This window comes from Euleptes europaea, chromosome 13, assembly GCF_029931775.1.
Source record: "Euleptes europaea isolate rEulEur1 chromosome 13, rEulEur1.hap1, whole genome shotgun sequence".
Taxonomy (NCBI): domain Eukaryota; kingdom Metazoa; phylum Chordata; class Lepidosauria; order Squamata; family Sphaerodactylidae; genus Euleptes; species Euleptes europaea.
The window spans coordinates 6707969-6780057 of NC_079324.1; positions in this window are offsets into that span (position 1 = coordinate 6707969).

Below are 72089 nucleotides of genomic sequence, written 5' to 3' on the forward strand. Positions count from 1 at the left end.
GGAAGCAGGGTTACTTCTGTCTTTCTGGTTTCCATAATTAGACTCTCAATGTTTGTCTGATTCTCAGGAGAAATAGTGGGACTAAATAATGTATTTCCGTGTACTGCTCAGTCAGTCAAATGTTAGCAAAGAAGAAATTTCTGTGTATTCCTACCAAGGCAGGAAAATATCCTTAGTTCTTGAGAAATCTTTTTAGTACACTGATCGTTAGATGTAAATGAGACCCTGTCATTAAAATCCATAGATTCACAGTGGTAAATGACAAATCACATTTACCACTTCACTTAATGCACTATTTCTTCTATTTTTTTAAAATATCTGGAGGGTTTGTTTCCGCACTGCGGTGCCTCAAGAGTTTCTCTGTAGTTTCAACTCTGTAGGGGACCTGCTACCCATGTGGATCTCTAGCATCATGTCGGTTGTTACAGTCTGAAAAGGCCCCAGAAGAGAAAGAAGGGTTCTGATCTTGTTCAGATTGCGGCTTCAGATACTGTTTGTGGGTATGCAGCTCACAAGTGCTGTTTTCTTTTGTATGTGGGTATTTTCCCCGTCATGCCTGTCCTGTAGACCAAGGGAGAAAACGCATGGTCGCTTTATCCTCCTTTAATCCCTGTTTTAGCCAGGATCGAACACACATTAGGCTAAACGTATGCGTTTGATCCAGGCTGAATCCTGGCTGAAACAGGGATTAAAGGAGGATAAAGCGACCATGCGTTTTCACCCCAATAGGAGTGGGGCTTAAGCTCTTTCTCGGTCTGTGGCTTTTGAAGTTTAAAATTCAAGTTATTTATTATGAAAACGTCATCAAGGGTAGTAGTTGATATGTGATCCCAGAAGAAGAGCAGAGATGAGAAGCACCTGCCCCCAAAACTTGAAAATTTTTTAAAGAGGACCTTTTCCCTGTTTTTCCAGTGTTTTCCTTTTTCCTGTTTTTCCCTCTCAGTTGAGCTGTGGCTGCGGCTCAGGGGCCGTGTGTGAGGTAAAGTGCCCTCCTCCTCCTCCTCCTCCTCCTCCTCCTCCCCCCTTTCCCTCTCCTCACAGCGCGGCCGGGTTTTGCACGCGGCGCTCGAAGGCCGGCAGCACCAAGGCGGGCGGCGGCAGCAGCCAATCAGCGGGCAGAATTTTCCCGCTGGTTTTGGCTGGTGGAGGAGGCCGAGGCGCTGAGGACGGGCGGATGGCAGGCTCCCCGGGGAGGGAAGGTAGGAAGGAGCCCAGGCGGCGGCAGCGAGGAGGAGGAGGTCTTGGATTTGCCTTCCCGTGGCGATCCTCCTCGGCCTCCACCCCATTCCCTCTTTATAGGGCCGTGTCTTCTCCCCCTCGCTCGTCCTCCTATCTCCCAGCCGTTTGTGGGGAGGTTTTGCCTTGGATTTGCCACTCAGATGCACGTTTTCCCCATCCAGATTCTCAAAAAACTGCATGGGGGGTTATTGGCCATCTGTGAATGGGAGGTTTTTCCTTGGATTTGCCTTTCAATAAAAAGTTGTTTGTATCATTGAAAGCTCTGCTATTGTGTTTTTCTTTTAAGGCAAAAGATGTTAACATATGAGTTGTTTTTTCGAAACTAAAACCTCAGTATTCAGGTTAAATTGCCGCATTGGCACTCGGAATTTTTATTTTGAACCTTGGGGTCCCTGCACCGAACAAAAACGTTCTAGTGGTCCCTGGTCAAAAAAAGGTTGGGAACCACTGGACTAAGGTCATAGAATCAGCATTGCTGACAGATGGCCATGTAGCCTCTGCTTAAAAATCTCCTGCGAAGGAGCGCTTACCACCTCCCGAGGAAGCCTGTTCCACTGAGGAACTGCTCTAACTGTTAGAAAATTCTTCCTAATGTCTAGACGGAAACTCCTTTGATTTAATTTCAACCTGTTGGTTCTGGCCCGACCTTCTGGGGCAACAGAAAACAACTCGGCACCATCCTCCATATGACAGCCCCTCAAGTACTTGAAGATGGTTATCAGATCCCCTCTCAGTCTTCTCCTCTTCAGGCTAAACGTACCCAGCTCCTTCAACCTTTCCTCCTAGGACATGGTCTCCAGACCCCTCACCATCTTTGTTGCCCTCCTCTGGACACGATCCAGAGGAACCACTAGCAGCTGCACATCCATCTCTGAAGTGAAGCTGCCATCTGTTTCTGTTCTGCTCTTTCCCACTGTCCCCGAGTCTCCTTTGTCATTCTGCATTATACTTGCCAGTAGCATTCTCTTCTGCCTCTGAGTCCCATGTGAAGTTGTCTTTCTATCACTTTCCTCTCAGAATCTGCACTGCTGTCAACATTCTGTAGCTGGGTACACTCGCCTAGATCTGTTATGTCCATAAACTGTCTGGGATGTCATAGCTGATGGCTTGGGTGGATAGTCAGGCAATGTTATGTGTATGTATGTATGTTCGTTCTCTCTCTCTCTCTCTCTCTCTCTCTCGTTCATGTTGCAGTACACCATTTTTGGTTAGGAGCCGGCGTGACACCGCACCGGCGTAGGTGCCACCTTATCACAGAATAGGGTGGCATCTACGCCGGTGTGGGGGCAAACACATCGGTGTCTGGGAGCCGCCAGAAGGGAAAGCCCGTGCTGGCGAGAGGGTGTGTTCCCAGGGGCAGATCTGCCTTTGGGGAGCTTCCTAACCCCATTTGCCCCGGGAATGCTCCCTTGGGTGCCTCACTTTGTTCAATAGGGCATTTCTCCCCTTTTTAGTATTTTTATTTTTTAAACCTCTCTTTTTTGTTTCTGTGGCAGCTGGGAAGCTTCTGAGGAGGCGGCATGATTCCACCACTCCCAGCCTCCGCAGATCTACCCCTCCTTCAGGATTGTGTTCTAAGAGCAGATGTGGGACCAGCGCATAGTAACCAACTACGTTAAAGATTTTGAGAGCAATTCCAGGGTCATTATCTATAGTTCAGGAAAGGGCTGTAACTCAGTGGTTGAGCGAGACAGTCCCAGGTTCAGTCCCGAAAAAGATTAGGTAATAAACGACGTGAAAAACTTCTAGATGAGCCCTGGAGTGCTTCTGCTAGTCAGAGAAGACAAGGCTGACCTTGATAGGCGAATGGTGTGACTTGGTATAAGGCATTTGTGTGTGTGAGACGTGTGTCTTTTTGGGGGGGGGGCTTAGGCTTTTCTCTCTCTTTCTGGCTTCTGAAAGGAACACACCTTGGTTCCTTCAGTGCGTCTCTTCAGAGCCATCTGTTGTGTGAAGGTTGACACTAAGTGGGATTGACACTTTTGCTTGCTTAGGGCAGGGATCCCCAACTTTTTGAACTTGTGGGTACCTTGGGAATTCTGCCACAAGGTGGTGGTGGTGCAACCACAATATGTCTGCCACAGGAGGTGAGGCCACACACCAGAGGAAGCTGAAGTACTGGGGAGAAGAGAAATAGTTTAATAAATAAACTGAAAAAGAGGAGTGAGAGAGAATAAAACCAATACTGTCATGGCAGCTGCCACCAAAATGACATTAATTTAATCTGTCCAGCCAGTCAGAAGCCCTGCTGGGCAAGTGCCCAGTCTGGCCTCATCCTCTTATACAAACACTTAGTGGGCACCAGGAAAGGTTTTAGAGGGGTGCCATGACGTCCACGGGCACCACATTGGGGATACCTGGGTTAGTCACTGAATCAGTGTACACTGAAATAATTTCAGCTGAATGATTAATGATGTATGGTTTTTATTAACATTTAACTAATTCTGCCAGAGGACAAAGAACATGTTTAAGTTTTGGCTAAAAATTACGAGGAAGAGACAGACTTCCCAGAAAGAAAGGGGGGCGTTCAGCATTGTGAGCGCTTGCCCATTCCGGTCTTCAGGTCTGCTGCATCCTTGTTGGCAGCGGCTCCCAAAGTACCTTGTAGAGACCAGCTGGGCTGCCAGATTCTTCTTTGCATCCTGGAGTGCACCAGACATGCGGCGGACCAGTTTCGCAAATAGTTTGTCATGAGCAAACAGTCATTTTGCAACCCACCACCCAGCCCACATTAGGAAATTTTTGTCATGGTGTGCCGTGTGTCATTCTTATGACTCATGATGCAGGTGAACATTTGCCACAGGCAGGGTGCGGGACAAGACAGAAACAAGCAAGGACCTTGCCACATTCAGAGTGTTGGCAGCTCAGTTGGCATGAGAGTCCAGTTGGTGAACTCGAGGCAGCGTGGCATTCTCAGCATGACCCTAAGAGTCAGACCCTAACCTCCACAGCCCTCTTTCATGTTCTCCTTTATGCTTATGGGCATTTCCATGGGATAGAGACAAACCCAGGCCTACCTACAAGTTGGCTCCTCACCCTCCTGGATGTACCCGAATGGGGCACGCTTTCATACTGGTGTGCTGATGAGCACAGTCATCCACCTGCCGGTAAAAGGTGAATGGTGCATGTCCGACTGCAGTTTGAATCAGGTGAGGGGAAGCAAGACGTAAATCTTCAAGCCATGTTTGGTTTGGGGAATTAAAACTACATTATTGGCACAGTTGGCATTTTTAAAGATCAAATGGTTTTCCCCTTAATAGCAGTCCCCGTTTCCTTTTAAAATGCTAATAAAAGTGTGGGGAACTGGTTCTGATATATTTTTCCTGATATTTGTTTTAATAATTACTGTCTCACTGTCTTTACCAAAGATGCTTGAGGCATTTTACAGTAAATTTAAAACTAGATATAAATAATATTTGTACATTAATTTTACACTTTAAAAATATGATCAGTAAAACCTGGGTTAGTGAAATGGAGCAGGAATCGATGAATAAAATACTTTTTGGGTTTGCCAGTCATCTTACAGTGTGTGTGGGGGATCCATCTCTGTGAGTGGTCACCCAGAGGGAAGCCAAGCCAAGGAATATGTAAGGTTAACAACTGGGCGTGGCGTGGCAGTTCCTTACTTCTGAATATGCCCGTCTGGTCCCAAGGCTGACAAATCAAATGCCTTTCTTGGGTTCTGTAAGCTCTAGTCCTGCGGCAAACCTGTAAACAGATTTCAGCAGACGGCAAATCCACGAAAGCAGTTTTATTGGTTAGAATCGACAAGTTTCAGAAGCCATATTCAAAAGGACACTAGTGAGGGTCAAAGGCAAGATAAATAGCATATGGCAATCCCCCTCCAAGAGGCAGGAAGGAGTACTTGGCGATTCCCACAGTATGGGAATCTATGAAGACTAAACACGGGACATAGACTGGCCTTGGACAGAATAGCACAACAGCACCTGCAAGCAGCACAATCCTCGTGGCCTGCTCCTGACAGGTTCTGATTCTCATAAAGGCAGCTGAGATGGGATTAGTTCCTGTCTCACACATCAGTGGTGATTCTCAGCGAGGATCTTTCTGTTCTGATGCAGTCACCAACATGAGTCTGTGGTAACCCTGTCTGTATATGAGCAGAATACCTGAAGACAGCTGTAGATGATTCTGGATGGTGGTGGTGTAGGGACAGTTTTCTGCAGCTGTTCTTGAAGTTGGACATACTGCTTATAGTATAAAAGAGCAGGGCTAAGCAGCCAAAGAGAGGAGATTCTGGAGATTTTTTGTGTGGAGACCAATGGTAGCCCCTGAGGAGTCACCCTGCAGAGGGCTTGGCCAAAGCCAGGAGGAGGCTGAATGAGGAATGTGATGTGTAATACCTCTCTCCATTAGTCTGAGACCAGAGCTCTAGTGCTGGTGGAGAAGGCGGAGGCACGCTCCCTGAGTCGTGCCAGGGAGTTCCTTCACTTTGTGGCCACTGCAGCCGCACAGGTGGGTTGGGTTGCAGCTCACTCCGACAACTCTCAGTGCAGTCATGTGCACAACCACGTGGAGGACAAGGGCCGTGTGCCACTTAGCTGTGCGAATTGGCCCTCTGTGATGCCTGTGCTAGCTCAGCCGGTTGCCAGAGAGGGCTCAATAGCAGGCTGAACGTAGTCACCGGGAGTCTTTGCCAGGAGCTGGGAACTGCAGGAGTCAAAGTCGGCACGCAGGAGCAAGGTCAGTAGTCAGAATTCTGTTGAGTTGTGTCAGGGAAGTGTCAGCAGCAAAAGTATCAGTCTCTTTTGCTAAGTTGCTTTCGCAATGCTGGTTTGTCCTAGGCAAGGCTTTAAGCTGGTTTCCACTTATGTCAGCCTTCCCAGCTGCCCAAACGTCTCCTTAGTGCTTCTAAATGGGCACTGCGTCTTTTAGCCTGAAGTTCCGCTCTGCCCCATTGCCTGTGATGTTCAACTTCAGCTACTTCAGGTGAGCTGGGTGGGTCATGGCTCTGTGTAGTTACAGTTGGAGCTGGGTCATCGAAGTGATATGGTTCTGCAGCCTCTCTGGAATCCTCAGCAGGACTGGTGTGTGGTTCTTCCTGTTGGGGTTCAACGTGGCATGGACTTTCAGCTGACTGAGGTTCAGGGGGGGACTGGTTCTTCCTGGCGTGGCTCTTCCTCTGATTATTCCTTGCCGGGCGAGGTCTGGGCCATGACACCGCCCATGTGCACCATTTTAAGATGCATGAGTGCAGTGTCACACATTTGTTAGCAGCACTGGGTTGACCAGTGAATATGCAATTGGTAGCCAGCCTCCGCCAATCCCATCACTGTGAGAAGAGTGCCTCTCTGAAATGGGTATTTCAACACACTGTCACTCACAGTGCCCCTCACATTTTTAGATGGTCACTTAAAATACTTAGGTGCATCTCTGACCAAACTCAGTGTGAAGCAGCCCTAAGACTGGCTTTTACGGCTTGGGTTAAGCTTAGAACATGATGCTGTTAAGCAGTGAAAGCTGGACATATGCTTGAAAGCGGTCAGCGTAAGGGGCTTGGCACTGCAGAAGTACGCAAATAGAGCAGTGCAGCAAAATGTAATCGGCTTAAATTACCCACTCTCTCAGAATTCAGAATGTTGCCTTAGTGGTATTTCTTTGGTCCAAGCATTGTTTATTGCAATTGAACCATAATCTTTGAGCCCATTAAGCAATTTAGTTGGGTTTTTTTTCTAGTTCCCCTCCCGCACTAGCAAGCTGCGCATTTGCTATTAAATGGTTCTTAGAGCTAAACATTGTGAATGTTGTTTGTGTCTGTATTTATCACAAAGGAGAGCAGGGAGAAAGCTTAGCTGCGTCTGGCTGGCTTGGCTGGCATCAAGGATAACTCTGGGAAGGGAAGAACCTTTCAGAGAGCAGAAGAAATTGCATAATGAAAAGCTTCTGGAAATAATTAGGAAAAAATCAAGATAAAATTATTTTGAAGATAGTTAAGTCTTTTTTCCCTGGTGCATTTTAAATTGGCAATGAAGTACAACAAGGGCTATTAGAAACAAACCTTTACACCCACGCAGGGTATATTTAGAGATTGCATTTACTTTGTTGTGCAGTCATCTATTGCAAGACGGCATGTTAAAATACGAACAAAACAGCAGCGCCTGATCTGCGCGACTGGATGCCGCAGTGCTGCTACTGCCTGATAAACAGTGTTTGAGCCTCACGTGCCGCTCTGGGCATGCATTATCCTCCCTTTGTCACAGTTTGTGATCCAGCGTCCACAGTCTCCTTGTGTTTTTATTAATTTGCAGAGCAAAAATATTCTCCATCCAGTACTTGCATTTTCAGGTTGGATTTTTAAAAATGCATTTAAAAATCCTGGAAAAGTGGGCAGTGATTGCTTTAAACAGCCTAGAGTGTCTTGTATCCTAAAATTCTGAAACTACTTTCTTTTACAGTAATGGCAGCGGCAACAAAAACTGCAGGGTAATGTGTGTGTGTGTGTGTGTGTGTGCATGGAATGCCAAGCACATTCTGAGGAGGTTATTTTGTCTCAGACGTGCCAAAGGTGTGTGAAGGCAGCAGAGCCCTGCAGAGCACCTATAGCGTGGGTAAGCGATTCTCCAATACCCTCTTCATGCACAGAGTTAATATGTCCACAGTAAGGATATTCCCGGAAGACGGCATTGTGTAGCCCATTTGAAGTGGTACATTTCATTCTCCTGCACGTGTGAACGGGGCCTGTGTCTTGCTGCTTTTCTCCCCATCAGAGGCAGATTCCTGGAATGCCTGGCCTGGCACATCTGCGTGGGAGAGGCTCCTCCAGAGGAGGCAGGTGAACTTGAAGTGATTCTATCTGAAGAGTGAAACTGGAACACTGATTCCAAATCCAGTGCAGCTCAGGTGATTAGAAAGGCACACGAGGCCACAAAACTGCAGAAGTGGAAGGAAGAAGCTTGGTAATCTTGGGAGAGGAGTGGGAAGGATAGGCCAGGTGCAGCTGGCACCCCTGGAGGAAGCGTGTTGCGCAAACAAGGTGCAGGAATGAATCACAATGCAGGGGGTTGGAGCTAGTCGGAGAGCCCAGGAGAGGAACTGAGCCCAGCACAGCAGTGGCTGGGTTTACAGCTCCATTCCTGGAAGGCCTGGGGTGCAAGCCCATGTCCCACCAGTGGCCAAGATAGTCGTGCATTTTCGGCCTTAGAATTAGGGCTGCCAACTCTGGCTTGGGAAGTTCCTGGAGGTGTGAGGGCATTGCCTAGGGAGGTAAGGGATCTCAGAAGAGATGTGATGTCACTCTGGGACTTCTGTTTCTCCTAGATTCTATGGTATACAATAGAATCCTCTGTCTGAAGCTACCATTTCCTTTAGGGTAACTGATCTCTGTGGTCTGGACATCAGTAGTAATTCTGGGAGAACTCCAGGCCCCACCTGGAAATTGGTACCCCTACTTAGCATGCTTGGGGATGTATGATATATATGCAGCAGAAGCCACAGCCTCAAAGGAAGACCTGCAGACCAAGTAACCCCAAATGAGTGACCAATGGAAGCTGGTGTGGAGAACACAAGGAAGGTGCTGATCATTTGCTGTGCCATTTTTAGGGCCTGATAACTTTAGCCGTGCTGATTTTTTTCCTACCTCAAACCAGCACCTGATAACCACTTTCACCATCATGAGGCTGCATGTTTCCCTGCTGCACCCTCCACTTTATTGGGTATGGGGAAATGTGGGGCCTCGTGACCCTCACGCCGGAGTACCAGAAGAGGAAGAGACTCAGGCCTGCTGTTTTGGGCCGCAGCCAGGCATGTGTAGGGTCCAGAATGTCCAGCTCTTCCTCCCGGTATTCCTTATAACTTTCCACGGGGAAGCAGCTTATGCTGGTGAAGAAGCCGAGGCGGACTCTTGTAGGGGCGTGCATAAAAGAGAGAGAGAGATGAACTGGTGTCTGTCAGTAGACATAGAGCCTGGGAGCTGAAACTGCAAGACAGCTGCTGGCTCTGCGTTGGATTTAATTTTATAACATCAAAGCACATCTTAAATATACAAAAGCAAGATCTGAGGCTGGGATTCCATCCTCGTCTCACCCTCCGTGTGGTGTTAGGAGGATTTGCAGAACATATGGTATGTAAGAATCACCCCCTCTTCATTGAGATCCCAACCAATTCTCGGCATAACAAGGTAAGCTGTGTTGGGGGATTGGCTTAACTCTTTATTAGCCCAATTTCATTTGCTTTTATGTTACAGGAGTTCTGAGCATCCATGCGGTTTGTTCTCCCCCTCCCCTTCTTTCCAAGCATTATTTTAAGCCTGGAAACGGGGATGGAGGCTTTCTGTGAGGGTCTCTGTCTTTGTGTCTCTGCTTTCCATCACCTGCTGTGTTATCAGTGAACTCGTAAAAGCAGTTCACACCTTCTGGTCTCAGGCGCCAGGCCTGATGGCCCATGTATCTTCCCCCCCCCCGCTGTTCTTCCTGCCAGTACTCCCTCAGGCCGATGCGGCCTTGGAAGTGTGATAGCCGCCCAGACTTCCTGGGATCTGTCTGATGTTTTGTATTATGCCAAGCTTGTAACTTCCCATAACAATAAGTGTGAACCCCAGTGCCCCAGTGCCCTGGAGTCAATATATTCTGTAAACCCGTATAGCCCCTCACTTGCAACTTTCTACCTGTGCCTGTCTCATCTCCTGAAGGCTTCAATAAATCTATTGTTTCTGTATCAACGTCTGAGCAACTGATTTGGAGAAGCAAACTCAGAGAGGGGGATCTCTCACATTAAGTTGCAAGTCCTTGCCTCTCGGACTGCAGCTGTACCGCTTTGGACAGAATGTCAGCCGACGAGGACACCACCCCTAACCCCGATGCCCCCAAGGAACCGGACGAGCCGGAGAAGCCGGACCCTAAAGTGGAGGGAGCCAAGCCAAAGGAACCGAAGGGTCGCGCCCCCGACCAAGATCGGGACGGACGTCCCCGGGGGCTCACTTATTGGCTGGACTCTCCCAAGGGCTGGTCGCTCTCGCGGACTGCGGCGAAGGATCGCCGGTTGGCCTTCCCCAGCACGGGACTCGAAGGGGACCCGGCCCGCAAAGAGGCCCTCATGGAGGAAGAACGAAAACAGTGGCAGGAAGACCGCCGGGCTATGCAGGAGCAGATGGAGATCATGCAACGCGTAATGGGTGAGATGGCCACGACCCTAGATGCGCTGAAATTGCAACCTCCAGCCGGTGCTCCCCCAGACGGGGCGCCAGTAGTTCCGCCCGCAACCCCTGCCCCCCCGGCCCGTCGGGACCTGAAAGTCACGTATGACGGGTCGGGAGACCAGTTGACCTTTTTTATGGTCCAAGTAGACATTTTTATGCGGGAACAAGGCCGAACCTTCGTTTCTGAGGAGTCCCGGGTGCAGTACGTGGCTTCCTTACTGCAAGGGGAGGCGGCTGCCTGGATGGTGTTGCAGTATGAACTCCGCTCGCCGGTGCTGCGAACCCTGGACGAGTTCATGGTAGCACTCCGAAACCGTTTTGAGGACCCGACTCTAGGTGAGCGGGCTAAAGCCTCCCTGATGCAACTGCGCCAAGGGACTAAGTCGGTGGCGCAGTATGCAAGTGAGTTCCAGTCACTGGCTAGCCGAATTCTGGACTGGAGTGAGGCTACCTTGGTACAATGTTTCAGGGAGGGTCTCAACCCAGACCTCCAACATTGGGCCTTCATGCAAGGGAACCCCCCGGATGTGGAAGGTTGGGTTCGCCATGCTGCTGACATCGAGAATCGCAAACAACTCCTGAACTTGTCCAAGCAACGGATTGGGCGAGACCCCAGGCCCCGGGGTGACCGTGGCCGGGAACTCCGACAAGGGGGTGGCGGGGTCCTCTCGGCCGCGGAACGCCGCAAGCGGTTCGAGGCCGGCGTCTGCCTGATCTGCGGGGGAAAGGGTCACTTTGCATCGCAATGCCCCTCTCGCTCAGGCCGTCCGACCCCTCCCCGCCAAACCCAGGCCGAGCCGACGAAACCGGCCGCCGACAGCCAGCCTCGCCGCAGAAGTGGACCACTGAGCCGGCGCTCCGGCGCACCCTCCGCTCTCCACGCACGTCCCCAGGATGGGGCATCCGACTCTACGGTCCCATCGGGGTCCCGGATTACAAATACCGTCTTTGATTCGGACGGCTCCCCGGAGGCCACTACCCCGTCCCCCTCTTCCAGCGAGGAGGAAGAGTGGGAACAGCCGGCAAAAAACGCCGTCGGTCTGCTGTAGAGGGGGCTCCGCAGCAGACCGTCCCTATCGTTGTGCAAGGAGCTCCACCGATGGTAAGCGCCCAAGAGGACAATGTATTTGTGCGTGTCCATCTGTCCCTACCCAAAGGGGGTCCCCCGTTAGAGGTCCCCGCGTTGGTCGACTCGGGGTGTGCCCGCACCATGATAAATGAGGAAACTGCCAAGAAGTTGGGTGTCCGGCGCAAGCGGCTTCCGGGACCCCTCCGTTTTTCCCAAATGGACGGGAGTGACTTTAAACGGGGCCCGGTGACCCACAGAACTGCAGCCGTGATTATGTCCGTGGGGGAACATTGGGAACGGTTGTATTTCACTATCGCCCCTATTGTAACCCCTGTGGTGTTAGGGATGAACTGGTTAAGGGGGCACAATCCCTCCATTGATTGGGTTAAACGGGTGCTTTCCTTCCCCGAAAACCCCTGTGGGTTGCATGACAAGGAACGGGTACTCAGGACTCCAGCCGCCGCACTGGTAGGGTCCCCCGCCCCAGTCTCTCCTCAATTACCCTCTGAGTACTCGCAATTTACTGATGTTTTTGATGTTAGAGAGTGCGACGAACTGCCTCCCCACAGAGAAACGGACTGTGCCATCGAGATTGTAGGGGAAGGCAAACTATCTAAGGGAAAGGTTTACCCCATGAGCCCTAGTGAAAAGACAGTGTTGCGAGACTATCTGGATGTCAATCTGGCGAGGGGTTTCATACGCCCCTCCAAGGCTCCTTATTCAGCCCCAGCTTTCTTTGTAAAGAAAAAGACGGGAGATTTAAGACTGTGTATTGACTTTCGCAGACTGAACGCAGTCACCCAGTCTAATGCTTACCCCCTCCCTCTTATTCCTGACCTTCTAGCACAATTAAAGGAGGGCCGAATCTTCACCAAACTGGACTTGGTAGAAGCCTACCACCGCATTCGCATCAAAGAAGGAGACGAACCCAAAACGGCCTTTTCCAGTTGTTTTGGGATGTTTGAGTACCTAGTCATGCCGTTCGGACTTTCGGGGGCTCCGAGTGTCTTTATGCAATTAATTAATGAGGTTTTGCATGATTTGCTGTTTCGGGGGGTGGTGGTATTTCTCGATGACATCCTTATTTACTCTGAAACCATGGAAGACCATGTGCGCCTAGTGCGAGAGGTGCTCCAGCGGCTGCGGGAGCACAAACTGTATGCTAAGGTGTCCAAATGTGAATTCCACCAACCCTCCATTACATTTCTGGGGTATGTGATCTCCCACCAAGGGTTGGAAATGGACCCCGCCAAGGTCCAGGCAGTGCGGGACTGGGAACCCCCCACTACCCGCCGCCAACTTCAGCAGTTTTTGGGGTTTGCCAATTTTTACCGGAACTTCATTCCTAACTTTGCCCAAGTTGCGCTTCCCCTCACTGCCCTGTTGCGTACCAAGGACAAGGGGGCTAGCGCCGCGCTTCCCTCAGCCCGTTTGCAATGGTCCCCCCAGTGCCAGCTAGCTTTTGAACGTTTGAAGCTACTTTTTTCATCCGAACCCGTTTTGGCTCACCCAGATTGCACCAAGCCTTTTGTGGTGCAAGTGGATGCCTCGGATGTAGCCATGGGCGGGGCCCTATTGCAGAGGGATGAGGGGGGACGGTTGAGACCATGCGCCTACTTCTCCAAGAAGTTTTCCCAGTCTGAAATCAACTGGGCCATTTGGGAGAAGGAGGCAGCAGCGGTCAAACATGCCCTTACCATATGGCGACACTTCTTGGAAGGGGCCGAACTGCCATTCGAAGTGTGTACCGATCACAAGAATCTTGAGGCCCTCAAGGGGGCTAGAAAACTCAATGCCAAACAGGTTCGGTGGGCCCAATTTTTCGCTAAGTTCCGGTTCACTCTCAGACATGTCCCTGGCAAAGAAAATGCCCTAGCCGACGCTTTGTCACGACTTCCCCAGTATCGCAACGATTTTGATCGCCCAGTCGACTCCCTGTTCACTCCCGAGCAGCGAGGGGAAGTTCCTAGCTTAGCCGTCACCACCCGGTCCCAAGCCCGACCACCGGAGACCCCCCCTACACTCAAAGGCATCCCGGAAGCCTTCCAACAGCGACTCCGGGACGCCTCCTTGCAGGAGGAGGAGCATCATCTCCTCCCCACTGGTCTGGAACGTACCAACACTTGGTGGGTGCAAGGGGGGAAGCTGTACGTCCCCTCCTCTCTTCGCAAGGAAGTATTGGGACTTGTACATGGTGCCAGGCTAGCGGGTCATTTTGGTTTCATAAAAACGCTTCACCTGGTTCGAAGACAATTCTGGTGGCCCGGTATGAGATCTGATGTAGAGTTGTATGTGCGCAGCTGCCCCACCTGCGCCACAGCCAAGAAACGGATGGGAAAACCCCCAGGGCTTCTCAAACCGCTTGAGAGCCCCTCCCGTCCCTGGGAAGTCATCGCCATGGATTTTATCACCGACCTACCTCCGAGTCGGGGAAAAACGGTTCTTTGGGTTATCACAGACCTCTTTTCCAAACAGGTTCACTTCGTTCCATGTGCAGGCCTTCCTTCAGCCCAGGGCTTAGCTAAACTGTTCATCACACACGTCCTCAGGCTACACTCGATCCCGAGGAAGGTCCTCTCCGACCGGGGGGTCCAGTTTGTTGCCAAATTCTGGCGGGCCTTCCTAAAGTTAATGGGAGTGGAAGAGCAGGGCCTTTCTTCCGCCTATCACCCCCAAACGGATGGTCAAACAGAACGAGTAAATGCGGTGGTAGAATGTTATTTGCGTTGCTATGTAAATTTCCACCAGGACGACTGGGTCGACCTGCTGCCATTTGCCGAATATGCGTATAACAATGCGCCTCATTCCTCTACCGGCTTTAGTCCCTTCCAAGTTATATACGGGACGGATTTCGGCCCTTTCGGTTCTGCCCCCGTCTCGCCAGAGCTCCAGTCTACCCCTGACCTTCAGGAGTGGATTCAGGTGGTTAAATCCACCTGGCCATGGTTGCTCAAAAATCTGGAAAGGGCAAAAAGCAAGTACAAGGAACAAGCAGACAAACACCGGTCTCCGGGATGGGAACTCAAGGTGGGGGAGCAAGTCTATCTGTCCACCAAAAACCTCCGCTCTCTTCGCCCCTGCAAAAAACTGAGCGACCGTTATGTGGGACCTTTCCCCATTACCAGAGTAATCAACGAGGTTACTGTGGAACTGGACCTCCCAAAAACTCTGAAAGGAGTCCATCCAGTCTTTCATATAAGCCTCCTCAAACCCTATGTGGCAGCCCCCCAGTTCCACCCCCCTCCCGCACACGAGATTCCTACCGTAGTAGGAGGGGACACCCATTTGGAAATATCCAAGGTTTTAGACTCCAAATGGAAGAAAGGGAAACTGTTTTACTTTGTTCGCTGGAAAAACCTTGGCTCCGCTCATGACGAATGGGTGGCCGCACCCCACATGGCGGCTCCTCGCTTAGTCCGGGAATTCCACCTTGCTTATCCCGATAAGCCTCGTCCTCTCGGGGACCCCGGGGGGGGGCCTTAAGGGGGGCAGAATGTGAGGGTCTCTGTCTTTGTGTCTCTGCTTTCCATCACCTGCTGTGTTATCAGTGAACTCGTAAAAGCAGTTCACACCTTCTGGTCTCAGGCGCCAGGCCTGATGGCCCATGTATCTTCCCCCCCCCCGCTGTTCTTCCTGCCAGTACTCCCTCAGGCCGATGCGGCCTTGGAAGTGTGATAGCCGCCCAGACTTCCTGGGATCTGTCTGATGTTTTGTATTATGCCAAGCTTGTAACTTCCCATAACAATAAGTGTGAACCCCAGTGCCCCAGTGCCCTGGAGTCAATATATTCTGTAAACCCGTATAGCCCCTCACTTGCAACTTTCTACCTGTGCCTGTCTCATCTCCTGAAGGCTTCAATAAATCTATTGTTTCTGTATCAACGTCTGAGCAACTGATTTGGAGAAGCAAACTCAGAGAGGGGGATCTCTCACACTTTCATCCAAAGCCCATCTTAAATAACTTTGTGTTACATTTTTCTTTTGCATAGCTCTTTGGGAAGTCATGATGCAATTCTATCTTGTGATCATTGCTCTCTTAAGATTGCTGATAGTGGGGCCAAATAAATGAGAATTTTGTATGTACCAAAGGTGTATACAGTTGAAGCAATCATGCATGCCACTGTAGGCTTCTGCGCAAGAGAGAAATGAAGGTGTGCATCTGGTGGAGTGTGAATTGCTGGCAGTCAATTGCCCACAAAAAGGTGCATTTTGAAGGAGCCATGTTAGCTCAGGCTCCGAAGGGCCGTGTGTGCCCTGAGGGGTTCGGTGGCTTGCTTAATCCCAGGCTAACCACCATGTCCACATCAGCTGGAGCGACCCTTTGAAAGCTTAGAGTTGAATCCAACTATTATCAACATAAATCAAACATGGCATCAAAAGTACTGAAAGTCATCTGTTGACCTTGTTTGCCTGGTCTTCCTGGACACAGGAAGCTGCCCTCTACTGAATCAGACCCCTGGTCCATTGAGGTCAGTATTGTCTACCCAGATTGGCAGTGGCTCTCCAGGGTTTTTGGTAGAGGTCTTTCACATCACCTACTGCCTGGTCCTTTCAGCTGGAGATGCAGGGAGTTGAACCTGGGATCTTCTGCTTGCCAAGCAGATGTACTAAGCCACATCCACTCCTGATACCTCTGCCATTGATACCCGCAGCATAAGTACTTTCACATCATACACACCTTTCCTTCCCTGCAGTCTCTTTATGCTGACCACTTTATTTAGCACTACTAGTATGTAACAACATTCCCTTTAATTTATTTATTCTGATCACACTCCTCTAAGCTTTGTTTCCACTTCACAGAAAAGGAACTGAGGCTGAGATACAATCTGTGGCAGAGCTAGTTATGTTCTCAAAGAGCAAATTTTAGCCCTTCAGCCCCTGCAAGTCTAGCCCCATTGCTCCAGAGAACGACAGAACTAGCAAGAGTCTTACACACCTGTGGAGAAATTCTGCCTGGGATGCAGGCACGCACAGGCTTCTGGGGTCATGTATTGAGCTATCAGTGGATGTGATTTGTCTCTCCTCTTCCCCCCTTTGCCACCCTGTGCCACCGGCTTGAACAGAAGGCTTGCCTGTGGAAACATGTCCATGTGGATTGTGTCCTTTGGGTTGGGTCGCAGCATGTCTGGTCCTCTCCTGGCAGAAGACAAATCGCAGTTCAGTTCAGTTCAGTGTGGGGTCTGTCAGTGCCAGATTCTCACTCCAACCTGTCACCTCTGCGGTGTAGTTGGTGAATACAAATGAAGTTTTGTGCTCATTAACAGCACAACTTCATCCTGGAGAGGAGTGGCCAGTGGAGTGCCACAGGGGTCTGTCCTGGGACATGTGCTATTTAACATTTTTATAAATGACTTGGAGGATGGAATAGAGGACATGATACTTAAATTTGCAGATGACACCAGGTTGGGAGGGATAGCTAATACCCCAGAGGACAGGGTCAGAGTTCAGAATGACCTTGATAGACTGGAGAGCTGGGCCATAAACAGTAAACTGGATTTCAATAGGGAGAAGTGTAAGGTACTTCACCTAGGCAGAAACAACTTAAGGCACAGGTACAGGATGGGAGATAGTTGGCTTGACAACAGTACATGTGACAGAGATCTGGGAGTCTTAGTGGACCCAAACTGAATATGAGTCAACAGTGTGATATGGTGGCTAAGAAGGCCAATGCAATTCTGGGCTGCATCAAAAAAAGTATTGTGTCTAGATCAAGGGGAGTAATACTACCACTGTATTCTGCATTGGTCAGACCTCACTTGGAATACTGTGTCCAGTTTTGGGCTCCACAATTTAAGAAGGATGTTGACAAGCTGGAGCGTGTCCAGAGGAGAGCGACCAGAATGATCAAAGGTTTGGAATCCATGTCCTATGACAGGGATGGGGAGCCTCAGGCCCGGGGGCCTTATGCGGCCCCCGAGGACATTTTTTGTGGCCCTCGGGAGATCCGGGGGCCCTCCGCAGAGGCGCAGCGTGGCCCTCACTGAGGGTGTTCCTGGGGCCACGGCTTGCAGGGGCGCTGCGGTACCCTTTGGACCTCCTCTCGCCGACTGATGGCTGTTGGTCAGCTAGAGGAGGGGGAGAGACACTTCCCCCAAGGCCACCCGCTATAGCCGCAGCGTGCAGGAACGCCAGGGCACACTGTAAGCCCCTCTTACTGCCTGTCGGCTGTTGAGCAGCGAGAGGAAGGGGGGGAAAGAGGCCTGCGGCTCCTGGCAGCAGAGCATGCACGCAGGAGCTGATCGGGCTTCGGGGGGCCTTTTGTGGACTCTGGGGGGGGAGGGCATGGAGCTGGGGCCAGGTCGCGTGGGGTCGGCAGGTGTGTGTGTGTGGGGGGGAAGGCTTTTCTCTCTCCCTCTCTTTCTGTCTCTTTCTTTGTCTGTCTCCCTCCATCCTTTTCTTTCTCCCCCTCTTTCCATTTCTTTCTCCCTCTCTCCCTTTTCCTCTTTCTCTGTTTTCCTTCCTTCCTCCCTTGCCAATCGACCCCCCCACCGGGAGATCTACACCTGGTATGGCCCCTGAATGATGTTATAAATGTGCAAATGGCCCTTGGCAGGAAAAAGGTTCCCCACCCCTATCCTATGAGGAGAGACTTAGGGAGTTGGGTTTGTTTAGTCAGGAGAAGAGAAGGTTAAGGGGTGACATGTTAGCCATGTTTAAATATTTGAAGGGATGCCATGTTAATGAGGGAACTAGCTTGTTCTCTGTTGCTTCAGAGACTAGGACACGGAGTAATGGATTTAAACTAATAGAAAAGCGATTCCACCTAAACATTAGGAAGAACTTTCTGGCGGTGAGGGCGGTTCGACGGTGGAATGCCCTGCCTCGGGGTGGGTGGGGTGGAGTCCCCGTCTTTGGAGGTCTTTAAGCAGAGGTTGGATGGCCATCTGTCGGGAGCGCTTTGATTGTGGGATCCTGCATGGCAGGGGGTTGGACTGGATGGCCCTTGTGGTCTCTTCCAACCTTGTGTGATTTTATGATTTTTTTTTCAGTGGAGATGCTGTGCTGGGATTTTGTTATCCATCATGGCAGTGATAAGAAACACGCTTTGCATTGAAGGCTGCTTTTGAAAGACATCAGGAGCTGTAAGGGAACGATTCATGTGCATATTTTATGTGTTTAAAAATATATGTAGACAGTTTGTATATAATTTACAGTCATATAGTGGGGTGCCTGGCTTTTGGCAGAAAGAAATGTCACATGTGCCCTAGGATAACATTTTAGTGATTTGAAGTTGTGGCTGAGCATCCTCATGCGACGTAGTAGAAAGATCAGGAAATCAGTTTAAACCGTGGCCTCCAGTCTTGAAACAGGAACATTTTCTTTTTATTTCTCAGCTGTATTTTCTCCCCGTAAACTGCACTATCTCTGATTTTGTGTTCTTGTGTGATGATCCATTTTTGGGAAGTGGCAGCAGGACATTTGGGAAAGGGTGACGTGTTAGTTCTCCCAGATGAGTCTTCGGGCCTTCTGAGATTGTTCTTCAAATGAAGTAGTTCTTCAGAATCTTGATGTGGCCTTAAAGATCTAAGGACCTTTCTTTTTACAAGTTGTTTTGAAAAAGTAATTTTCTCCTAAGTTATATCATGCATAATTTCTGAAGAAGCAAAAGCATTATGTCATCATCGTTGCATATTTAGGATTAGAATTTTTTTGAAAAAACAGCAACAACACACATCTGGGAGTGGGTCTACACTACAGACTTATATTTGTTTAATAACCTTTCTCTGTTCCAAGAGGAAACCTCAAATCTCTCATTTTCAGGACCAGGCTAGATTTCTTCAACATTCTCAGCACCATCATCTAACTCCTAGTGCCAGCCAGGATTCTTTTGGGGGCAGCTATGTCAGTCACATTGGTATTAAATTTGTTTTCAGTGTAGATACATCTTTGAGCCTCACCATGGTTTGTGGAGAAGAGACTCTTGGTGCCACCCTATTTTTCGTCATATTCGCAAAAATCATTTGCTAAAAGTAGGAAACATCAAATATTTATTTTTAATTCCTCTTCTCCTTCAACATAAATAAATCTTGCCATCTGGCCTGCGGATTTGATCTTCTGTCTTCTATATATGTCTCCGGAATTTACATATTCTTTTGGAAAAGGCATCTAAAGTGTTGTTTTTCCCTCCTCCCTCATCTCAGATCTGAGCATCTTTTTGGGTGTTCCTGTACCCAGCACTCTGTCCCAAGGAGGTGCTGTTCTTGGTAGACTGGGCATGGAGTAGGGGTCACTGGGGGTGTGTGGGGGTGGTAGTTGTGAATTTCCTGCATTGTGCGAGGGGTTGGACTAGATGACCCTGGTGGTCCCTTCCAACTCTATGATTCTATGACTCTGTCTGCTGGTCTTGTACCTTTGGTCTGTTTTTTGAAGCTGCAGCATGGCCTCTAGGAGCCCTGTGGCACAGAGTGATAAGCTGCAGTACTGCAGTCCAAGCTCTGCTCACGACCTGAGTTCGATCTCGACAGAAGTCAGTTTCAGGTAGCCGGCTCAAGGTTGACTCAGCCTTCCACCCTTCCAAGGTCGGTAAAATGAGTACCCAGCTTGCTGGGGGTTAAGGGAAGATGACTGGGGAAGGCACTGGTAAACCACCCCGTAAACAAAGTCTGCCTAGTAAACGTTGGGATGTGACGTCTCCCCATGGGTCAGGAATGACCCAGTGCTTGCACAGGGGACCTTTGCCTTTTAGCATGGCCTCTGGTGTAGCTGGAATAAAATGGTGGCTGCTGGTTCCTCAGCGGCCTATGAAAGGGACTCAGAGTCAGTTTTTATTTGATGTGTAGCAAACAGCTTTCATTCTGCAGTTGAGTTGCATTTGTTTGGCTTGAATAAAGGTTAAGGCATGGCAGACCTTCTCCATAATTTCAAATTTTGCCTTCCTTTGGAGAGCTCCTAGTTTAGTCAGAGAATGGGTAAAGTCCCAGGATTAATCTCCAGTTAAAAGGACCTTTACCTGTGACTTTGGAGAACCACCGTCAGTCAGGTTAGGCAGTCCTGGACTAGAAGGACCCGTCCTCTGACTGTGTGGGGCACGGGCTTTCTCTCTTTCTTTCACCAAGTGCCTGAATTATTTAGAGGAAGAGGAGATGGTGTTCTTCCTGTGCTGCGGACATGTCTTTTCAACCTCCCCTTCAAATGAGGGATCACAGCAGCTAGTTGTACACAGTTCTGCCTCCTGTGTTGAAAGGAGAGAAACTGATGGATGAGGTCCACTTGCTGGGGGCACCTGCAAGAGCTGCTACCCTCGGTTTACATCTGAGTCTGCTGTTGGGTGTGCCACTAGAGGGCAAAGTTCACACTTGACTAGTCTGTTAAAGCATGCTGTGAATTTATTCTTTTTCATCTTGCATTTAAAAAATCCTCTTAAGATCTCAGTTCACCAATGTAATATCCCCAATATACTTGCAAGGTCTGAGTTCACCTGTTGAATCCCAATCACCAGACGTCCAGACAGAGTCATCTAAGAAGCAGTTTATTTGGGAAGCATAAGGTGTATCGCAGCAACTTACAGGAACAGGTACAAGGGCTCTAATGGGGGGGAAGTGGGCAGGTTGGAACATATACATCACAAAGGCACAGTTGGATACCAGGCCGAGCCTGGTTACCATTATAGATTACAGTTATCACGCAAACGGAGCGCAAGCAGTCATAACAAACTTCTGAGCAACTTAACCTTGGAGCCAGCTGCGCTCCCAAGCCTGGACCTCACATTCTGCCCCCCGTAGGGCTCCCCCCTCCCCTCCTCATCCGATGGGGCGGGTTTATCTGGATACGAGGCATGGAATTGACGTAGTAGGTAAGGGGCGGAGACATGACGATGCTTAACCCATTCGTCATGGGCGGGACTAAAATGCTTCCAATGGACTAGGTCAGTGATGGCGAACCTTTTAGAGACCGAGTGCCCAAACTGCAACCAAAAACCCACTTATTTATTGCCGAGTGCCAATGCGGCAATTTAACCTGAATACCACCCCCAGAGGGGGCCCAGAGGGAGAGGCTAGGGTTGCCAAGTTCCTCTTCGCCATGAGTGGGAGGTTTTTGGGGTGGCGCCTGAGGAGGGCAGGGTTTGGGGAAGGACTTCAGTGCCATAGAGTCCAATTGCCAAAGTGGCAATTTTTTCCAGGGGAACTGATCTCTATTGGTTGGAGATCACCTGTAATAGCAGATCTCCAGCTAGTACCTGGAGATTGGCAACTAGTTCCTTAGTGTTTTCTCTCTACATATCAAGACAAATGGAAAGGTGTTTGGAGGATAGCTTGTGGGCACTTCAAAGGTGGAATAGGACTGCACGCCCCTCCGCCCGCACAGACCCAGAGGGCGCCGGATGAGCCGCTGGAGGGAAAGAAGGAAGGAAGGAAGGAAGGAAAGAAGGGAAGAAGGGAAGGGAGGGGGAAAGGGAAGGAAGGGAGGGAGAGAAAGAAAGAAAAAGAGAGAAAGGGAGAAAGAAATGGAGCAAGGGAGAGAAAGAAAAGGACAGAGGGAGACAGAAAAAGAAAGAGGCCATTTATGCATGGGAGGTTTTGCCTTGGATTTGCCACTCGGTGGGGCGCGGCGGCAGGCTTGTGAGAGGCGAGCAGGGTGGGGCAGAGGGCGCCTCCTTCGCACCCACCGACCAGCCATGCCCCTCCGCCCGCACAGGCCCAGAGGGCGCCGGAGAAGCCGCCAGCCATGCCGAGTGTGGGCGCTCGGCTTCTGTTCCCCGCTCTCCAACCCGCCTGGCTGGCCGCGCACGCTCCAGCGGCAGCAATGGCGGCAGCTTCTGTGGGAGAGTCCGGGGGCCACCGCCAATGATGTCGGAGGTTCCCCACCCCTGGGGTACAGCCTCCCCCATCCGGGGTGGGGCAGAGCCGGAAAGGCCAGAGGATTGGAGGAACCGTGAGTGCCGGCAGAAAGGGCTACGCGTGCCGGAAGTGGCACCCGTGCCATAGGTTCGCCAACACGGGACTAGGTACTCTAGCCCCCCCCCCCTATGAACGCAGGAACTACACAGTATTCCTCCCACACACACATCATTTCGGGAACCTCTGGAGGGTCTTCTGGATGCCACTGAGGTGCTGGCACGTACTGTTTTAGTAAACTGACATGAAACACTGGATGGATTCTTTTTAACGTCTTAGGCAGTTGCAATTCCACCGTTACCTCGTTAATAATTCGGGTGATAGGAAAAGGCCCGATGTACTTCTCACTCAGTTTTCTGGAGGGTCGCAGAGACCGCAGATTTTTGGTGGAGAGATATACCAAATCACCCACCCTGAGTGCCCAGCCTGGGGTCCGATGCTTGTCAGCTTGGGCTTTATACTTCCTTTTGGCCCGTTCTAAGTTTTTGGTTAACTAAGGCCACGTAGACTGGATGGTTTGAATCCAGTCCGATATCTCCGCACCCCCTCCTCCCCCAATACATCCACCTGACCAACAGGGCCAAAATGCTTGCCATGCACAATGCGGAAAGGGCTGAAGCCTGTGGATTGATGAACAGAATTATTATATGCATACTCTGCAAAAGGCAATAGATCAACCCAATAATCTTGGTGATAATTCACATAACACCGGAGATGTTAACAGCATTAACTCTTTCAGTCTATCCATCCGTTTGGGGGTGGAAGGCACTTGACAAACCTTGTCTACTCCAACTAGTTTGAGGAATGCTTTCCAGAATTTGGCAACGAATATAGACCCGCGGTCCGAAATTATCTTGCGTGGGAACGAATGATATTTGAAAACATGTGCAACAAACAAATGAGCCAGTCTTTGAGTAGAGGGCATGCCTGCGCAAGGGACTAAATGCACCTGTTTGGAAAAAAGATCAGTAACCACCCACAGGACGGTTTCCCCCCGACTCAATGGTAAATCAGTCATGAAATCCATAGCAATTACTTCCCATGGACCTTGAGGCACTTCTAACGGTTTTAGTAGCCCTGTGGGCTTGCTCGTCAGGCGTTTTGCGGTGGCGGATATTGGACAGCTGCGGATGAAGGAGTCCAGGTCAGAACGCATACCAGCCCACCAGAACTGCTGACGGAAAAAATGCAACGTTTTAACAAACCCAAAGTGTCCAGCAGTTTTTGCTCCATGAGCCAGTTCTAACACTTCTGCTCTTAAAGTTTTAGGCACGTATAACTTGGTGTCTTTAACCCACATTTCCCCCCGTCGCTCAAGACCAGAAGGCAGGACATTGTTATTCATCTCGGCTAGGCATTCGCGTATCAAAGTATCACGGAACGAACTGAGTAGTCCTTCCGGGACTGGGGGCTGGGCTGAAGTGTCACCGCTAGCATCTCCGAGCGACGGCGGAGGAACAGGAGGGGCAACCCCCTCGGGGGGTTGAGGGGAGTCGTTCCCGGCCTGGGCTTGCCGCGCCTGAGCGTGCGTTTGAACTGCCAAGGTGGGTAGGATACCTCTTTGCTCTGGAGTAAACAGGGACTTGATGGGCCATTCCACCTTAATTGGGTATTGAGGGAGCCGGGAGAGAGTGTCAGCTAAGAGGTTTTTTCTGCCCGGAATGTGTTTGATCACAAAACGAAAGCGAGAAAAGAAGTCCGCGAATCTAACTTGTTTTGCGGTGAGTTTGTGAGTCCCAGTTAAAGCCTCAAGGTTCTTGTGATCCGTCCAAACCTGGAAGGGAGTGTCAGAACCCTCAAGGAAGTGTCTCCAGACCGTTAAAGCGTGTTTTACTGCTGCTGCCTCCTTTTCCCAAATGGGCCAATTGAGCTGAGATTGGGAAAATTGGGTATAACTGGCCACCCTTCCCCTCTTGCAAGAGGGCCCCTCCCATGGCAACTTCAGAAGCATCTACTTGAACAATGAACGGGCGGTCGCAATCCGGATGCCTAAGCACCGGTTCGGTTGTGAACAAACGTTTCAAAGTCTCAAAGGCTACCTGACATTCTGGGGTCCAGTCTACTTTTGCGGAAGGCTGGGTAGCGGCAACTCCCTTTCCCTTGGTTTTGAGTAAGTCAGTAATTGGAAGCACAATTTCTGCAAAGTTGCTGAGGAAATTCCGGTAAAAATTAGCGAAACCGAGAAATCTCTGTACTTGCTTGCGAGTAGTTGGCAGCTCCCAGTCAACCACTGCCTGTACTTTGTCAGGGTCCATGGTTAGCCCTTGATGTGAAATTCTATAGCCCAGAAACGTTAGCTCCTTTTTATGGAATTCACACTTGGAAACCTTAGCATAGAGGTGGTTTTCTCTGAGACGTTGCAGAACCTCTTTGACCAAGGCAACGTGCTCAACCAAATTTTTGGAGTAGATGAAGATGTCGTCTAAATTAACCACTACCCCTTTAAACATCAAGTCATGTGTCAGGAGCAAGCCAGGGGGATGGTATGAGGTAGTGCGATTGTGCTGCTCCCAGGTGCTGTTGTGCTGTTCTGTTCAAGGCCAATCTGTGCCCCGTGTTTAGTCTTCCCATACTGTGGGAATTGCCAAGTGCTCCTTCCTGCCTCTGGGAGGGAGGTTGTCTAGGTTACCAGTTATCTTCTGTTGCTTTTCCATATATGCTCTGCACCTTGCCTTTGCCCCTTACTAGTGTCCTTTTGAATATGGCTTCTGAAACCTGTCGATTCTAACCAAACAAAACTGCTTTCGTGGACTTGCCGTCTGCTAGAATCTGTTTATGGTTTTGCCGCAGGGCTAGAGCTTACATCATGAAGGATTTCATTAATCATTTGCATGAAGACCCCCGGAGCTCCTTTCAACCCGAAGGGCATCACAAGGTATTCAAACATCCCAAAGCAACTAGAAAAGGCAGTTAATGGCGAATTGAATGGGTTGGGGTAGGGTGACGGCTTTCACTTTTAAAGCCTTGAAGGTGTCCTCATTAATTAAAGTGCAGACGCACCTAGAGTCTACTAAGGCTTTAACAGTTATTTGTGGGGGGGCTTGTGATGCTGCAAAATGTGTCCAGATACATCGTGTCCTCCACATCTCTTACCATTAATGGAGGTTTTGTTTGTACGGGTACAAGGGTCTGCGGTGGTCGTTCAGTTGACTGGTTGCCCATTGGGACCAGGTTCAGGGCCGAAACCTCTTGGGTTTCCTCTTCATCCGAGGAATCCGCGTTGTCCTCGTTTGGGACGACAGGATTTATAATCCGAAACCTGGAGGGGTCAAATGATGAGACGGCGAGGTCCATGGCAGGAGACCTCACAGGAACCTTGCGCCCGCTGATGGCTTTCTGACCGTTGCTTCCTCCCTTGCGTTCCGGATTCTCCTGCCGGGGGCTCGAGTTTGGCCGTTCAGATCGCACCGGGCAGACTGCGGTGAAATGGCCAACAACTCCACAGATGAGGCAGGCGCCGCTCTGGATCCGTTGGACTCGCTCAGCCATGGGAGCCAACCTCCACGGCGGCTGTGCGGGCACCTTTGAGGTTGCCCGCTCCTGCCGCTGCTCCACTCCCTTAGCTCTCTGTCTGGAAAGGGAGAGGTTTTGCCGCTGGCATTCCACTTCTTCCACGAGCAGAATCCAGTCTTCGAGTGTAGGTGGATCTCACTGCACGTAAGCCCAGTACAGGCACTTCAGGATGCAATCCTTCTCGGAAGTACTGTACCCGGGAGGCCTCGCTCTAGTCCGTAATTCTACTAGCGAGTCGTTGGAACTCGGTTGCATACTGTCTGACCGACTTAGTGCCTTGGCGCAGTTGAAGAATGGCAGCCTTAGCCCTTTCACTCCGGAAAGGGTCCTCGAAGCGTCTTCGTAGTGCCCACATAAAGTCGTTTAGGGTCTGAACAGATCGGGTCCGAAAATCAAACTGTTGGATCATCCACTCTGCCGCCACGCCTTCCAAGAGGAATGAGACAAACCTAACCCGACTCTCTTCCGTGGGGAAGGTATGTCCCTGTTCCCTCATAAAGCTATCCATCTGATGCAAAAAGCAGGGAAGAGTTTCATCAGAACCATCAAAAGTCATTGGCAGGGTAAACGGTGGAGGCAAGGGATGTGGCCACAGTTGCATGTACGCCCCTGGTAGTCCCGGCGCTGCAGGCATCGGTCCCATACCTCTGGGTGGCGGAGCGGGTCCCCCTGCTCCGGGCTGCGACCCTCTTGGTTGCCGGGGCACCAAACCTCCAGGCGTCGGCACCCCCTGTTGTCCTGGCTCCCCAGGTAATCCTGGCTGTGGAGCTGGGGGGAGCAGAGCTGGGGTCCGCTGTGGCCCACCTGACGATGGTTGGAACAGAACTCCTGGCTGACCTGGTTGTCCAGGCGGCAGCGGGGTCAGTACAAGAGTTGGCACCCGCTGCATCTCGTCTAAATCCTGCCACATTAAATCCATTTGATTCTGCATCCGAGCCACGTGCTCCTGCAATGCCTGGTTTTGAGCCCACAGACGTTGGACTTCGTCTGTGTCCTCCCTGCTCAGAAGGTCAAAAAATGAGGATAGCGAGTGGAACGTCCATTCCCCCTCATCCATGTCAGGCGTCGCCGGACCTTTGGGTTGCGCTCCGAACGCCTGTGCGGCCGCCAGCACCTCCAGCTCAGTGGCCCGGGCATCGACCGCTTCAGCAAACGATCGTTCCGTCTCCTGGCGAAAACGGGGTTGACTAGGACCTGCCATCTCCACTCGCTCCCCCATGAGGGATAAGGGTATGGGATCGGGGCCCTCCAGGAGCGATTCGTTACCCCTGGCTGCATTCTCACTCACGTGGCGGTACCGATCCAACAGTCTGTCCCTACTGTCCCTCAACCTCTCTGTGCTGCACTGCCGGCAGGTCTCCTTCCACTGCGGAGTTTGGGAACTCCTGTCTAGGCTTCAGTGTCGCCTTAGATCCACCTCCCCACCCGTGGCCTCTCCCGAGCCCACGGCCCAACGCAAGGACTCTCCCTCCAGGATGGATCGCTGGAAGTCCCTTCCCGCAGCCTCCTCTCGGGCACGCAGGGTCTGTATTCTCACCTCCTCTCGGAGGAATTGGCGAAGCACTTCTCTGGCTGTAACTGTCCCGGGTCTCCCTTCCTGGGACGACCCGTCATCCCTCCCTCCAGGGGAAAGGGTGAACTCAGCCGCTGCTGCAGAGCTTAGGGACAGAACTTACAGGAACAGGTACGAGGACTCTTAATGGGGGGGGGAAGTGGGCAGGTTGGAACATATACATCACAAAGGCACAGTTGGATACCAGGCTGAGCCTGGTTCCCATGATAGATTACAGTTATCAAGCAAAAGGAGCGCAAGCAGTCATAACAAACTTCTGAGCAACTTAACCTTGGAGCCAGCTGCGCTCCCAAGCCTGGAGCTCACAATACTAAACCACCATAAAACAGAGAATATAGCAGTATCAACATTTTCCATAGAGAAATGAGTTCATACGTTGAATATTCACGAAAGGAATGTGTTCAGCTGCCTTTTGAGGCAGGTAATGTTGGACTCTCAGGCTGCCTCTGACAGGGAGGGGGAAAGTAATCCCAGAAGGCCCTGATCTGGTGCTCTAGCCCAGGCTGGTTGCAGAGATTGCTTATAGGTAAGGATGCCTTGAGTGGATACGTTCTGTGTTAAGCTGTCAGTGGGTCAGACATTAACTACTGGGCTGTTCCCATTCATGGCATCTGAAGTAGCCACAGGTAAGCAAGACTGTAAGTGCTGGCAATCCTGAAGTTCCCCCAGGTATGGGCAGAGAAGGGTAGCAAGGATGCATACCTATTCTCTCCAGGATCAGAGGGGCATGCCTATTATACTAGGTGCTTTGGAACACAGGCAGGATGCTGCTGCCTCAGCCGTCTTGTTTGTGGGCTTCCTAGAGGCACCTGGTTGGCCACTGTGTGAACAGACTGCTGGACTTGATGTGCCTGGGTCTAATCCAGCATGGCCTTTCTTATGTTCTTATGAATGCTGTTGGAGAAATTTCCTGTGCAACAGAGAAAGCTGGGCCAAAGAGAAGCAGTTTCATATGCACCAACAAAAGGGAGGCCTTCTAATGCGGTTGAGCAAGCAAGGGATTGGGGGGTCTCCCCTGACCCTCTCTACCTATCCCTCCACTGGTCATGTCTGTTCCCTCTTTGATCAGTGTTCAATGGTGCAGGCCAAATTCCTCCCCTGATCCCCTCTACCCTGTTGGGGTAAGGTCTTCCTCAGCTGGTTGTCTCCATTCTGTCTTTGGTCAGTGCCCACTGGTGGTGGGGCTCAGGCCAAATCTCTGTCTACCATCCCAGGTCAGGACCCATCATGCGCTGAAATCCAAACAGTTGCTTTGGGTTGGGTATCTGTCACTCAGCCCCCTGGGCAAATATCTTGGAGAGCAGCACAGGCTGTTGGGACATCTGCTTTGCCTCTTTTGAAAAAATGGCCCATGCAGGATCTCTTAGGCCCAAGTGCTGGCTTTGGTCCACGCCTGACTCACCGCCTCCCCATTTTTGTGCTTTTTCTGTGCGGTCCTCACTTCATAAGGTACGTTTGGTATTTTCTAATCTTTCTACACTATGATGATTGTATTTCAAGCCGTATTCAATTATAAATGCAAGGAGCCCTGCTTAGGATGTGATGCCTTGGAAGGAATTCATGCTGCCATCTGGCGAATGTAAATGATGCCCAGGCGCTTTTCTCTCGCTCTCTTTCTCTCTTTCCCCCTCCTCCCCTTTCCAATTCTGATCCCCGTGCTGCCTTCTGTATTCAAGTGACAAACTCAGACTCTCTCGATTTTTACTGACGACTAATAATGGTGATTAACCTTTTCAAGTTTGACATTATAGATAATAAATCAGGCCTGTTGGTTGGTATTCTGTGTGCAGTGGTGCAAGCATGGGGAAAAAAAAGATTTCAAAAACAAGGGCTAAAAATACAGCCCTGATGATCTTCAGTGGAAGTCTCAGCGCATCCTGCAAATCAGTGGTAATTGCCATGAAATTCAGATAATTTTTCAGAACTGGCGTTAGAAGCTTTCTTATGTCATATCAGCACCAGCCTGGGAGCGAAAACAAGGAAACCGAATATGCACAGCTCCCAGGCTGGTAATCCTATCCCCTGGAATGGCTGTGGCATGCCAAGCATCAGGTTTTCTTTCTCTTCATGGCAGCGGTTTTGCCGCTTGCTTTGTCTTTTTAAAAAGAAGCGGGGCCCTTTCAGGTCAGAGAAGGTTATTGAGGGGCAGGGTGAAAGAAAACCAGAGCGGAGAAAGGAAGAAGCACCTCTCCTGCTTCAGCCTCTCTTCAGCTTTCTCTCCCCACCCCCCAGTAACGTCAGAGGGTGTTTCTAGAGATATGCCCTGGTGTGGGTTTCTGTTTCAGATGTTGTCAATTGGAAAGGGTGCGTACTTCACCCATCCTGAGGGACACACTGGTTCCAAAGTCTGTAGCAAAAGACTTTTCTTCAGAAATTTGGAGTTGGCCTCTGAATTGCGGCCCACTGTGATCAGGCTTGGCTTTCCTAGCATAGCAGCTGGCTTCCAAGTAGAACTGCGTAGCCATCAGAAGTGATGGATGGGAGTAAACAGCCGCTCCCTGCAGGGCTGGCCTCCTGGGGTCTCCCACCTGCATGGTCCTGGGCTTGCCCTCTGAAACTGCCCCGTGCCATCCTGTCCCAGCACCGAGAGGGCTCCTGGGGTCTCGCTCGGTTTAATGTCTCGCACTGTATCAGAGCACCATCATGTGAGAGCAGACCATTCACAGCAGTTTCCGTTCTTAGGAAATAATGTTAATTAAATTTTTTATGAAGGAGCTGAGGCACACCAGCAGTGATCTCCTTTCAGGAAGAAATGTAGCAGGCAGCTCCCAAAGAGCTCTGTTCTCATCGCTATGAAAATCAGTTAGTGTTCTGGCATTGTCGAATTATAAAGGAAAGTAGGTGTCTTTCCTCACTCTGTCCTACTACCATAATCTGTTTGTTTGCTCCAGGTGAGGACTTAATTCCGGCGGAGGCTATCAAAAATAATTTGGACTTTTGGATTCCTATCCTGGCATCACTATTCACCTGTATTGACACCTGTGGTCATATTCCCACAGATTGGGGACTCTCAGTTATCGTCCCGATATTCAAAAAAGGGAAAAGAGACGATCCTACCAACTACAAGCCAATAATCCTACTTAATGTCATCAGTAAATTATATGCAAGGCATCTGCAATGGAAGCTCCAGGATTGGATGGAACAAGATAACATTCTTGCAGAGGAACAAGCTGGTTTCCGGGAGGGCCGATCTACCACGGATCAATGCTTAGTGCTACAACATCTAATTGAGAAATACTCCTCAAAAGGTACAGTTTCCCTCTACGTGGCCTTTATTGACTTTAAATCAGCTTTCGACTCTATAGCTAGAGCCAACTTATCTAGGAAACTGGAGGCCTCGACGATTGATAGGCGGCTGCTCTACTTAATACGCATGCTACATGAAGGGACTTCAATAAGAGTGCGCTGTAATCCTCAGGGCCATCTCTCTAATGCGGTAAGTACCGAGAAAGGTGTCAAACGGGTGCATACTGGCTCCACTCTTATTTAACCTCTACATTAATGATATGGTACCACAGCTTTGTAATATGGACTTTCATCCCCCCCAAACTGGGAGGGAAGCATATCTCAGTGCTGCTGTATGCTGACAATGCAGCAATCATATCAAGAACACTGATAGGACTTAGAAGAGCCATGGATGCAGTAGTAACATATTGCAAGGAGGGCAATTTACAACTTAACTACCTAAAAACTAAAATGGCATTCGCAAGGAGACCCAAGCTACTATCATGGAACATTGAGGGCCACAATATAGAACAGGTTAACTGCTTCAAGTATCTGGGAGTAATCTTCCATTCCTCTGGAAGTAGAAAAGCCCATAGTGACTATGCGGCTGGGAACGCACAAAGAAGTGCAGCTGTCATATTAAAATACCTCAGGTCCAAAAGTGGCCACTACATCCCGGCTGCCCTCAAATTGTTTGAAGCCAAGTCGATTGCTCAGCTTCTCTATGGCACACAACTAGGACCTTGTGCTAATATATAATCGCTAGCACGTGTGCAATCTTAAGTTCCTGAGATCAGCCTTGCAAGTCCCAAAATATGTTTCCAATGCCACTTTACGCCTTGAAACAGGCCTTACACGAGTTGAGGCCAGAATATGGATGGCTGCAATTAACACCTGGCTCAGGCTATCCTGCCAACCTCGAGGCCTTGCTCCTTTAATTATTAAGGATGATTTCCAATCCTCATGGAAACGAGCGGTGACATTTATGTCTACATTAGGCTTTACACCACAGGTACTAACCCACATGGGCTATGACCTGGCTAAGTCAACAATTAAACAACGTATAATCGACACAGAGAGTCAAACAGATCTTGCCATAACACCAAACTTCATTATCAGTGAACCCTGCAGATACCTTACTACTCCCATGGAGTATCTAAGCAGACTTGAAATTCCAAAACAACAGAGCTTTCACCCTGGCCAGATGCCAAGCCCTCCCGTCAGCCATCCAGGAAAGCCACTACAGAAAGATGCCATATGAGGAGAGAAAATGCCCCTGTGGTTCTGGATATATAGAAACCCTTGAACATGTTCTTTTTCATTGACAATATTATACAGCTATCAGAGAAAGGTTCATCTCACCACTAATTCATAAATCTTCCAGCCAGTATGGACAGTTCCATATGTCATCCCTGCTACGAGATGTCAACTCAGATATAACGTATTCAGTTGCTAGATTCTGTGTCGCTGCAATTGACATACATTGGAGGAGAGGCTGTGCTAACCAGCAGTTTTGAAAATGAAGGCAAACAGTTATATGTGCTCTCCTTTTCTTACCAAGTGGTTCATTCATTATACTAACTAATGAACCAGCATGTTTTATTCAGATGTTTTTTAGACTACTGTAAATTGGTAACTTACCTATTTTACTTGTGCTGGTCATTGACTGTTTTAAAATTTCTATTCTATTCTATAATCTGTTTGTTTGGTTACCGATAGGGCTACACGGGCGGATGTTAAGGTCCGGGGTGGGTGGGGGGAAGACCTGCTGCCCACCTACTTTTACCTACTGTACCTGTTCATCCTTCCATCTGTTACCATTACTGATGACATTTTAAAATTTATGCGCAAAAGTTTGGCCCCTGCCCTGTTAGAGGCCTGCCTCTCCCCCATTGCTATCTTAGGCTCTAAACCAAGGGGGTCCCCGACTTTTTTGAGCTAACAGGCACCTTTGGAATTCTGACACAGGGCAGTGGGCACAGCCACAAAATGCTTGCCACAAGGGGCAGCACCAACCACAAAACGTCAGGGAGCAAAGTTATATACAGCTCTAATAGTACCTCTTCAACATTTCAGGCAGAAACTCTGTTTAACAAGATGCCTTTTAATCTGCACAACTAATCAGAAGCCCTGCTGGGCAAAGGCCCTCCCTAGCCCTGCCCAATTTCTAAAAGCACTTGGCGGGCACCAGAAAAAGGGTTGGTCCCCACACGCACCACGTTGGGGACCCCTGCTCTGAACTATATGTGGAAATCATGGCAAGAATCTGTGGCAACAAGATTGTCTGAACAGACACCCCCCTCCCCCCCCCTGTGCGCCATCATTCCTCTTAAACTGTACATAAGTGCACCTTGAGGTAGGCCATAAGGCTCTGCTTAGGATACAATCCAAGACATGCAAGGTCAAGGCCTTTTCAGTGGTTGCCCCAGCATTATAGAACTCAACCTTCTGAGCAATTCACTGCTCATTTTTGCTTCTCTCTGGGCACAAGTGAGTACTGTTTTCCCCTTTCGGTATTTGAGGATGATGTGAATATGTTTAAGGACTGGATAATTTCTTTCCTTTGGTTTTATGATCTTTTTATATCGTTGTTATGCTTTTTTGTTGAATAATGTGAACAGCTTTGACAGCTTTTAAAGGGGCATAAACTCTTGTGAATAAACCAAGTGTGACTCAGCCAGGAAAATTTAGTTTTGATTCAGGGATATCAGCATTTGCAATACTACAAGGTACTTGTTCCAATCTTTAAGGTGCCCAGCCTAAACCTTCAATATCTAGAAGCTTGTGTTACATGGTAATAAAAATGGACTTCATTCTCAAAGAACTCTGCATTTAGAAACATTCTGAAGCATCTGGATTCAACCTCTGTTGGAAAAGATGACACTGGACCTAATGTACCCTTGAGATGCCCTGACAGATGCTAGTCTTTAGTTATCATCTTGGCCATGTTTATCACATTACTGTGTTGCTTGAGATGGCCACTTCTGGGTCTAGTAGTATGGTGGAAGTGTCTACCTTGGGTTTGGTCACAGTTTCATCCCACTTCCCACTTTGGGTTTGTTCCTCTGACATGGCCATGTGTGGCAGTGACCAAAAGCATGCTTTGGCTGGTTTGCCAGTGTCAGGCTGCTATCTCCCCAAGGTCGCATACCTAGGCCTGGGAACTCAGCTCCTGGGAAACTGTATTCAGCCTGTGCGTGTAATCTCCCGCCTTTCCTGCCTTATAATATCTCCCAGCTAGTGAGTCTCTCATAGCTGTCATTTTATTCGTTTGCACTGTATGCCTATTTGACCAGTAAAAGCCATCTGTTTGGACTCTATATGACTTTGTGGTGATTTCTGGTTCTGTGGGCCAAGGGCTGACAGCCAGTTACATCCCTTCCTGGAAAAGGAGGACCTGCCAGCACTGTGTGCCTTCCTTGGTAACCTTCCAACTGGACTACTCCACCATCCTCTGTGTTGGACTTTGCTTGAAGGTTGTTTGGAAGCTGCATTTGGGCCAGAGTGTGGCAGCCAAATTTATTTCTGGGCTTAGTCGCCGGGAGAAGCCCACACCAGTTTTGTGAGGGTGCTACTCATTATCAGTAAATGGGTTGAATTCAGGGTGCTGGTGCTTTCCTTTAAAAAAGGGGGAGCTCTGGGCCTGGGAAACTTATGGAAGACCATGTTCTCTCATGTACCTTCCTGCTCTTTAAGATAAGACTTTTGGTGATCCCATATCTATTAGGCTGGAGACCACTGCTAAATAAACATTCTTGTTAGCTGGCCTCAAATGATAGAATCGGCAACCTGAACCAATTGGCCTTTTAAGGAAGCTTCCACAGGCTTTGTAGCTAATGTGTTCTGGTTGTAGTTGGTTTTAGCTATGGGGTGATGCTGGTTTGTCTCTTCCCTTCTGTGTTTTTGTTTAGTTTGAATCGATTTTATATTGTATTTTGCTGTAGGTGCTCTTCCTCACTAGGAGACTTTGTGGTTGGAAAGAGACTCATAAATGCCTTGATACCTAAATCTTGTTTTTCCCACAGCCCCTGGAGAAATGAAATGCACAGTGACTTAGGTAGCAAACTGGTGATTTGGGAATGGGTTTCCTGGCCTGTCACTGGCAGGGGGATGCACAGTCCATCACTTCAGAGGAAAAGGTTTATTTCTTCTGTAAGCTCGCCTTTCCACTTTCTGGGCATCTTCGCAGGGCAACAGGGAGCTGGAGGCTCCAGTACAAAAAGCACTTGCTGGTTATCTCAGTAACACTTGAGAAAGAAACAGAGCCATATATTAAGAGACATTAAATCCTCTGCTTTTTATGGTGCGCATGTTTGATCGCTCTGCTGGTTTACACACAATATAATTTTCCCAGCATGAAAATATTGCTTGAGAATAAACGAATTCACCAATCAAAAAACATTGTCAGTTCTAGTATATTTTTGTCTTTGAAGACTTTACTCCCCCCCCCCCCCCAGCACAGATGTGCAATGCTCAGCATCTTGGGGAATCTTCTGAATAGGATGTTTTTAGTAACATTAAGTTTGGATCTCTAATAATGTTTAAAAATAAATTTAAAACCATTGTGATGCTGCAGTGCTTTGCCTGGGACATTAAACTACTCCTATCCGCGTAGGGGCATGCAGGGGAGGACTGGCCCTTTAACTTATTGGGAAAGTTCTGAGTGGGAGGGCTGCTGGCAGCCAGAAGCAAGCGGAGCCGAGTGGGCCCTGCAGTGCTGGCAGGGTCTCAGGAGCTGCTTAGCTCAGAACAATGGCACAGGGCTGCTCATTTTCAGGTGGGGCCGGGAGTTCTCCTGGAATTACAGCTGATTTGCAGACTACAGAGATCAGTTCCCCTGGAAAAAATGGCAGCTTCAGAGCGTTGAGTGTGTATGCCATCCCATACCTACTGAGCTCCCTCCCCAAATTCATCTCCCCAGTCTCCAGGAATTTCCCAACCCAGGGTTGGTAACTCTTTGATGGCAACAGTTGTAAACTAGCTGTAACCCAAGCTCTGAGCTCAGTGGATTGGAAGTGTGGCCAGCACCACATGGGTAAAGGTGTAAAATTTCCAGAAATTTTGATACCATAGGGCTTTTTCCTGGGATTATTTTGGGGGAAGGGGTGGAATTGAAATTCCCGCTCTGAGGGAAGGGCATCTTGATCTTTGGGTGTTTCTCGCCCACTGCTAGGGGAGGCAGGAGCTTCATTCAGGCCAAGCATTTTTGAATGGAGACCTTGAGAACCATCATAGAAGCTCTTCGTCCAGCCACCTTTATGACCTCCATAGATCTCACCGAGGCTTATTTGCACATTCCAATACATCCAACCCACAGGCGCTTCTGAGGTTCAACTACATGGACATACACGTGCAGTTCAAGGCAATGCCCTTCGGTCTGGCATCTGCCCCACGGGTATTCTCAAAGGTGCTGGTCACCCTGGTGGCCTTGTTGAGGAAGGAAGGGATTCAAGTGCATCCCAGCCTCGACGACCTCCTCATTTGTGCCGCTTCCAACAGTCTTGCCGTCAAGCACACCAACCGGGTCATCAGCGTTCTGGAGGTGCATGGCTACCTGATAAACAAGGCCAAAAGCGCTCTTCTGCCAAAGCAACAAATTCTACATCTAGGGGTCATAATAGACTCCACACACAACACCATCTATATTCCAGAGTACAAGGCCCTCAAGATTGCCTCGCTGGCCAGGTCCACAGCCAAGTCACTCCATCATCAACTTATGGCTCTTACAAGACTCCAAGGGTTGATGATCTCTTGCATCAGCTTGGTTCCTTGGAAGTGCTTCCACGCCAGACCACTTGAGGTGATGTTGCGTCCGTATTAGCTGTGTGTAACCCACAAGATAGACAAGACCATACATCTGAACCCCGCCAACAGGTCAAGCCTCTCCTGGTGGGCCAACAAGTCCAATCTGACAACAGGACAGCCTTACCTACACGAATAGCCTCTGCAGGTGTTCACGGACGCCAGCCTGGAGGACTGGGGGACCATGGTTTTAGGATCCTTTGCCCAAGGTGCCTGGAGCCAGTTGGAAAGAACCATGCACATCAATGTATTGGAGTTAAGAGCGATGTGGCTGGCTCTACTGAAGTTCCGACCTTTCTGTCTGAACAAGCATGTCCTCATCCGAACGGACAACGTGGCAGCCAAGGTCCACATAAACAAACAGGGCGGGTCTAGATCTTCTCAACTGCACCAAGGGTCCTCAATCATCCTTGCGTGGCCGGAAAAACACCTATGATCCTTGAAGGTGGAACACGTTCGTGGCAACACTCAAGTGGACTGGCTGAGCTGCCAATCCATAGACGAGAGAATGGATGCTGAGTACACAGGTCTTCCACTCAGTAACCAAACTATTCGGGATTCCTGTGGTGGACCTGTTCGCCTCCTTCCAGAACCGACAGGTACCGAGGTTCTTCTCCCGGTTTTTTCACCCGAGTGCGGAGCAAGTGGACGCCTTACTGACACAGTGGCCTCCAGGCCTCATGTATGCCTTTCTGCCTCTCCCAATTCTTCCAAAGGTCATCAGGAAGATCCGGACTGAACGGGCAGATATAATCCTGATAGCCCCGAACTGGCCACGCAGGCCGTGCTATCCAGCCTTCATGGAGATGTCCATTCTTCCTCCTTGGACCTCAGGATCTCCTGTTTCAGGGTCCAATGACTCACCCGGATCCAGTCTGGTTTCAGCTGACCGCATGGAGGTTGATAGGAGCAGGCTCTTAGACCTTGGTCTGTCAGAGGAAGTGGTTAAAACCATCCTGCAAGCCAGATGTTCTTCCACCAGGAGAATTTATGGTTATACTTGGAAAACCTTCTCGGTGATGCAGGTGGAAGTCGGCGATACCTACCTCTCCCATGCTTCCCCAACTCCTAGCCTTTCTTCAGGATGGAGTTCACCTAAATCTCTGCGCATCTATCCTCCATAAGCAAGTCTCCGCCATCGCCTCAGTTTGTCCAGATCTAGATGGATGTCAGGAGCAGGCCATGAAGCCAGTGCGTGGTTGTGCTCCCAGGTGCTGTTTTGCAATTCTCTCCAAGGCCAGTCCGTGCCCCGTGTTTAGACTTCTTAGAGTCCTTCTCGAATTCCTTTAGTGTGGGAATTGCCAAGTACTCCTTCCTGCCTCTGGGAGGGGGGTTGCCTGGGTTACTGGTTATCTCCTTTTACTTTTCTATATATGCCATGTGCCTTACCTCAGCCCCTTACTAATATCATTCTGAATATAGTTACTGTAACCTGTCGATTCTACCCAATAAAACTGCTTTCGTGGATTTGCCGTCCTCTGAATTCTGTTTGAGGGATGGAGCGCAGGGCTAGAGCTTACATTATGATACTAGTCACCTTCTTCGGTTTTAATTGCTGACCTTGGCTGGAGCCCTGGAGGGTTCACCTAGGCACTCGTCTCCTCGGCTTGGGGTGCGAGACGAGCTCCCCGAGGATCCCGATTTACTGCGCGACGTTTTGGAGGAGACGCTACGAACTGACGTGGAGGCCACCCAGCTGGTTGGGCTAGTGACTGCTCAGTGGCGTCGCCCGGCAGAGACGACCCCCTGGGGGACCCAAGACGCTGCTCTACGTGCCCGCAACGACCTTTTGGAACTGGATACTTTGCTGGAAGAGACCCGGTTGGCGCAGGAGGACCTTGCCTTGCTAACACGGTTGTTGTCTGAGGTGACGCTCGGCGAGATGTGGATGTATTCAGTGTTCAGGAGTGTGATGCTTTACCTCCCCACCGCCGGACTGATTGTGCTATTGAGGTGGTGGGGGATGACAAACTGCCAAAAAGTAAGATTTACCCAATGAGCCATACAGAACGAATGGTGCTCCGCGAGTTTTTGGACAAAAACTTAGCTCGCGGTTTCATCTGACCGTCCACCGCGCCCTATTCGGCACCAGCCTTTTTTGTACCGAAAAAGACGGGAGATTTACATTTGTGTATTGACTTCCGGAAACTCAATGCTGTTACTCAAACAAATGCCTACCCCATCCCCCTCATTTCTGATCTCTTGGGACAATTGAAAGAAGGACACATTTTTACTAAATTGGATTTAGTCGAGGCTTATTACAGAGTCAGAATTCGGGAGGGGGATGAATCTCTGACAGCCTTCTCCAGTTGCTTTGGGATGTTCGAATTTATGGTGATGCCGTTTGGATTAAAAGGGGCCCCGGGGGTCTTCAAGCAACTTATTAATGAGATCCTCCATGACCTGCTGTTCAGAGTGGTGGTAGTTTACTTAAATGACATTCTTATTTACTCCAAAACCATGGAGGAACATGTTGCTTTGGTCAGAGAGGTGTTGCAACGTCTTAGAGATCATCAGCTCTATGCCAAACTTTCTAAGTGCGAGTTTCACAAGAAGCAAGTAACCTTCCTAGGATACGTTGTCTTGCACCAAGGACTCACTATGGATCCAGAAAAGGTGCGAGCTGTGCTCAGTTGGGAACCACCCTCTACTCGCAAACAAGTCCAACGATTCCTCGGGTTTGCACATTTTTACAGGGCGTTCCTCCCTCACTTCGCTCAGATTGCTCTGCCCATCACGGATCTCCTTAAAACTAAGGGGAAGGGGGATTCGGCCACTTTACCCAACGCCCGAGTGGAGTGGACCCCCCAGTGTCAAGCCGCCTTCGATAGTCTAAAGCAGCTCTTTACGTCCGAGCCGGTCCTACAACACCCCGACTGCACTCAACCGTTCATAGTTCAAGTAGACTCTTCCGACGTAGCAATGGGGGGTGCACTTCTGCAACGGGGGGAGGATGGACACCTGCATCCGTGCGCTTATTTCTCCAAAAAGTTTACCCAAGCTGAACTCAATTCGGCTATTTGGGAAAAGGAAGCCGCCGCTGTAAAACATGCCTTGACAGTGTGGAGACAGTTTTTGGAGGGTTCCACGGTGCCTTTTGAAGTGTGGTCCAATCACAAAAATCTGGTCGCCCTAACGGAGGCCCGCAAACTGTCCGCAAAACAAGTGCGTTGGGCGGACTTCTTTGCCCAATTCCGATTCATCCTGAAGCATGTACCAGGGAAGCCAAATCTGCTGACTGACGCCCTATCTAGACTTCCCCAATATCCCACCAAGGTTGCCCGACCCACAGAGTTGCTCTTCACCCCTGCCCAACGGGGTCTAGTGCCCACTCTAGCTGTGCAAACCCATTCTCAGACTCACTCCCCGCCGCTGCCGCTTTCTGAGGGAACGGATGCCCCGCGCCCGGGCGAGCTGGTGACCCCACCCATCTCGCTTCCTCCTCCCTTGGAGCGATCTACAGCCATGTCTCCCAAGGTAAGGGGACCCGAGCACCCTGTTCAGCCGCCCCCCACTCCGGTCTCAACTCCGTCCCCAGTCCGACTGCCCGCCGGCACTACTCCGGAGGGGGTGGAAGGTCTGTCCGAGTCCTTTAGGGACACTCTTCTTCATAGTTATCAAGCAGAACTTTCCTTGCAGACCCTTCCAGCTTCTCTAGTTAAACGTGGGGAATTTTGGTACAAGGATTCTAAACTGTATGTGCCAGAGGTGTTGTGGGGGAGGTTTTAGGTTTGGTTCATGGTGCCGAGACTGCCGGACATTTCGGATTCCTTAAGACATTGCATTTACTTAGGAGGCAATTTTGGTGGGCGGGCATGCGGTCAGATGTGGACTCCTTCATCCGCAGCTGCCCCATCTGTGCAGCTGCCAAACGGGCACAGGGAAAACCGCCCGGACTTTTGCAACCATTAGAGACCCCCTCTAAGCCTTGGGAAGTGATTGCAATGGACTTCATGATAGATTTACCCCCTAGTGGGGGAAAGACTGTACTTTGGGTGATTACTGATCTATTTTCAAAACAGGTGCATCTTGTGCCCTGCGCAGGTATCCCTTCTGCCCCGAAGTTGGCCCGCCTCTTTGTGTCACATGTCTTCCGTCTACATTCCTTCCCGCGCAAGGTGGTGATGGACAGGGGTTCAAATTTTGTGGCCAAATTCTGGAAAGCTTTCCTCAAACTGGTTGGAGTGGAACAGGGACTATCTAGTGCCTTCCATCCCCAAACGGATGGTCAAACCGAACGGGTAAATGCGGTCTTGGAATGTTATTTACGCTGTTATGTCAATTACCATCAAGATGACTGGGTAAACCTGTTGCCTTTTGCCGAGTATGCTTACAATAATGCGGTTCACCAATCCACAGGGTTCAGCCCGTTTCAGATTGTTCATGGTAAAGAGTTTAATCCTGTGGGCCATGTCAATGTGTCTGAGGAGGAGGGGGAAGGTGACGTGGCTGAATGGGTGCGTTCCATTCAAACAACCTGGCCATGGCTAATTAAAAATCTGGAGAGAGCGAAACAAAAGTACAAAGCTCAGGCTGACAAACATCGCTCCCCCGGTAAGGAATACAGGGTGGGGGATCTCGTCTATCCACCAAGAACCTACGATCCACCCGCCCATGTGACAAACTCAGTGCAAAGTACGTAGGTCTGTTCCCCATTGCCCGGATTATTAATCCAGTAACTGTAGAACTCTCTTTGCCCAAGTCTCTTAAGGAGAATTCATCCTGTGTTCCATATCAGTCTCTTAAAACCATACATTCCTTCCCAAAGATGGCATCCTGAGCCACAACCTGAAGTGCCTGAAATGGTGTGGGGGGGGGAAAGAACATTTTGAAGTGGCTAAAATACTGGATTCCTGCTTTCGCTACGGTGCCCTTCAGTACCTGGTTCGCTGGAAACATTTTGGTCCTGCCTAAGATGAATGGGTGCATGCCCGTGATGTCTCCGCCCCCCGCCTGGTGCAAGAATTCCATTCCGCCTACCCTCACAAACCCTCTGTGGATGGGTGAAGGGGGGTCTTTAGGGGGGCAGAATGTCAGGAGCAGGCCATGAAGCCAGTGCGTGGTTGTGCTCCCAGGTGCTGTTTTGCAGTTCTCTCCAAGGCCAGTCTATGCCTCGTGTTTAGACTTCTTAGAGTCCTTCTCGAATTTCTTTAGTGCGGGAATTGCCAAGTACTCCTTCCTGCCTCTGGGAGGGGGGTTGCCTGGGTTACTGGTTATCTCCTTTTACTTTTCTATATATGCCATGTGCCTTACCTCAGCCCCTTACTAGTATCATTCTGAATATAGTTACTGTAACCTGTCCATTCTACCCAATAAAACTGCTTTCGTGGATTTGCCGTCTGCTGAATTCTGTTTGAGGGATGGAGCGCAGGGCTAGATTACAATGGGATTCCATTGTCATCTCACCCTCAGGTGAAGGCCTTCATTAAAGGGGTGGCACAATTGACTCATCCAGTCATACATCGATTTACCACCTGGCATTTGAATACAGTCCGCACAGCTCTCACCAAGGACCCGTTCGAGCTGTTGAGAGAAGTTCCGCTATGTTTCCTCAGGATGAAGACTCTTTGTAACAGCCTTCTCTTCGGCCAGACGCATCTCTGAATTGGGGCCCCTTTCCATTTTTAAGGACTTATGTGTTTTCCATAAGGATAAGGTGGTTCTTAGAACCAACCCTACCTTTACTCCGAAAGTAAATACACAGTTCCATCATTCCCAGGAGCTTCACCTCCCTTTCTTTCTGCCCCAATCCTTCCAATCCCAAGGAGCATAATTGGCATAAGCTTGACCTATGCAGAGCGCGTCACATCTACATCATGAGGACGACAGCCATTAGGAAAACAGAATTCCTGTTTATCAATATTTCGGCACCCAACAAGGGTCTACCCATGTCCCGACAGGCCCTAAGTACCACTATCCAACTAGTGCATCAGAGAGGCTCATCTGGCCAGCGGTCTCTCTGTCCCAGAAGGAATTAAGGCTCATTCCCTGCAGAGTGCCGCCACCTCAGCTGCTTTCAACAAACAAGCGCCTATAAAGGAGATATGCAGGGCAGCCACTTGGTCTAATGTTTAAACCTTCATTAGGCATTACCGCATTAATACCCTGGCATCAGCAGATGCGGCCTTTGGGAGGTGCATCTTACAACACGTGGTGGAAGATGACAACTGAATCCCACCCAAAAATAATTGCTCTTGGACATCCAAAAGATCAAGATGCCCTTCCCTCAGAGCGGGAAAGGTACATTGTTTACTCACTGAGAAGGTCCTTTCCGCTCTGAGGAAGAAGGGCATCTTGCCCACCCGAAGATGGCAATCATCATCTTCCAAGGGTGGCTAGACAGTATCCAAGTTCAGATCTGAATACTACAACTCGAGTCCTACAAGTCATTCTTCCAATGGTTACTATTTACTAGAAGTTTTATGTTCACTGTTTATCACTCTTCCGTGGACTATGGTCAATGCTGATGTTCTCATTTTTCAGTTGAGTGTGTCATACTCTTCGTTGTAAATGTTACCCCTGTCTCTCATGAGCTCGTTAAAGAAAAACTGGAAGTTAGAGGTGTTCTCGCCGAGGAGACAGGAAGTAGATTTTAGGTCCTGCCTCCCCTAGCAGTGGGTGAGAAACACCCAAAGATCAAGATGCCCTTCTTCCTCAGAGCAGAAAGGACCTTCTCGGTGAGTAAATAATGTACCTTTTTGGAAAAGATTGAAATAGATGCCATACTTACTTTCCTATTAAAGTTTTTTACTGGTTTATCAATATGAAATTCACATACATGACTTAGTGAGCATATACAATTGTACTATTCAGCATATTTGTGGAATTAAAAGTGTAAATATCTTCATTTTTTACAAGAAAAATTGCAAGTATACCTGACACTTAAGAGTTGTACAACAACTCGGGACAGCCTCCTTTGATCCTCACAACAACCTTGTTGGCAAGGCTAGGCTAAGAGAGACTGTCAGTTATCTGCATTCTCAGTGTTCGTTGATGGAAAAAAAAGCCTTGTTGTATTACATTGGGGTTCACAGCACAGAATCCACCTCACTTTTTGTCTGGGTTGCATTATGCATCAGTGGAGGATTGTGGCTGAGTTTAGGTCTTGGACCTAAGAAATGTGCATTCAGATTGTTGCACAGCCATGTACTCATTGGGTGGCCAAGCCTCAATTCAGTCCCATCACCCCACCTGTAAAATGGGCATAATGTTGAGCTTGGGTAGTTCGGGTAAATGATCCTGTCTACATAGGATTGTCAACTGGGAGGGAAATTCCTGGAGATTTGGAGGATTGAGCTTGAAGAGGGGAGAGGACTAAGCAGGATATGATACCATAGAGCCCACCCTCCACAATAGCCATGGCAACTGATCTCTATAGTCTAGAGATGAGTTGTAATTCTGGGAAACCTCCGAGTCCCACCTGGAGGTTGGCAACCCTGTGTCTACATGATGCCACTAACAGTCTCCACATTAAATCCTCTGAGAAGAGAATGGTCTGTGTATTTGGCTGTCTTAATTCTCTATCAAGTTGGAAGGAAAAAGAAACAAATGATTACTCTAGACTGCAAGTGAAGCCATTCCAGCTGCTAAGAGCAAACTGTTTGGATATGTGCTGATTAGAGGCATTGGAAGCCTAGGCATCTGCTTGGGCAGAAGTGCTCAGAACTGAGTGGCCAGATGCTGACATGCTTGCAGTAGGTCACAAGGGCAATTGGCAGGATTGAGAGAACAGGATGGAAGGATTTTTTCCCAAGTAAAACTCTGCTGTGCATTGTCTGGGTTGTCCATTTGAAAGTCAAAAGGCTGCAACTGCAGTATCTGCAATATGTGCAATTGACAACCATTGAATAGATCTGCGTGTCTATGCTTGCTTTTATTCTTTCTACTCTTCTACACTTCTCAGGGGGCTTGTCCATCCTGAGGGTCTGCCTGCTGTCTCTTCAAAGACCCTCGCACCACAGTGGCATCTCCCTCTCTCTCCAAATTGCTAGAGGGGACCAGTCTCCTGGAGAGTAAGGCTTAACAGCTGCCCCCACCTGTCACACGGCTGGTAAGTGTAGGCCGAACTGGGCTGAATGTTGTTTACAGCAACAAAAGAAATACAATTTCAGAAAAAAAGAAATTTAAGCTCAAAGCATAAAAGCAGACAGCAGATACACAAGTAAATATAGTTGAACTGCAAAAGATTTGTAAATATTCAAGCACAGGAAAATCAAATATGCAAAAACGTGTCTTTCTTTTCCTCATTCTGGACTTAATCTCTGTGATGTTGAGGAAAGAGGCAGAAATTCCTTTTCTGGTTATGGGTTTGATGTCCATTTTGGAATTAATCTTCTTCCAGAATGGCTCCAGCCCATTTGCCCTGAACCTGGCTCAGGGGGTGCCTTCCCCTTGAACGTCTCCCAAAGAATTGCTATGTCTGGAAGTGTGGTGGCTCCAGAGCCCCTTCAAAGAATGGCTGCCCTGTTCTTTTAGAGTGAGCCCTTCTTCCCACAAGTCCTCAGCCCCCACCCCTTTTAATTTCACCAAGGAGAAACTGAAAACCCCTTGGTCACTTTGAGGCCAAAGGGACCAGGCCTCAGTTCTCCCACTGGCTGTGGCTTGATCCAGTTGTCTCGTTACCAGGTTGACTGCTTTACTGTCACTATTTCTGCTTGAAAAGTAGATGGAATAGCGGAGGGGGTGGGGAGAACTAGCTTTCCTTTTAATGAGACAACTTGTCTGTTTGAGCTAAGCCATTCACCAAGCATAGGCTCAGCATTCACTGAGCAAAATTCTTATAGGTACTCGGGTGAGCTGTCGTTTTACCCCATGGATTATCCCATTTCATCTTCACAGCAAACCCTAGAGGGAGGGAAAGCTGAGTAGGAGTAAATGGGCTGAGGTGATCCATTGAGTTTCACACCTGAGGGGGGAGGCAGTTGACCCTGTGTCTCCCTGGGCCAAGTCTAGCCCTACCCACTATGTTATGCTGTCTCTGCATGACCTGCCATGGTATTGATCAAGTACAGCCAAAAGTGAATACAGTCAGCTATAAAATATTGAAATATTATCAGACATGGATGGCAAATGGCAGTGACTCTTCAGAATATCCTAGGAATGTTTGGCAGGAGATTTAAGGCAAGATAATCTTGAGCAGTGTTTTGGGGAGCCATTCATTTTATGTTCTAGCCTTGGTGCTTTTGCACAGAAGCAGCAGCAGCAGCTTAGGGCTGTCGATTCGGTTCCATCCGATAAGAAAAACAGCCGAATTTTCCCCAATTCAGCGGTTTCTAGTTCGGATGGAGCCAAATTCAAAAAAGGTGGGAAAACGGCCAGCCAAATTCGGTGAGTTCGGGCGGACGCTGAATAAATTCGGGCAAATTCGGCGGCCCCGAATCAGCAACATAACTGTCAGTTAGTTAGCAGCATTCTCCCGCGGACAATGGTGGCCAAGCTGGGTCTTCTCCTGGCCAATCAGAGCAGGGATTCTCACTTTTGAAATGGCCAGGAGAAGAGTATAAAAACTCCCGTCCCGACTGCATTCATTTCCTTCCATTTTGGTGGTGCTGCTGCTGAGAGATCCTGACTGGGCCAAGCTGCTGCTGCTTACTGGAATAGGATTGGATTTACTTCTCCGTGCTCCTGTTGGAAGACATCCACAGTTTGATTTTGGGTTTTTTTCTCTATACCTTTACTTCTGTGTGTGTGTGTGGGGGAAAGCAGATTCTGTGTGTGTGTGTGTGTGTGTGTGTGTGTGCAGATTCTGTGGGTGGGGGGGAAGCCATTGCCCGCTCGCCTCTGTGGGAGTGTGTGTTCTGCTTGTGTTTTTTGCCCATTGCCACCCTCGCCCGGAGTTGAGTGCAGCTGTGCGGCTTGAGTCTCCCTCCACTCGGCACCTGCACGCCTCCTCCTCCTCGCTTTGTTTCTGTTTGGGGTTGAGCCGAGCTGTACTGGTTTGAGAGGGGGGGCTTCGCCTTTTCTGCTCGGGGGGGTGCCCGCTCGCCTCTGCGGGAGTGTGCGTTCTGCTTGTGTTTTTTGCCTGTTGCCACCCTTGCCTGGAGTTGAGTGCGGCAGTGTGGAGTGAGTCTCCCTCCGCTCGGCACCCGCGCGCCTCCTTCTCCTTGCTTTGTTTCTGTTTGGGGTTGAGCCGAGCCGTACTGTTTGGAAGAGGGGGGGCTTCGCCTTTTCTGCCCGGGGGGGTGCCCGCTCGCCTCTGTAATGTGTTGTGCTTTGGGGTTTGTTTGTATGGAAGGCATAAAATCACGCTGAGCTGGTGCTTATCTCTCCCCCTTTCTCCCATAAACCGTCCGGCTCCTACTGATTTGTACAATAAGCCAGCCTTACTTGTGCAACCATTTTGCGAGCCTCATTGCTTATCACAAGAAATGTTGCATAAGGAGAAATTCCACCACCCCACTTGTCTGCACCTTTCTTCCTGTTTGCTAAGCTAATAGCTTATGCATGGCTAGCGCACCTCTGTTCCTTTCCATGGCTTACAAACTCCCAAGGTCGCATGTTGCAATTGCAATGGTCTGACTCTGCAAACTCCAAAAGGTCTATTCTATTCATTCCAATGGGCAGATTGGGGGGGACCCCTTCCGTGCCCCATAATTCAGGACCCCCTGACCCAATCTTCACAAAACCTGGGGGTTCTTGCAAGAAGGGTCTCGTGAAGCTACACTGAAAGTTTGGGACTTCTACCTCCAAAAATGCCCTCCCGGAGCCGCGGAAAGCCGCGAATGTGTTTTTAAAGTCTTTATTCCAATGGGCAGATTGGGGAGGACCCCTTCCGGGCCCCATAATTTGGAACCCCCTGACCCAATCTTCACAAAACTTGGGGGTTCTTGCAAGAAGGGTCCCCTCAAGCTACACTGAAGGTTTGGGACCTCTACCTCCAAACATGAAAGGCTCAAATGTGTTTTTAACGGCTTTTAATGGCCGAATTTATTAGCAAACTCCGAATTTCATGCTGAATTCCACGGATCCGAATCGGGGGAGTTCGGACTTCAACATTTCCCAAATAAAAATGGGCCCAATTTTGCCGAATCCGAATTTTATCGATTTTTTTTTCAACAGCCCTACAACAGCTCTCCCTTTCAGGGGGCACATTGGCCTCTTTTCCACACAAGTGGCCTCTTCCCACACAAAGGTAATTCTCGCAACTTTGCCAAGAATTCAGAATGCTTTCATTGATCTCCATAATATATGATTTTGCCATTTTGGACCTGAGAGGGTGGGACATGGTGAAATCCTCTTTCCTCAAATTTTGGCATTTCTCTCCTCCCCCTTACACATTTGTCTGTCTTGATAGAGAGGGGGAGAAAACATCCAACCTTCTCACATTCAGGTGACTAAGCGTTCAACTAGACATGACAGCGCCCCTCCACAACAGGGACGCGCCTCCATTTTCAGGCTGGGATTTTCTTATTTCAGAAATGCCACGGGGGCCTGATCCTGAAAGCCTAGCTTGTGGCACCCTTGCTGGGCAGAGACTCAGATGGTCTTCCCTTAGCTGAGGGAGCTCAGAACAGTGTGGGTGGAAAGACAAGAGCCCTGGCAGCAGCGGTGATGAGGGGCAGTGCCTGCCATGCAATGGAGATGCCCCATCTCTGTCCCTGGCTGTCCCATTAGTGCCCGGCAAGCACTGCCTCTCACCTCCGCTGCTGCCATGGCTCCTGTCTCCAGCACAGAACCCCCTCCCCCAGGGTTACCAGCTCTAGGTTTGGAAATTTTTGTAGAATTGGGGGTGGAACTTGAGGACGGCGGCGTTTGGGGAGGGAGGGACCTCAGTAGGGTGTGATGCCATATAGTCCACCCTCCAAAGCAGCTATTTTCTCTAGGGGAACTGGTTTTTGGAGATTAGTTGTAATTCTAGGAGATCTTTAGTCCCCACCTGGAGGTTGGCAACCCTGCCCCAGTCTGTGAGAAGTGGTAACCTGCCTCTCTCTAATGGAGCTCCTCCTGAAAAGGGTTTCACTCTTCTAGGTGTCTAGGCAAGTATATCTTCCTCTGGCCAGACCCTACCTGTCAAACGATGAGTGTGTATGTGTGGAGGGGGGGTGTCCCATTTGGAATGCCTCATAGTTAGAAGAAAATAACTTTTAGAGGACTCATGATGATCCTACTAGCCAAAATGAGTTCCAGGTAACATATGAAAATACTTGAACAGTGAAATAACAACATGCAGTCCATTAATCAGATCAATTATTAGTTTCCTAACCTGATTTGTGTGTGTTTGGGGCAATTAGTTGGAGAGAGAACCACAGGTCGTTGGCAAAAGGCCTATCTGTAGAGAAAGCACTGAATGTCCACCAGCTATAATTTTGGCTAATGCTCTTTGTTTCCTGTGTGTAATAAGCAAACTGTTAATTATATGTCAGTAAAATGTGCAAAATGATTGTTCCTCTCCCTCACCCTGGCCTTCCGTGGTGTGTCCTGGGCTTTCTGAGCCAGTTTCCCAACTTTGCTGTAAAGCTGCAACTTGCATAAAATCATAATTCACTGTGAATGTCCAAACAGGATGGTTAAGTTTTCTGCCAAACCTTCATACCTATTATCAGCTGCCGAAGGAATTGAAACTCTATTACATTTGGAGAATTCCGGGTGAGTGTTGAGGCCATTTTTCCAAGGAGGGCAGAAGAAGGGTTGTTTGGCAGAATTTGGCCTCATTTCCTTTGCCTGGCAAGTGCAAATGCACATGGGAAAATAGACTGTTGGTTGGCAGTTGCACAAAAGGTTATGTGTTTAAGAAACCAAGTTTTTAAACTAAATTTTCCTGCAATGCAGTTTTTACGTTTTTACTGTGGATTTTAATTGCTTCTGTGGACTGTAATGGGAATTTTGTGGCTAAGTCCTTCTCCCCCCCCCCGCCCCCCACACACTCACACTGAAGGTCTTTTGAGCAAATGGAGGCTAATGTTCAGGCAGAGCACATACTTTAGAAACAGGAAAGATGCAAATTACAGTGAATGCTTAATTGTTTCTGTTTGGGGAGGGGGAAATCTTAGTGTTTTTTTCAAAACACAACTACTAAGTAAGGTTTTTCTGGAGCGCTAACTTGTTTTGAGCATGCCTGCAGTTGTGTGTGAAGAAAAGGCATTGTTTTTAAAAGGCATCAAGCATGGAAGCTTCTGTGGTATTAAATAGTGTGCTAGAGAGAATGGGGGGGGAAGAGTTGTAAATCAGCATTGACGGGAGGGGACAGATCAATGGTCTCAGATTACAATTAGTTTTTTTCTGAAGAGGAGAGGTTTTCAGTAGGAATGTGGTTGAAATGTTTAGAGAAGCGACTCTTTGTAAAGTGCTGAAATGGTTATACATGGAATAGCTGATTCCCCCCCCCCTTTGTGTCTGTGCAGTCTTTATTGGCTTTGGAACAATCTCTTACATTGTTGCTGTAAGAAGCATTCTCTTTGGAGATGCAGAATGAACTTCATGTTTGTATAGCTTACTCAAAACGTCTTTTGGCTTGTGACTGCTGCTACCTGCCTGGATGGTTTTTTAGGTGCCAAAAAACAGTTTGGAAATGGCAAAGGAGAACTAAATCTGAATTTGGAGGCTGTCTAGCATAGGGTTGCCAACTCTGGGTTGGGAAATTCCTGGAGATTTGGGGCGGAGACTGGGAAAGGTGGAGTTTGGGAAGGGACCTCAGTGGGATATGTTGCCACAAAGTCCACCTTCCAAAGCAGCCTTTTTCTCCAGGGAAATGGGTCTCTGCTGTCTGAAGATTAGTTGTAATTCTACAAGCCCCACCTGGGGTGTATGTATGTATGGCAAAGCTAGTTTAGCATAGAGGAAGTCTTTGGGGGCTCCAGAGTTATACCATTATTTTGAGGGAACAACAACTTTAAAGATTAGAATGGGTTCTCTGGTTGCTAGCCTGTTTCCCCAAGCTCAGTTTCTAACTGTAAATAAGTAAATATTTCAAAAATGCTAGAGGTCTCTAGTGCCGCTCCCATATAGATTTCTGTTGCTCAGGGAAGTGGGAACATGCAACAGATAAATATTGACATTTGTAAAGTGCTTCTTCAATATTCAAAGATCTTCACATATGGCCTCAATTCCGACCTGAAACTAAACAATGGTGAAGAAAGTGCGGTGTGTGAACTGATAATCATGGTTTGTTATTGGGTTATCAACCCACGGCTCAGAACGGGCTTGCCTAGTGAGGTTTATAATAGCTCTGGCTTGCTGGGCTGCTCTCTCCACTTCTGAAGGCTGCTGCCTCATAGAAGAACAGGAGCCTTGAGATGCTGCAATCTGGCATTGGCTCTAAACCACGGTTTGTCCGTTCCATGTTTTGAAAGCTGCTGTGTTTGGGGTAATCTGTGGCTTGGTACAGAGTTTGAATTATTACAGTTGCCATAATGATCCAAGACAAGAAAGGAGCTTTCTTTCTGCCCTTGTTTAATTGGCTGGATGACTTCTTTAGGATTAGTGGAACAATGGCACAAGCAGCATCTGGGGCCCTGTGAGATCAGTGGGGCCACAGGTATTGGAGGCTTGCTGGTATCCTTCTTGGCCTCCACATGTGAGCACCCACTCTGCCATCTGTGAGCACCTACTCTGCCATCTGTACACTCTGCCATATGTACATTAAAAATGTATGAAATGCATTATTTTTCCTTGAGTACATAAGAATATAAGAAAAACAATGCTTGATCAGACCAAGGCCCATCAAGTCCAGCAGTCCAGTAGTCTGCTCACGCAGTAGCCAACCAGGTGCCTCTAGGATGCCCACAAGCAAGACGACTGTAGCAGCATCCTGCCCGTGTTCCACAGCACCTAATATAATAGGCATGCTCCTCTGATCCTGGAGAGAATAGGTACACATCATGACTAGTATTCATTTTGACTAGTAGTCATGGATAGCCCTATCCTCCATGAACATGTCCACTCCCCTCTTAAAGCCTTCCAAGTTGGCAGCCATCACCACATCCTGGGGCAGGGAGTTCTACCATTTAACTGCGCGTTGGGTGAAGAAATACTTTTATCTGTTTTGAATCGCACACCCTTTAACTTCAACAGATGGCCCCGAGTTCTAGTAGTACGAGAGTGAGAGAAAAGCTTCTCCTTGTCCACTCTCTCCCTAAAGGTAAAAAGGTAAAGGTCCCCTGTGCAAGCACCGGGTCATTCCTGACCCATGGGGTGACATCACATCTCGACGTTTCCAAGGCAGACTGTTTCCGGGGTGGTTTGCCAGTGCCTTCCCCAGTCATCTTCCCTTTACCCCCAGCAAGCTGGGTACTCATTTCACCGACCTCGGAAGGATGGAAGGCTGAGTCAACCTTGAGCCGGCTACCTGAAACCGACTTCCATCAGGATCGAACTCAGGTCGTGAGCGGAGCTTTTGACTGCAGTACTGCAGCTTAACACTCTGCGCCACGGGGCATAATTTTATAAACCTGTGGTGACCAAAACTGTACACAGTATTCTAAGTGTGGTCTCACCACTGATTTGTACAAGGGCAGTATGATAGCAGCAGTCTTATTTTCTATTCCATGTCTAATTATGGCCAGCATGGAATTTTCTTTTTCCCAGAAGCTGCACACTGGGTTGACATCTTCATCGTGCGATCCACTACCACCCCAATATCCCTTTCTAGGTTGTCGCTCCCAGCACAGATCTCATCAGTGTATATGCGAAGTTGGGATTTTTTGCCCCAGTATGCATCACTTTACACTTGCTCACATTGAATCTCATTTCCCATTTTAATGCTCCAGTTTGTAGACATCCTTTTGGAGCTCTTCACAGTAAGGTGATTTGGATGAAGGAATAGAGGTGATGCACATCAGAACAAAAAATCCCAACTTCAAGTATAGGCTAATGGGGTCTGAACTTTCTGAGACTGAGAGGAAAAGAGACCTTGGAGTCGTAGTAGATCGGTCAATGCAAATGTCACCCCAGCGTGTTGCAGCAGTGAAAAAGGCAAACTCTATGCTGGGAGTTATTAGTAAAGGGATTGAAAATGTAACATCCAATATTGTAATGCCCCTATAGATCTATGGTATGGCCTCATTTGGAATACTGTGTGCAGTTCTGGTCACCAAATCTCAGAAAGGACATTGCAGAACTGGGAAGAGGGCAACCAAGATGATTATGATTAAGGGGTTGGAGCACCTTTCCTGTGAGGGAAGGCAGAAGAGTCTGGGACTTTTCAGTTTAGAAAAGAGACGCCTAAGGGGGAACATGATAAAATTATGCATGGAGTAAGGAGAGTGGACAGAGGTCGTTAAAGCATGGGAGTTTTACCTGAGTTTCATTGCTCGCTGGACCCACACATTCCTGTTGGGGGTCTATGCACCATCAGTCTCCGAGCTCAAATCAGGAAGTATTTTTTTTCTGGACTTCACATTTCAGTGGATGGGTGAAGTGCCTCTTTTTTTTTAAATGAACAATGTGTCTTATTCATGTTTAAAATTCAAATGCTCCCGTAAAGTCAGAAAAACCTAGGTTTGATATTATGATATTAAAGAAAGAAAAATAATCGAGTGAAAATGAACAACTGTGATGTAGTCTTTTATATTTCATAAAGACAGCGGTAAAGGTCAAACCCATTCTTTTTGTGCTTTTCAGTTTAATATATTCAGGGTTTTTTCCATCAAGGTATTAATTAAATGAGACACAAAGGCTCTCCATCTCTCACTTACACTTGGGTGACTTTACCTCTCTTGCTTTCTATCAAATTCACAAACTTTTGTGACTAAAAAGAGACTTGGTAAAGCTTTACATCTCAATGCCTGGATGTGGTACTTTGCAAACTGGGCTTTTAATGAACTTGAATTGTGTGCCTCATTCTAATTGCTCCTGAATTTCACAGAAAGAAGTCAAGAGGATGCTGGGACCTAAAATGCACCTGTATAAGGTCTTCTTGTATCCATATGATTTAAATATGTGTGTTTTTCATTAACAATCTACCCTTTTTGTAAAGAGTTTGCTCCCTGTTCCAAGACTGTAAACAGGCAGAGGACTGCTTTAGTATGTGGTCATTCATTGAGAATGCAGTGTGTTCACAGTTCAGGGAGTGAATGAGAGTGCGTGTGTGGCGTTGCTAAAGTGAGATTGTGTCAGGTCCTCCAGCCAACCTAGGCCGTCTCAAAAAGTCACTCGCTCAGACAGACATGTCAGAAGCAGGTAAACGTTTATGGAGAGCAACTAGTAAGCATGGATACACTGCAGCTTCAAAGCTGCCAATAACGAGCTGGACTACAAGGCCTAACTTAAAGCAGGGTTTCAGGATTACATCACAGGTGCAAGATCAAACGGCCTGGGAACCAGCGAGATAGCGGAGCACAAGGGGAAGGAGGGAAACAGGAGTCTAAACACGGCACTGCTCGTCAACTACTCAAGGTCGAGACAAAGGGAGGGGGAAGGAACAGGGAGTGGGAATCACAGAGCAACTGGACGGCAAGTGCAGGCCGAAAACATGTCAAGAGCCTGAACCTGGGTCTGACCGCTTGTCCGGGCCAGACCTGACAAGAGGACGTAAAGAAACAAACCAGTGGGGAGAGGAGTGCAGAGTACAGCAGAGTGCAGACTTCCTCACAGATTGGAACTGAGGATATGTAGCTCTTAGCCTATCTGAGCCTCCAGGGAGGTCAGTATGCCATACAAGGTTGTCCTTTCTTTGGTTTTATCTTCACTACAGCATTGGGAGGTAGAATAGGCTGAGAGAGACTCTGCGTCTCTGCAGAGTGGGGATGTAAACCAGGATCTTGCCAAGTTCTTGGTCAGTACTCTACACCACACTGGCCAATGTTCAATAACCTCTACACCAGGGTTCCCCAACATTTTTCAGCTTGTGGGCACCTTTGCAATTCTGACACAGAGTGGTGGGCGCAGCCACAGAATAGCTGTCACAAAATGGCTCCCGCAGAAGGTGCAGCCAGCTACAAAATGGTTGCCTCAGCTTACCTTCAGCCACACAGTGAAGATCCTTGTGCTGTGGTGGCAGCTGCAGCCAAAGCAACATTTTAGAAATCTGCACAGCCAATCAGATCTCCATTGGTTAATCAGAAGGCTTGATGGGCAAAAGCCTGACTTGGGCCTGCCCACTTTCTAAAAACACTTGGCGGGTGCCAAAAAAGGTGTTGGCTGGCGCCTGGTGCCCACAGGCACTATGTTGGGGACCCCTGCTCTATATTGTACTACTTTCCTGATAAATCTGTTGCTGTGTTAGCAGTCTTAGGTTTCTCTAAGCAGACTGTAGCTGGATTATGCTTATTTATTTATTTATTTATTTATTTATTTATTTATTTATTTATATCCTGCTTTTCTCCCTAAATGGGGACTCAATAGAGGCTTCTCAGATCATTCCCCCTCTTCCACTTAATCCTCAGGTTAGCCTGAGAGACTGTATAGAGCCCAAGGGCACTTGGCAGTAGGGTTGCCAACCTCCAGGTGGTGGCTGGAGATCTCCTGGTATTACATCTGATCTCCAGGCGACAATGATCAATTAACCCAGAGAAAATGGCTACTTTGGAGGGTAAGCTCTATGGCAGGGGTGGGGAACGTCAGCCCTGGGGGCCGTATAAGGCCCGCAAAATCATTTGGTCTGGCTCTTCATGGGTCCTGTAAGATCTCTAGCTCAAAAGGATCTGGGGCTCTTAGCCTACAGCCATCTATTAAATCAGTATTAAAATCAATATTAGACCATTGTTTAGAATCCTGATCTGTAGGCAACCAAGAAACTATAGTTTGTGAATGGCATGATGAGGTGTCATGACAAATTGCAGTTTGTTCTAAATCAGGAAGTGTTTGATTTCAGTGCAGGGGAGGATGGTTCATTTTTGTTGCAAATGAACAATAGTTTATTTGGGCAGTCTAAATGCAGCCACTGTTTCCCTCTGTGGTTAGAAAATACATGTTTTATGTTTGAATCCCATGTGGCAGTCTCTTAAGCAAGGGGAAAAGCTATGCAATTGTATGCTGTGTAAGCCTTTTTCTTCCCTGGAAGCATGTCTTTCCCCATCCTGCATTAACTAATCAAGGCCCCTCATGGTTAACTAGCATTCTTAACCATGCTTAATTTTACCATTGATATCCTTTTAGAGATGGTTAAAACAGGAGGTATCCTGTCCTGGATACCTAGGCCAGGCTAGCCCGATCTCGTCAGATCTTGGAAGCTAAGCAGGGTCGGCCTTGGCCAGTATTTGGATGGGAGACCTCCAAGGAATACCAAGGTTGTGACGCAGAGGCAGGCAATGGCAAACCACCCCTAAACGTCTCTTGCATTGAAAATCCTATGGGGTTGCCATAAGTCAGCTGTGACTTGATAGCATTTTCCACCACCACCAAAATGGGAGGTGGAAATTTGCTGTTAGGAAGGAATGTGCAATTGAGGAACCCGCTTTCAGTCTCCTGTCTGTGATTAAGAGATAGACCCTGTTATGCTTGTACTGGCCATGTGAGGAGAGACGGAACAGTTCTGGAAATGTTTAAAGCCGTTTGGGAGGGTGTGAATCTTCTGTTGGGAAAAAATGAGGAAATGTTGTCTTTGAGAGATATAATGCTACTCTTACTATTGGTTATAGACTAACTTTACTGCTAAGAACATAAGAGTTATGTATAACTCTTAACAAATATAGTACAATGTTAATGTGCCCATTATGGCATGCTGTAACGTACACTCCGCTGTTCCGCTTCAACAATAATTCCAAATTTGTTCAGTGTTACAACAGTCCTGTGGGTTATAATCTTGAGCTTTTCAGTTTGGATCTGAGACAACAGGACAAGTTCAAAAGTAGGAAGGAAAGGAGTTTTTATTTGCTGGACTTAAAACAGTCTCCTCCATATGTTCAGCATTATACAGAAACAGAAATAAAAACCTGCAACTGTGCTGTGGTACACTGCAGAGTGCTTCAAAATCTCTTGGGCCATTTATGCAGGGTCAATTTTGATGCTCGCTCAAAGCTCTTTTTTTAAATGCGACCTTTAAAATGCCCATTCACTGTCCCGATGCAAAAGGAGAAATTCTCCCCCCCACTCATCTGCTCCTTCGCTCCTTCGTTTGCATAGCTATTGGCAATAGCTAAGCAGCGTTTGTGATTTTTCATCGTTCCTTCAGTAAATGCTTCAATGCAGGGGCGGAGCAAATACAAAATGTCACGTTAAAGGGGCTCTTAAGAAATGCGAAGCAGGTATGCGCCGGCTTTGCAGTCACCTCCTGAATGATGGTTCAGTGTGAAAAACTCAAAAAAATATGCGTGTCACTTCAGCCTGGAGCTTGCTGCTAATTACCAAGCATAAATGGCCTTGGTAAAATGAATCCCTGCCTCCAACCTAACCAAGCACACAGTATTAAGGACTATCTGGATACTGAGTTAAATTTTATGAGAAAAACATTAAACTCTTCAGTAGTTTTTCTCTAATCCATTTATTTCTGAAAGATCAGTAGCTGTCCATTCCGAATTTTCATTTCAGAGAGCTGAAGGTTTGCATGGGTGAAAAAGATTCTCTGGTCTTTCACACCCTTGGCTTTTTCCTTGATTTTTGGCAGGTGCATTTCCAAACCGAAACAAGCCTGTCTTTCACCAGCTCTAGCAATTGAAGTAGGTGAGCAGAACTGAGATGTACGGTCTACAATATACAAAAAACTGTAATTACCTTAATACCATAGATTCTTGCATAGTTATTATGCAGTTATTAGAAAGCATTTGGAGGGAGTAAAGGGCAGCTAAAGCAATATTTAAAAACCTTTCCTTTTAAAAAATCTCCACTCAGTTTAAAAGAGATTATTTCAGGAGGTTTTTAATCCATTTTCTCCAGAGTTCCAATTTTTATCCTCTCAGAAAAAGCCCTCGGGCATCAGTCAGGAAACTTTTTTTATAGTCCCCCTCCCCCGCCTCCCAAGCCTTCAGCTCAGTACACGTCAGGTGCGTCTGTCTCATGCAAGGTGAGACCGATGTATCTTGGTTATAAAACTGTATGGATCCCTTACAACTATACTGCAGGACCTTCTGCCGCCATTTCTCTTCAACCCATGGGAGCGTAGGGTTAACAAGAGTTCTTGGTCATATGAATATTTGAAGACACCTTAGAGACAATCAGAACACTGCTGTCGTTCAACATCCTGCTTATGGAAGAGTTATGTAAAACTTAAAAGCTGGCTTACTGTTGTGTGAGCTTCAGTTCATTGGGGCTTACCTCTATGTTATCGTTTTTAGGATCGCACTGTAGATTTTGCAGGTGCTGCTAGGGCACGGAGCATTTATTTATTAATATGCATCATTATCCTGCCTTGTGCCTTGACCTGGATACCTCAGGCCAGCCTGATCTCATCAGACCAGTTCCATTCTGTTCTCCTTTTAAAGCCTTCTAAGAGCCAAACTGCCCTGACCTGCATGGCCCAGGCTAGCCTGATCTCGTCAGATCTCAGAAGCTAAGCAGGGTCAGCCCTGGTTAGTATTTGGATGGGAGACCACCAAGGAATACCAGGGTTGCTGTGCTGAGAAAGGCACTGGCAAACCACCTCTGTTAGTCTCTTGCCATGAAAACCCCAAAAAGGGGTCACCACATATGTCGGCTGCGACTTGATGGCACTTTACACACACAAGAGCCAAACTGCCCTGACCTGCACGGCCCAGGCTAGCCTGATCTTGTCAGATCTTAGAAGCTAACCAGGGTCAGCCCTGGTGAGTATTTGGTTGGGAGACCTCCAAGGAATGCCAGGGTTGCCACATGGAGGCAGGCAATGGCAAACTACTTCTGAACGTTTGTTATCTTGAAAACCCTATGGGGTCGCTGTAAGTTGGCTGTGACTTGATGGCAAAAACAACAACAAACCTACCTTGTAACAAGGAGCAGTGAAAGGGATGATGCAGAGTATATATCCAGAGGATGAAGAGATTGTGCAGCTGGCCCTTGAGAAAGGTCTAAGAGGGAGGACTCAGTTGTGTTGGGCTGAATGAGTATTCCTTAAATTCTAAACATATTGCACCCTTCAGGATTTGCCTCTCTGTGTGAAATTTAGGTTATTTTCCCCCAGTGTATCACCATTGGTAGTTTTTCTTTACTAATTTCATTTATATTGCACTTTTCTTACATCATGGAACTCAAGACGCTGTGCATGGCATTCCCAAGAAGTTTCCTATCCAGGCACTGACCTGATCAATACCTGCTTAGCATCAGCAAGAGTACTGTGTCATGCACCTTCAGACCATACCCTGGGATTGCATGCTTGATATCAAATGCTGCCTCTGACTATGGGCAAAATACTTTCCTCTGAACAATTACAACCCCTCTGGATATGCACAAAGTTAAGGTGCTTGGTGGGTTTTAGAGCAGATGGCAAGGCTCCTGTGCAAGGTTTTTTTGTTTTTGTTTTGTATACCCACTCATTTGGCAAGGGATCTGCCATAGGGAAGGGAGGAGAGATGGCCTACCATGTGCTATCTTCTGCCTAGGAAGTCCCCCCAAAGTAATTCTCTGCTCCCCCCCTTCCCCTGTTACCCCTGATCTATGCCCAGAGGAAGACAAAAAACCTTCTTCCTGGTGTTTAGCCAAAAAATCTGGTCCAACCTTCTGGGCAACCGAAAACAACTTCACTCCATCTTCTTTATGACAGCCCTTCAAATACTTGCAGATGGTTATCATATCACCTCTGAATAGTCTCCTCTCCAGGCTAAACATACCCAGCTCCTTCAACTTTTCCTCATAGGACTTGGTCTTCAGATCCCCCACCATCTTTGTCGCCTTCCTCTGGACACGTTCCAGCTTGTCTACATCTTTCTTAAACTGTGGTGCCCAAAACTGAACACAGTACTCCAAGTGAGGTGTAACCAGAGCATCACTTCACATGATCTGGATACTATGCTTCTATTGATGCAGCTCAAAATTGCATTTGCCTTTATAGTTACCACATCTCACTGCTGACTCTTGTTCAGTGTATGATCTACTAAGACCTCTAGATCCTTTTTGCATGTGCTACTACCAAGACAAGTCTCCCCATCCTATAATTATGCATTTGATTTTTCCTACCTAAATGAACTTTTAATTTTTCTCCGTTGAAATTCATTTTGTTAGTTTTAGCCCAGTTTCCCAGCCTGTCAAGATCATCCTGAATCTTGATTCTGCCTTCTGCTGTGTTTGCTACCCCTTCAGAGGTGAAAGAGAGACTTCAGCAGGAGACACGGCTGCACAATTCCGAAGGTTATGATCAAGGAAATAAATCTGGAGACATTGTTTTAATGTATTAGCTGTTTATCTAGCCACAGGAAACCACTGTGCTCTCCAGCTAATGAAATGAGACAGTTAATTTAGAACAAGGATGCTGTCTCCTCTCTTTAGTAATCTCTTGGTCCAGAACAGCAACATGCGGTATTTCAAGCATTTTGCCCTTTGCAATCATTTTACAGCAGGGGATGATTAAAAAAAAAAAGGTTATTCTAACAATCTGTTAAAATTGTTCCTCGTGCATATGTATGTTTGTTTGTTGCCAAGTGTGTTTCATGTAATTTTGGGGGAAAGTATATTTTGGACCAATTTCCATTCATGTACTCATCATTCGGCGTTTCTGAGCCCAGATAAGGTGCCTCTTATCAGACCCCTTGGAAGTATAGGAAGAGCCCCCTGCTAGATCAGGCTTGAAAGGTCCATTTAGTCCACCAACATGTTTCCCACACTGCTCAGCCAGATACTTCTGGGTGCTCCCAAATGGGGTGTGAAGGCAAAGCACCATCCCTTGCTGTTTGAAGTATCCTCCCAGAACTGTAGTCAAAGGTACACTGTCTCTGACCCCTGCTAGCCCTGCCCTCAGGGAATTTGCCTAATCCCCTTTTGAAGACCTCTGAATCAAGAGCCATCCCCACATTGTGTGGCAGCAAATTGCATGTATTAAGCATTGCATGGAGAAGTTCTTTCTTTTGTCTGTCCTGTGTCCCAGTAGATGCCCCTGAATTGTGTTAGAGGGAGAAAAAGTTCTCCACTTTCTCCAAGTCAGGTATAGTTTTTACAAATTTATTATGAAACACAAGTAAATTCAAATCAACTGTCAGTTCTTGGGAATCTTTCTTTTCCTGTGTTGTTATTTTACCAAGTGCAGGCATTCACTAAGATACAGGTGCCGTGCCAATTTTCTGACCAATGGCCTGCGTGATATAGTGGCTAAGGGGTGGTTTGGAGCAGTAGATTCTGATCTGGAGAACCGGGTTTGATTCCCTACTCCTCCACATGAGTGGCGGACGCTAATCTGGTGAACTGGATTTGTTTCCCAACTCCTCCACATGAAGCCAGCTGGGTGACCTTGGGCTAGTCACACTGTCTCATCCCCAGCTATCTCACAGGGTGTCTGTTGTGGGGAGGGGAAGGTGATTGTAAGCTGGTTTGATTTTACCTTAAGTGGTAGAGAAAGTTGGCATATAAAAACCAACTCTTCTTTTGAAAATTGAATCCCAAACTTAGTGACCTTCTGAGCTACCCTATGATAGATTTCGGAAGTTCAAGAGAATTTCAAAATATGGGAATGCTTCTTTTTTGGTTCATATTCCAGTTTATAAAAACATTAAGGTCACACTTATTTCATCACAGCTAATTAGGCATTCTCCTGACTCAATAATTCAAAATCTTAGTCCATAAAATAACAATTTTAGTCCATAAAATAACAATAATCCCATGACACAGTGACATCACTTCTAGTCCCATAGCGAGAAGTAATATTGACATATTCCATTTCACTATCTGCATTTTTCTCCCACTGCCCTGTGGAGCAGCAGCATGGGAACCAAGACGATTGGTGGGAGGTTGCCTACCAAAGAGGGAAACATGGCCAACCTAGTTCAAGGGGTAGAAGCTGGCCCTGGGTTTAAACCCACCCAAGCCTGGATGAAGAATGGAGGTAAACTTACTGGCATTTTGCTTTTTAAAGTGAGCAAGAATGAAGTTTATTCATAAAAAGCACAAAGCTGAGGGAAATATTAACAGTCACTCTGGAGTTGTGGGATCCTAGGCTTCAAGGTATACATGCCTTAGGAAAACCTTCTCTCAGGCAGGTTTCATACATATAAGTATAGCACTCTGGGGCAACTAAGTGACATGGTATGCCCAGCCAACTCCCCTGGCCTACTGTACCATCTCAGATCGGTTGTCTGCTCGCATCTTTAACCCACACTCCCGCTAGACGAACCATTTCCCCATAGCCCTCAAAATCCAATTCCTGTCTAACTTTGCCTTCCCTGTTAGATCTGCGCCTTTCCTAGTCCACAGTGGGGCTTTCTGTCTTTTCAGCACTGATCTTGTTCTTTCACAGATGCAGACAGCTGTGAGTCTCCCTGGAAGGGGGGGGGGAGCTTCTTCCCTCCCAGAAGAGCCAAGGGGGCAGAGTGAGGGCCTCACGATGTGCTCTTTGTTCAGCTCCACGACAGTTGTGGGCATGGGGAGAGGAAAATGGCTGATCTTTGAGGGGTGCGGAAGCAAAGGTGCCCGAGTCCCGTAACAGCTATAAAACCTGCCTGCCTGCCTGCCTGCCTGCCACCCTTTCCTTCCCATGGCAGGGCTTGGCCACCCCAGTTGTGTCCCTTACAGGTGTATAAGTTCATGCCATACTTCAAACAATATTGACAGAACCACCTTAAGACCAGATTTGAATAGAAATTGCTGTTACTGGTTTAAAGTTCTCCTCAGGTGTAACTATTTGTGCACTTTAAATGCCGCATACAACTTTAACTAGTTATATTTAATTACTGCCTTAAATGGAATCAGTTATTTTGTAAATAGCTTTGAATAATTGTGGCAGGGCTTCATAAATGTTAAAAATAAATATGCAAATTGAACCGTGGCAGTGGAATAGGAGCCCTGACCTGGATAGCCCAGGCTAGCCTGATCTCATCAGATCTCAGAAGCTAAGCAGGGTCAGCCCTGGTTAGTATTTGGATGGGAGACCACCAAGGAAGACCAGGGTTGCTGTGCAGAGGAAGGCACTGGCAAACCACCTCTGTTAGTCTCTTGCCATGAAATCCCCAAAAGGGGTCGCCATAAGTCGGCTTCGACTTGACGGCACTTTACACACACACACAGTGGAATAGGAGGCTTGATTTTTTTTTTAAAAAATGATCCTCTGAATGCAAAATTCTTTGCTGGACAACAAATGTAATGCTCCTGTCGAGTTCTGTGCAAATTACATAAAACATACATGTTGCAGTTACGTACATACTTAACGTCCACGCATAGCGACTTTGAGTAACCTGTAAAATTTAAGTAACCTCCAAACCCCCAATCTACAGCTAGTTGTATGGCCCCCACTTTGGGAAGAAGAGAAACTGCCATTCAGAGTCAGGAGGCTGGTTGTAGGCCAGCAGGAGTTAGATATACAGACCATGATATCTGCAGATCAGTGGTTAAAAATAAATGCATATGCTGAAAGACTGGCATTGTTTCAAAATATCTGGGGTACCTCAGAAACCTGCAGTTTAAAAAGCTGCTTAAAAGGAAATTCTAGTCCTGTATACAAAAATGTTTTGGTGGGCATTCAATTCATGGGTATATTTCAAATATTAGCACCTTTTGAGGATGTATGCGCAATAAACATCACACTAATTGCAGCTACAGATGATGAACACATCTGTGCAGAAAGCTGCTCAGAAACTACTAATACCAAGCAAATGGCCCCCATATCTCTCCTGATCATTAGTCCTGGGAAGAGAAGGGAACGAGAGCCAGTGTGTCATAGTAGGTGAAGTTTCGGAGGGCAGAGCCACCGTGGTCTGCAGTAAAACAGCTAAATTAGCACCCTAGAGACCAACAAGATTTTCAGGGTCTGAGCTTTCAAGAGTCAAATCTTTCTTAGTCAGATGCAAGTCAGACTGGACTCGAACCTAATAGTAGGTTAAGGCATTAGTCTAGGATTGTGGAGCCCAGATTCAGATCTCTCACCCATGAATCACTCTTGTCCATTTATGCTTCTCTCAGAATAGCCTACCTCACAGGACTGATGTGAGGATAAAATGGAGGAGGAGCTGAGCCTCTTAGAGCAAGGGTAGGGTTAAAATTGAATGACAAGACTGTCTCCAGAACCCTCTTGCCTATAATCGTCTGCATCAGTCTACAAAGGGCTGTAAGAATGCTCTTCTGTGCAAGGAGCTGCAACCTGTGTACAGCAGCTGCTGTTGATTTGGTTAGAGAGGAAGCTTGGCAGGGTATTGAAATGTTCCCTCCGTTGATCGGAAACCCTGATCAGCCTCTATTCAATTTATTTAGTATATTTTTATCTCACTCTTCCTCCAAGGAGCTCAGGGTACTATAAATGGTCCCCCCTTCCTCATTTTATTCTCCCAACAATCCTATGAGGTAAGTTAGGCTGAGTGAACTGGCCCAAGGTCACCCAGTGAGTTTCATGGCAGAGTGGAGTTTAGAACTTGGGTCTCTTCCCCAATCCTATTCCCACCTTGACTTGGATGAAGAAGAACAAGAAAAAGAGTTGGTTTTTATACCCCGCTTTTGTCTACCTTTCTCAAAGTGGCATACAAAAAACAAAAGTCTCAAAGCGGCATACAATCACCTTCCCTGCCCTCCCCACAACAGACACCTTGTGAGGTAGACAGGGCTGAGAGAGTTCGGAGAGAACTGTGACTAGCCCAAGGTCACCCAGCAGGCTTCATGTGTAGCAGTGGGGAAACAAATCCAGTTCACCAGATTAGAGTCTGCACTCATGTGGAGGAGTGGAGAATCAAACCTGGTTCTCCAGATTAGAGTCTGCCGCTTTTAACCAATATACCACACTGGCTCTCTACACCATGCTGTATGGGCCAGGCTAGCCTGATATCAGATCTTGGAAGCCAATTAGGGTCAGCCCTGGTGAGTACTTGGATGGGAGACTACCAAGGAACTCCGGGGTCACTGTGTAGACACAGGCAATGGCAAACCACCTCTGCTCATCTGTTGCCTTGAAAACTCTACAGGGTCACCATACGTCAGCTGTGCCTAGACGGCACTTTCCACCATCAGTCGTTGTCCCAGACTCTAACCACTATACCATCATGGGTTGTTAGACTGCCGAGTCTACCTGCTTGCTCTCAAGCATACACTAGTACTAGAAACTTGATTTCTTTTCCAATTAGAGATGAGACCCACAGTTGAATTCTGCCTCCCATTGTCACATCCTGCAGTTGTTCTGCACTCCTGTGGAGTCACAGTTCTTGCCCAGCTCTGGTAGCATCTTAGGTAGCAATCATTGTGCTGTGTGGTGGGTGGATTTATCAAATCCTTTGTTTATTTCCCCGGAAGTGCAGACAGAGTGAACAAATGAAGAAATATTATTAGAAGTAGGTGGAATTCCTTTTGGGAAGAAAAGGCTAAGCCTGTCATTTCTCACTTCAGGGTTGTTGTTGTTTTTTAGCTTCAGATCTTCCTCATGTATATTATAACATGACATTAAAAAATCCCACCTCATTTCAGCAACAAACTTTATAGTGCATATTTGCTGCTTTACTGGTGGCAATTGTAAAATTAATGTAAAAGAACGCTACTCAACTTAAACTTCACACCTCTGTCTGGCACTTTTAGTTTCTATTGTTACAAGTAACACCTACCATTGCTTCTACTAAAAAAGATTAGCAAAAAATAAATCTCCCTCCCCCCTCTACTTTGCATATTGGCATTTTCAGTTTTCTTGCCTCTTGGTGTGTCAAGATTTTATAATTTTTTTTCGTAAGCTACAAGGAAACTTTAAACAAAAAACAGCCCCACATGGTTCTTCAATGAGACCAGAAGCTCTAGAGCCAGCGTGGTGTAGCGGTTAGGAGTGGTAGACTAGAGTCTGGTGAAGTCCAGGGTTGCTACGCAGAGGCAGGCAGTGGCAAACCCCCTCTGTCCATCTCTTGTCTTAAACCCCACCAGGGGTCGCCATTAGTCGGCTGCAACAGCACTTTCTTCGTCTATATGAAGGATTTGACACCACAATGGAAGAAGAAGTTGGTTTTTATATGCCATCTTTCTCTATCACTTAAGGGAGACTCAAACCGGCTTACAATCACCTTCCCTCCCCCTCCCCACAACAGATGCACCCTGTGAGGTAGGTGGGGCTGAGAGAGCTCTAACAGAGCTGTAACTTGCCCAAGGTCACCCAGCTGGCTTCTTTTTTTTAATTGTTTTTTAAAAATAATTATTAAGGATACAGAAGGTAAAAAAGGTAGGGAAAGGCAGGGTATTGACAAAACATAGAGAGAAAAAACATACATTCTTGCTCATACAAAAAAATTAACTGAGCAGGCTACCTAAAGATTATTGTCTCTCTCGAATTGGCTAACATGTTAATATGAATATACAAATACAAATATAGATTCATTCTAATAATAAACATCATCATGTGTTTCTTATGACTATTCAGGAAGTTTACTACTGTACTTCAAAAAACTAACTAGGTAGGTGAGGTGAGAGAGCTCTAACAGAGCTGTAACTTGCCCAAGGTCACCCAGCTGGCTTCGTGCATAGGAGTGGGGAAACAAATCCAGTTCACCAGATAAGCCTCCGCTGCTCATGTGGAGGAGTGGGGAATCAAACCCGGTTCTCCCTATCAAATTCCACCGCTGGAGAGATGTTTAAGGCTCTCCTCATGCCTACAGCTGACAGGGGGAATAGAATAGCATTATCAGCATAAGAGGGTGTCCTTCCAATTTAGGAGTATGAAAATCCTCAACAATAAGTTTCTGAGGGAGGTAGTAAAATTATAGATTAAAAATCTGCAGGGCCAACACACATCCCTGGGTAACTGCTGTTGAATTGGTTAAACAGCCCTGGGGGTTACAGTGAACTATCATCTCAGAGGGTGCACATAGATGTTTAATTAAATTAAGAAGCCTAGGTGGTATTGAGCTGCCCTCTAGTTTCTCCCATTTTTGCTTGCCAGAGATTGAATCAAGTGCAGGTTGTACATCAATAAATGTGGTGTATAACCTCCCCTTTTTGAGATGTATGTTTTTCAGCAAGGCAGGCATGGTGCACAGCTGAATTCTCTTTCCTGAAACCAAACTGTTTAGGGCCCAGAACAGATGAATCCTTCATGTTTCCAGCCTTAGAAGTAAATGAAAAGCATATAGTTTGCTAAAAACAAAAAAGGAGGCTAATTGGGTAATAATTTGCAGGATCTTCTGTCCCTTTTTTTGTAAATGGGGATAATGATAGCCTGCCTTCAAAGATGAGGGATGTTCCCTGATGCATCAGTTGCTGTAAGTAATTTCACAAGTATGAGAGACCACCCAGAGGGTTCAGCTTTAAATAGGCCTGGGGGAATATAGTCAGGCTTATTTTCCCATCCGAGCAGATCTCTTCAGATAATGATTCCACCTCTCCATTTTATGATTGCACCAACCCTGTGAGGTAGTTTAGGCCAAAAGTATGTGACTGGCCCAAGGGCATCCAACAAGCTTCATGGCAAAGTTGGGATTTGAACCTGATGCCCTCCTTACCTCAGAGAAGAAGGGACCTTCACTAATTAACCAGTTAGCACTTGTATTGCCTTCCTTTCTTATCATGGATGCAACAGAAGAATCTTCAGCATGAAGAGTTAGATTTGAGTCTAGTTAGCATCTTAGCGACCAATAAGATTTTCAGAGTATTTGCTTTCAAGAGGTATTTGCCATTGCCTGCCTCCGTGTGGGCTGAGAGAGTTCTGAGAGAACTATGACTGGCCCAAGGTCACCCAGTAGGCTTCATGTGGAGGAGTGGGGAATCGAACCCAGTTCTTCGGATTAGAGTCTGCCACTCTTAACCACTGCATTGCGCAGGCTCTCACATACTTTAACCAAATTGTTGTAATGACTGTAAATTAAAAGTGCTACAGAAATTCATGATGATTTACCAAAGGACAAGGATAAATTATTTTTTGGCGTATTTTTATGACATTTTTCTGAGTTCTGACATTTCTGAGTTCTGACAATTTTAACCTTTTTATTCTTTCTGAACTGCCATTATAGTCACCATCAAACTATTGTATGAAAAGAATTCCTGTGAGGAATCTAGAAACTAATCTTTGTTTTTTTGTCAAAGAAATATGCTTTTTGCAGCATCTAGAGGTTTTTATCTGTTCCATGGAGAATTGCCCATGCAGGAGTGAGGTGGTTGCAGGTTCCCTTGGTTTGTTCTTTCTGCCTAAGAGAAGGGAATGCATGATTGCTGTGAATTGTCTTGAAATTCAGAAGAGATAAATCTTGTCCATCATTGATTGAGCATTCTGTGCTGTTGGCAAGCCTTCTGCCAATTCTGAAATCCAATATGAAACCATGTATAGCAGATGCTCACTCATCTTACTTCCCTAATTAACCAGTTAGAACTCAAATAGCATGGATGCAACAGAAGAATCTTCAGAATGAAGAGTTTCAGTTTCAGATTTTTTTTTCCAGTTTCAGATGAAGAGTTAGATTTGAGACCAGTTAGCACCTTAGCGACCAATAATATTTTCAGAGTATTCACTTTCAAGAGTCAAAGCTCCTTTCAGTAAGAGGATGGTCCAGGCTAGCCTGATATCATCAGATCCTGGAAGCTTGAGTAGTAATCGGATAGGAGAACATCAGGGAAGCCCAGGGTCACTATACAGAGGCCGGCAATGGCAAACCACCTTTGAACATCTCTTGCCTTGAAAACCCTATGGATTTGCCATAAATCAGCTGTGACTTGAGGGCCCTTTCCACCACCAAAGTAAGCAGTACTCATTAAAAAAAAAACCTTGGCTTCCAAAGCAAAGAGGCTTGCGGCATCCTTGTTCTCATCAGCAAGCATCTTGTGATGTCTTATGGTAGCACTTTGGTTAGCTGGAAAGATGACAAGTAATAACATTCTGGAAATTGTATGGATAAATGGTGTAGAGAAATCACCTTCTGTCTGTTTGTGGATCCTTTTTTGGTTGTTTTAATTGTTGGAGACAGGGAACCAGATTGCTTTGTCTATTCTGAGAGTACTACATTGTTACAAAAGTTGTTGAAACAATTGCAATGTTTTGCAGTCAATTGTTGTTCCGAAGGCATGAGAAATTGGTTGCTTTTTAGTCTTCCATTACTTTTAGAATATCTGAGTCCAGATGTATTATTTTGGTCTAGAATAATTAGCTAGTAGTTACATCTCAAAATAGACCTGTACACTTTGACTAGAACAAGCACGTATTTGCTTTTTGGAGGTAAAATGTCCAGATGTTATTTTTCAAATCTTGTTGATGGACTGGATCTAAATCAGTGCCAGGATTGGTTGGTTCCTAACAGCGCATTCCTGAAAATTTGGGCTTAGGAGGCAAACTGGCGGCGTTGCCTCCTAAAGAGGGCCAAAAACCCTCATAGGGTTGCACGGGAGATACACCAGCTAAAAGCTGGCATATCTTTACAAAAATAAAAAGGGGCTTTCCCGAGCCGAAAGTGCCCTGCAGCCGGCGCCATTACACCCCAGGAACGCCTCCCGGGGCACCGGAACGCCTCCTGGCTCGCCGCCGCGGCCTCTGCTGGCGGGCAGCGGCAGCTGTCGGGGAACGGCGCCCAGCCCTACACGCCGGTGCTGGGGCCACTAACGCCGACATCCACCTTCCGGGTGCTGGCAGTGTGGGCTCCTGCGCCGGCGGAGGCCGTAGTCAGCCTCCTAAGGGCTTTGGGCCCAATTTTCAGGAATGGGCCCTAAGACAAGCTGGTTCTGGCAGCTATATTTTATGCCATTGCTGGCTTCTGCCATTGTGATTTCTTCTGGTGTTCTAAAACATTGCAAAACCTGATTGGAGTTACGCGAAAAGTCCAGTTTGCATTGAGACAGATGTCATATTGTAAGAAGTATGGATGTTTTGAAAATGCCTCCCCTGAGTTGAGTAGAAATATACATTTACTAGGTGGTGCCCTACAGGTTTTCAGTGTCGTTTGGTTTTAACTTGTGGGGGGACCAGCTATGGAAAGTGCCTATTGATAGATGCTTGTGAAGTCACCAGAGCAACATCTGGAGTAGTTTTGCATCTGTCTTTAAGAAGTTCGCAATGTTGTTAAATAATAGTCTTGTTCACATGTTACAATGAAATCACATACTGCCTGCATGTACACCTGTCTTTAAGAGAGAGCAAATATGTGTTCACTTTACCAATTAAACCAGGGATAAATGTGGGGTTGCAATCATGTATTCAGTTGTATGAGCACTGAATGTAAAATAAGAATTACTCAATGCATGAATAAAGAAAAATTAAGTGTACACTGTGCATAGACTGTATGTACGTTCACCATAACTTATAAACAGGACTAATGTGAACAATATACAGATGAAGGAGGAAATAAATATTTTTTAAAATATGTTTTTAAAAGATGGAGCATTCCACTTGAAGTATGAAATGAGATTCTAGGCTGTTTGGCTGAATCAGTGTTAAGCTTGCTGGAATGTAAATATGTCAGGAAAGTGACAAATTGCAAAGCCAGGATCGCACCACTGCGAAAAACCTATTATGACAACTGCTGAAATGTTCTGTCTAAAAGTACATTTGCACCTTTGTCTCCCCTTTGCTCACTTGTGGTGCTAAACAAACCTCTTTTCTGACTTCTGTGCCATCTGCAGTCCCATTTTGCAGCATGTTCTCATATTTCAGTCCTTCTATTAAGCAACCATATTTCAAAATGTCCAGTCTCTGCCACTGTAGAAATATCTGCGAGCTCTTACATAGTGCCATCTTCAGCAGTGACACCCTTGTAAGCCCACTGATTCCAGCAGACTTAGAAGAAGTGTAGGTTTGTTAGGGTTGCCTGGCCAGAAACCAAAAGATGGGTTTGGGCGATTCTCCACCAGCTTTCATAATCCAGTCCTCAAGAAGAAAATTAAGTCTTAGCAAATCTAGTCTTATGGAGGATTAGTATGCCTGTTAATTATCCCTACAATTGACTGGCCATTATTTAATTGGTCAGTTATCATGACATATTCCATGAAACCAGGAATACTGTTGTGTAGGTGGCAGATTTCCTTTCTTTATTTCATTATGATGTCACTTATCAGCAACAACTATCTTTAAAAGTACCGTTGCTTTTTATATACTGCTGTTAATATTTTGGCATTAATTTAATAATAGGAATATATTATATAATAATATCATATAATATGTGAAATCATCTGTAGGCAGACTTTGACATTTTGGGATAAACGCCAAAGAGAACAACTGTTCAGTGAATCATTCACACACACACACACACACACACACACACACACACACACACACACACAATTGACCTAACATTGTTAAAGTTGTAATAATTTGTTACAGATTTCTTTTTTTTTTAGTCAATTTAGTTCTTAGTATTGTTACTGGGGTGTTCTCTATCATTTATATTTAGCATATAAATTGTGTCCCCTCTGGACTCATTTGGTTTGGCCACTCTGATCCATGCTTCTGGGCTGGATTACTGCAGTCTGCTCTATGTGGGGATGGCCTTGAAAACAATTTGGAAGTTTCATCTCATTCTAGATAACAGCCACCAGATGGTCCAGCTGTTATGAATTTACTATAGTGGCTCTAAATCAGTCACATTGTTTCTGGAGTCATTTTAAAAGTCTCATTCCATATCTTTAAGGTAGTTTATGACCTGGGGCTCAAACAGCTGAAGATCAGTGAGATTCGAGTCCAGCAGCACCTTAGAGACCAACAAGAGTTTTAGGGTGTAGGCTTTTGAGAGTCAAAGCTCCCTTCATCTGGAGACGCGGCTTTCCCTCCATGACCCAAGGCTCTGCACTCATTTGGCAATCCCTGCTTGTCCCCTTTGCACTTTGTGGTGCTTCAACTAATTCTAAAACTTTTGTGGGTTGGAGCCCCAACTAGGGTTGCCAACCTCCAGGAGGTGGGGCCTGTAGATTTCCTAGAAGTACAACGGATCTCCAGGCTATGGAGATTAGTTATCCTGGAGAAAATGGCTTCTTTGGAGGATGGATTCTATGGTGTTAGACTCATTTGAGGTCCTTCCCCTCCCCAAAGCCCACCCTCTTCAGGCTCCACCATACAAATCTCCATCCAGCTCAGAGTTGGCAGCCCTAACCCCAACACTTTAGCTGAGTTTGCCTGAAAAAAATGCAGAGGGCATCTTTGAGCCTGCTTTTAGGAAAGTGTACTTGGTTTGCTCATGTGGCAGTACTTTTCCACAAGGCTTTTTGTGGATCTGGAATTTCAGTTCTCCTTAGCAGATGTTATCTCTTGTGGAATTTGTTGCTGCTGTTAGGATTTTTGTTGTTGTGATGTCACAATTTCTTTTTGCTGTGTATTGCTCCCTATACTGATATTCAGAGGGTTACTGCTACTGTACATGGGGACTCAGTCATTGTGGCTAACAGAAATTGATGAACCTACTTATTTTCTAAATCAATTGCTTTGATTCCACTGTGGTTGCCTTGTTATTGCTACTGTACAAGGAAGTTCAATTTAGTTATTGTGCTACTGTACATGGAGACTCAGTCACTGTGGCTAATAGAAGTTGTTGGGGTTTCCTATTTGCTGAATTCATTGCCTTGATTTCACAGAGTCCCTCCCTCCATTTGCAGTGGAAATTGCCTGAAGTAAAGTACAGACTTTGGTCTTTTTTTAAAAAAATAGCAAACCTTGTTCTGTAGAAATTGATTCAACCCCCAAATTTGTTCAGTAAGCAAGAAAAAGTATAGTCAAGGATGCTGCTTGCAGGATAGCCACCTTGTCCCGAGTTGCATTTCACAGCTGCCTTTGTGATTTGTGCAGAAGCTTTGTTTCACTTGTAAGCTAGACTAGATTTCATGCCAGGAAACCAGGAGA